This window comes from Lotus japonicus, chromosome 5, assembly GCF_012489685.1.
Source record: "Lotus japonicus ecotype B-129 chromosome 5, LjGifu_v1.2".
Classification (NCBI taxonomy): Eukaryota; Viridiplantae; Streptophyta; class Magnoliopsida; order Fabales; family Fabaceae; genus Lotus; species Lotus japonicus.
In genome coordinates this window covers 1522786-1594353 of record NC_080045.1, presented here as the reverse complement: position 1 = coordinate 1594353, position 71568 = coordinate 1522786, and the positions used below count along the sequence as shown (strand labels likewise).

At 35.7% G+C, this 71568-nt stretch overlaps 6 protein-coding genes across 7 annotated transcripts in view; 5 read left to right on the top strand and 1 right to left on the bottom strand.

The window, feature by feature from the left end:
• The first annotated feature begins 24286 nt into the window (after positions 1 to 24286).
• On the top strand, positions 24287 to 29891 carry LOC130716602 (filament-like plant protein 4). The gene is made up of 6 exons (XM_057566574.1): positions 24287 to 24474; positions 25345 to 25469; positions 25893 to 26112; positions 26197 to 28609; positions 28947 to 28989; positions 29131 to 29891. The coding sequence occupies exons 2-6, from the start codon at positions 25362 to 25364 to the stop codon at positions 29575 to 29577; spliced, it is 3231 nt and encodes a 1076-aa protein (XP_057422557.1). The 5' UTR covers positions 24287 to 24474; positions 25345 to 25361; the 3' UTR covers positions 29578 to 29891.
• A 2574-nt stretch (positions 29892 to 32465) lies between these two features.
• Positions 32466 to 44040, top strand: LOC130721137 (5'-3' exoribonuclease 3). Of its 2 annotated transcripts, none has more exons than XM_057571876.1 (23): positions 32466 to 32841; positions 32931 to 33033; positions 33135 to 33211; positions 33722 to 33913; positions 34003 to 34122; positions 34222 to 34284; positions 34457 to 34600; positions 34770 to 34934; positions 36250 to 36327; positions 36441 to 36527; positions 37000 to 37293; positions 37484 to 37579; positions 38961 to 39056; positions 39135 to 39205; positions 40149 to 40277; positions 40366 to 40442; positions 40530 to 40570; positions 40663 to 40737; positions 40866 to 41023; positions 41942 to 42046; positions 42155 to 42230; positions 42418 to 42500; positions 43027 to 44040. In XM_057571876.1, exons 1-23 carry the CDS (start codon positions 32638 to 32640, stop codon positions 43709 to 43711), a joined length of 3219 nt encoding a protein of 1072 aa, XP_057427859.1. In that variant the 5' UTR covers positions 32466 to 32637; the 3' UTR covers positions 43712 to 44040. The 2 variants fall into 2 exon arrangements, with proteins under 2 accessions (XP_057427859.1, XP_057427858.1); XM_057571875.1 differs by having other exon boundaries at positions 41930 to 42046.
• Positions 44041 to 48080: 4040 nt separating this feature from the next.
• On the top strand, positions 48081 to 49721 carry LOC130721140 (L10-interacting MYB domain-containing protein-like). The gene is made up of 3 exons (XM_057571880.1): positions 48081 to 48231; positions 48672 to 49001; positions 49079 to 49721. Exons 2-3 carry the CDS (start codon positions 48672 to 48674, stop codon positions 49631 to 49633), a joined length of 885 nt encoding a protein of 294 aa, XP_057427863.1. The 5' UTR covers positions 48081 to 48231; the 3' UTR covers positions 49634 to 49721.
• Positions 49722 to 51801: 2080 nt separating this feature from the next.
• LOC130721141 (protein disulfide-isomerase LQY1, chloroplastic) lies at positions 51802 to 54446 on the bottom strand. The gene is made up of 5 exons (XM_057571881.1): positions 54174 to 54446; positions 53976 to 54059; positions 53829 to 53880; positions 52542 to 52698; positions 51802 to 52161 (listed from the first exon to the last, which is right to left on the bottom strand). Exons 1-5 carry the CDS (start codon positions 54327 to 54329, stop codon positions 52140 to 52142), a joined length of 471 nt encoding a protein of 156 aa, XP_057427864.1. The 5' UTR covers positions 54330 to 54446; the 3' UTR covers positions 51802 to 52139.
• A 3195-nt stretch (positions 54447 to 57641) lies between these two features.
• LOC130721139 (putative HVA22-like protein g) lies at positions 57642 to 60480 on the top strand. The gene is made up of 7 exons (XM_057571879.1): positions 57642 to 57933; positions 58359 to 58399; positions 58503 to 58601; positions 58690 to 58746; positions 58864 to 58927; positions 59018 to 59227; positions 59766 to 60480. The coding sequence occupies exons 2-7, from the start codon at positions 58368 to 58370 to the stop codon at positions 60231 to 60233; spliced, it is 930 nt and encodes a 309-aa protein (XP_057427862.1). The 5' UTR covers positions 57642 to 57933; positions 58359 to 58367; the 3' UTR covers positions 60234 to 60480.
• Positions 60481 to 70967: 10487 nt separating this feature from the next.
• Positions 70968 to 71568, top strand: part of LOC130721138 (uncharacterized) — a 3493-nt gene continuing 2892 nt past the window's right edge. Inside the window, exon 1 of the mRNA XM_057571878.1 lies at positions 70968 to 71568. This exon is cut by the window's right edge and continues 183 nt beyond it. Within this exon, the coding sequence (XP_057427861.1) occupies positions 71183 to 71568 (386 nt within the window). The 5' untranslated portion in view covers positions 70968 to 71182.

Sequence of the window (71568 nt, the reverse complement as noted above, 5' to 3'; positions counted from 1 at the left end):
TCTAAATTGCTCGTTTTGAACATTAGGGACCCAAATCGCACAAACATGATACTTAAGGGACCAAAAGTGCAATTAAGCCTAACCATAAATTCTGACTAAGATCATTTTTAAACCTAAATTCATCATAGACCTGAAAAAATTAAATGAGGTATGAATTTTGCAAAATCCGTGTCACAAGAAGATGGGTTAGAGTTTTTTTTTTTTTTTTTTTTGAAACTGAAGACGGGTTAGAGTTGAACTAAATGATAAATTGAATGATAATTTCAAAGCTCCAAAGAATTATAAATACTCCATAAAACCTAAAACTCAGTCACATTAATGGTTTATAAAAGATACTACACATTTATTAGATAATTCATATTGAGTTTTACATGGCACGAGGTTTCAATTTAACTATGTATTGAGATACATTTCTACTATGGAGTATTTAGAATTCTTTGGAGCTTTACTTATTTATAGTGAAATATTGTTTGGAGCTTTGAACTTATAAATACTCCATAAAACCTAGTATTTATAATTTCATGTCGTAGTGCCTACAAGTCTCCAACAACTTGATATGTGTTTATAATTCATAAAACATTTGTATTTAGGTTAATAACTCATTTCCACCTACACCTAGTGAGATACATGGTGAGAAGAAATTGAAATTATATATATGATAAGGCTAAAGTTTCTTTCACACTCGTTAAAAGTACACTCGTTAAAAGGGAAAAATAGGTGTAAGAAAAAGAGAGATAAAAAGAATACAGAGAGAAAGATGTGATATGATTAAGAAAGATGAGAGAGATAGAATCATAATTGAGGTGGAAAATAAGTGAAAAAAGATTAGGTGTGGATGATTTATAGCTCATATAAATAATGCCTAATTGCAGCTTTGCTCCCTCATCTTTCACCTAGGTGTGATTTGACTCCCTCATATTTAAAAGGAGCGCATTTATTCCCTCATCTTTCAACTTGTGAAAATCAATTCCTTCCGTTGATGAGCTGTTTAAAACTTGACGGAGCTCGCTAACGTGACTTGCTATTTGCACCCTTGTTTTCTATTTACACATGCACCCCTATTTTTTAATAGATAAACTATAAAAAAGAGAAGAAAAAAAAATGAAATTGAGGAGAGTGAAGAAAACATTTTAACCCTAATCCCAAATTAGATTCCTAAATCTACCCAGAACCATTTCTGCTTCATCTTCCTTCTTCCAGACAAAAAGACTTCCACCAAATCAATAACCAAAAATTAAAACTTGATACAAATGTACAAGCTTTGAACCGCAGATTTAACCCAGATCTCAAGCACTCCACATTAACCAGCACTCCCATTTCCCTTTCCTTGTAGAGAGCCCTTCTTCCCTTCGTCTGATCTGACCTCGAACTCCACTGATCGCACACTACTGAAGAGAGTAAGAGCAAGAGCAAGCGTTGTCATCTTCTTCGCCACATCGTCGATCTTGTTTTAAAGTGCTCCTTTTAAATATGAGAGAGGAAAATCACACATAGGTGAAAGATGAGGGAGCAAAACTGCAATCAAGCCTATACATAAATAATGTGATTAGAAAAGAGGAGAGATAAGAAAATATGAAAATGAGATGAAAAAGATAATTGAGTATGCTCATGAATCAAAATTGAGAAGTAGTATTAACAACACAATTTTTAAATAGACACACTCCAACACCCTCATCATGATTAATTAATTTTTTTAAAATCAACAAATTTTTTAATAAGAAACATAAATGTGTTCACTTTTCAAAAATAAACCAATTACAATAAACAACAAGTATTAGAATTTGTCTTTAAAAAAAGTGTGTTAGGAACCCTCATCAAAATATGTCTAATTAAAATGATTTATTTATTGTGCCCACTTTCCTTAATATTAGTGCACATTTTGTTTATTTTAATAGTGAGTGGAGACTATACTTTTGGTTTATAGTCCTTTTGGAGATAGGAAGTTAGGAACCTTTACTTTTCAGTTACCATCATGCGGCATCTTTAGGCCATGCAAATGTAGAATCCAAAGAAAGAGGGAAGGGTTTTCGATGTGGATTGTCTGGCTACTCATGGAAAGTCCCGTAGCATACATTATACTCCCTCCCTTCATATATTTATCTGTTTATTTTGAGAAAAATAATTTGTTTCTATTTAACTGTTCATTTAGTATTTTAAGAGAGCATTAAATGATGCTTTTACAACTAATATCTTTATTAGAACAATGAATTAGGAGAGATAAAACACAATTTAAAAGGTATAATAATAAAAACATGTTTAACTTTTCTAACATTCAATAAAATTAATTACACTTTTAATCTATGTGCCACCACCTAAAGTGAACAGATAAAAAGGAATGGAGGGAGTATTGTACATAGTTTTGCTGAGGAAATTAATGTATAGTTGGGATACCCCAGCTTGTATTGGAAAACATCATAAAAGTAAATAGTAATTTAACATATACACTAATACGCTACAAAATTTGCTCAAATCGCTTTCTCATTCTTTCATGTACCTACTACTCTATTTCCGATGGCTTTATATGTAGCATCTCTAATATCTTCTCTAATCTTAACTGTCTGTACCTTTTGAAATCATATTCACTGTTCACTGGGTCATCAATCAAATTATGTCACACAATATAAATATGAAGAACACACAAGACCATATACAATGGTTAAACAAAAATGTTTTGTTTACCCATTTTTTATCCCATTTTTTCTCTTCCCAACACTCCACATCATCTTCTCTCTCCAATTCAACAAACTCTCAACAATTACCCACTCCAATGGTTTTCTCTCTCAACACCCTACCCCACCACTCACCCTACCCCACCACTTTTTTATTTCATATTTTTATTTAATTTTTATTTTTATTATTTACATAAAATTACAATTATTGTTTTAAATTAAATTAAATAATAAATACTTAACAATTTTTTTTTAATATAGACAATAATTTATTTTATTTCCTTAACTAAAAAATGGAAGACGACAAACGAAGCACACAATAATTTATCTTATTTTCTTAACTTAAAATGTCAGGCAACAAACTAAGCACACAACACACAAATAACGTAATTAGTACGATACAAATCATCTTCCATCACGAAGCATTTGCAAACTTTGTCCATATGTGCTTCACTAGATCTGCTTGCAGTTCGTGATTAACATTCAAATCACGCAACTCGGATCTAGCACGCACATGATTTGTAAAAGCGGGTAACACCTCGGTCGAGTATGGTTGCGGTGTACTAGATCCACCTTCCCCAGATTGCTCAAAATCGGTCCAACGTTGAGCATATGAATCTCGTTCATCCTCAACAATCAAATTATGTAATATGATGCATGGCCTCATAATGATACCCAAATCAGCTATGTCCCACAAACGAGTTGGTTCACGGATGATTTTAAAACGAGCTTGAAGAACTCCAAATGCACGTTCGATGTCCTTCCAACATCCCTCCTGAACTTGTGCAAACAACTTATCAGGTTCACTTTGAGGAAGTCTAATCGATTTGACATAAGTTGGATAAGAATGGTAGATACCATCAGCTAGATAGTATGTCATATTATAGGGACGTTGATTCACAAAGAAATTCACATTTGGAGTCTTTCCCTGTTCCACGTCATCAAACACTGGTGACCGAACATCCAAAAAAGACATGCCAAATCCATAGATCATGAGATGCAACTGCTTCAAGAATAACCGTTGTGGTTCCTTTATCCCCTCTAGTAAATTGACCTTCCCATGCTTTAGGACAATTTTTCCACTCCCAGTGCATGCAGTCAATACTCCCGATCATGCCTGGGAACCCCCGCATTTCAGTAACATGTAGTATTTTTTGCAGGTCATCTTCGGTTGGTGCTCTTAGGTACTCGTGCTCATACAAGCGTATGATTCATTTACAGAATCTACGTAAACACTCCAGTGATGTAGTACCTCCGATTTTGATGTACTCATCGACTGCATCTGCTGCCACACCATATGCTAACATTCGCATTGCTGTTGTACATTTTGCCAAGGGTGATATTCCTTCTTTATAGGCTGCATCAACTCGTTGGGTGAAGTAGTTATCACTACTTGAAAGGTCCGCAACGATTCGAAGGAAAACATGTTTTTGCATCCGATAGCAACGACGAAACATTGTATCGTCATATGTAGGCTCATTGGCAAAGTAGTCCTCAATTAGCCTTTGGTTTGCCGCTGCATGATCTCTACTGATATATTTTCTGCTACGAGGTGCCCTATCTTCCAATATTTTGTTTCGATGCTCCCTAACTTGGTTGAGTATAAAAGCTTCTTCAAGTTCAGAATTTTGAAGGTATGTTGCCATATCAAAAGGATTTGGAACTGGATTTTCAAAAGGATCCATTTGTTTTGAAATTGGAAGAGATTTTGGATATTGGTTGTTGTGATTTTCACAAGAATTCGAAGTAGACTGGAAGAGATTTGAGATATTGGTACATCAATGGATCTATGAATCCATATATATATAAGTACATTGAATGGTGGACACTGGCGGATTCGAAATAAGTTATCAACTAGAGTTAATAATCGGAAAAGGACAAGATTCGAATTGAGTGGAACATATTCAAACACAATAATCCATACATTAAAGCCAAGCAGTACAGACTTGACACCACTGACTGATTCGAAATAAGTTATCAACTAGAGTTAATAATCGGAAAATGACAAGATTCGAATTGAGTGGAACATATTCAAACACAATAATCCATACATTAAAGCCAAGCAGTACAGACTTGACACCACTGGCGGATTCGAAATAAGTTATCAACTAGACTTAATAATCGGAAAAGGACAAGATTCGAATTGAGTGGAACATATTAAAACACAATAATTCATACATTAAAGCCAAACACTACATAATTGACACCACTGACGGATTCGAAATAAGTTATCAACTAGAGTTAATAATCGGAAAAGGACAAGATTCGAATTGAGTGGAACATATTCAAACACAATAATCCATACATTAAAGCCAAGCAGTACAGACTTGACACCACTAGCGGATTCGAAATAAGTTATCAACTAGAGTTAATAATCGGAAAAGGACAAGATTCGAATTGAGTGGAACATATTCAAACACAATAATTCATAAATTAAAGCCAAACACTACATAATTGACACCACTGACAGATTCGAAATAAGTTATCAACAAGAGTTAATAATCGGAAAAAGACAAGATTCGTGTAACACCCCGATTTCGGTGGCGTCACTTTAGTAACCAAAAGAAACTTAAAGCGGAAAAACATGGATTATTTTTTCTTTCGATAATAACTAAGACAAGACTGAATTAAATAAAACCCAAGTGCGAAAAGTAATAAAACTAATATACAATATATAAACAGCCCCCGCTGTAAGTAGCAACCTCATCACGAGTGAACCTCCAGTGACGGGTAATAGAAGAGTAGCGCCCGTAGGCAAAAGTACAAACCAAAAGAAAAGGTTAAGTGTCCGCAACACTATCCCTCAAAATGAGAATAAGCTGGCCCATCGGCCTGAAACAAGACTTCCTAAGTCCAACCAACTCTCTGTGATTCCCGTAACGAAACCACACAAAAAGCTATAGGTGAGAAACTACCCTGTCCCGAATGAAACAAATGATGTTCAGAGCTAGGACTCTACTCCTACACTAATCCCATCTCGAGGAGCTCACACTAACACTCAATCCTACATGCTAGCATGATCGTCGTCCGAATTCGAAATCCAGAACGACCTAGTCTACATACACCATCCGTCCTCCTCTCGCAACCGCGATACGCTCCAGTTCCTGCATCTCAACCCTAGTTCCTCCCGAAGGATGAACCATCATGAATCAGCCCGCCAAAGACATTTGACAAAGGGCGTTTGTTCGCCAAAGCACACACAGAAGACGCGAGGGTCAACTCCAAAGAATTATATAAATAATACCACCAATAGATACCATTAAAAGATTAGCCACTTAGGCTTATAACTAGGGATAACATCCTAGGGTTGCATTATTCCACAAAGAATATAACGACAGTAAAACACAGTTAACATGCATCAAGTAGAACTAACAAGTATCAAACACACTCATCACTAAGTCAGTATGCATGTGGCATGAAATGATATGCAGGTTAACCCAGTTAACCACATGCATTCCGGAAAGGGATGGACATCAAACGGATCAGCCCTAACACCAGCCACGGTGGAACCATTTCGGCCCGCGTGCCTCTTACACCACACAAAGGTAGCCAGATCAGCAGTAAACCCGTAGGTCTGCCATTTCGGTCTGCTACAAGAGACGTCTACAAACGCTCTTCCACGGCATTCCGGGTCTTATGACCATTTTGGAAACCGACGAGGTCCAGAGTACGTCCTGTGTTAATACCTCATTAATGTTGCATGAATGCAAGATGATTAGTCAATCAACGTCTCCGATCTCACTCGACACGTCGCCACGTGTTCTAGCTAAATTAATGTCTCTAAAAGCTTACCCTAAGGTAAAGTCGATTCTGCGACAAAAGACACACTTCACAACAACACATAGCTGCTCCAACAGCACAACAACAAACGCTGCTCCAACAGCACAACCACGACAAACTCAACACTTGGATCCGACGACACTCCTCGTTTTTCCAAAACTATGATTTGACTTCCAATGCCTTCCTTCGAGGTTGTTATCATTACTTAAAGATTTTGAGGTTATTTAAGGTCTTATGAATTTTCTTTATAAAATAGATTCCATTTTGTCTTATCGCAAGTCTTATACATTTTCAGGATCTCCCAATCCCAAGTCGCTTCCAGAGGATGTCTCGATCCACTAAACAAAATTAAGGCCCGAACCTCGTTCGTCCTATCAAACTTTCTCAAAACTCTCAAAATAAAATCGGCATGACCTGCCCGCTATTCTCACCATTCAGAATCTCAGATTCCAGTACAGAGCATATTTAAATCATCACAATCAACAACATGTCATATATCAATAAATCGCATCATAAACACTTAGCACTTAGCATATAAAGCATGCACCACACATCCTAGATTACCCACATAGCACATAGCATGTAAGACAATCTCAAAAACATTCAGTAGATGAATCATCTACATTGTCAGCCGAAACCTCAGAAAACATTTTTCAATCACACACAATTCCAGTGCATAAACAGTAAACAATGTCGAAACATCGACCCTAAGCATTAACTAGAGATTCAGTGAGAAGCCCTCACCTGTAGATTCTCCAGGACGATCTCCTAACACTTGTTCACAATCAAAGGCTTGCTCCTCTGGGAATTCCTCAAAATCACCTTTAGAGCAAAACCACAGAAATACTATCAGAATCTATCGAAAACTAAGCTATCGATACTTACTAAGGTTACTCGAAGTAATCTATACTCTAAGGTACGATCATCTAGCGCGAAAAGACAAGTTTTCGGAAAAGGAAATTTCCCCCTCCCCCTTTAATAGGTTCGGCCACTTTGTGCAATTATGGGGCTCGATTTTTCTTCGATCAAACTTGGTTCCTATGCTTTCACAAGCCGTAACTAAGGGTATTCTGAACTCGGAAAAATTATCGGATCAAAAACTGTCGCAGGGGTATTTTGGTCATGATTTTTAACTTAGGATTTTTCAAAACTGAAATCCCAAAAATAAAATTTTGCAGGGACGTCACCAACGACGTTTATGACAACTAATCCTACTAGCACTAAGCTAAGGCGATATTTTTCAGCCTAAAGGTTGAAGCTTTACACCAAAAACTCCAAAAATTGGTATTTTAGGCTCAAATTGATTCCGGCGGAATTCCGGCGACATAACGGAAAATCTAACCCGGCAGAAGTGATCTTGGGCGCATAAGGAAGAGGTTTAGAATCAGAAATGAAAGATTCAGGATAGTTTTGCAAAAACCCATAAACTATCCGCTCAGAAAACTCTACAGAAAAGCTATGGAAAAAGCGATCAGAGGTAAGGATTAGTGACTATACCTCGAAGTCTTGAAGTAGCAACTGATTGATCGACGATCAAGCAAACGATGAAGAAAATCTTCTCTTCTCCCTCCCTTGTAGAACTCGCGGCCTTGATGAAGAAAATGGAGGAAAATTTGAGTTTTTCTTCCTTTCTTTGCTATATATAAAGGTTGGAAATTCGCGGGAAAATGAAAGTTTCGCGAATCTGATTTTTCCGGCGTCATTCTCCGTGAATTAATAGATATGTTTTGGCAAAAGAATTCCAAAACTATAAAGAGGTCTCCTTGTATTTTTGGCAACTAATGCATAGTCGGTATAAAACTATTTTACCCGATAAGTTGCTTTTTGCATCGAATGTCGGAATAGAAAACTTCCTTCTGAAGAAAGATTGAAATCATCAAGAGAAATGGGTGTACGCGTGTAGAATATTCATTTGAAGCTCTGAATAGAAAAAGTCTTCATTGTCGAGAAATTCTAGGGTTTTGAAAAACCAGGGTTTCGTTTTCGGCAAACTTCCGATGATTGGAATCGGACGTTCGTAGATCCTAGAGTTTCGCCTCGAAACGATTGTGATATATGGAAAAAGAGAAGTTCTAACATTTCTCTGAAGATTTTTGGAATTAACTTCCGTCGTGCCTAAAAGTGAAAATTAGCTATATACTAGGGTTTCTGACCTAGGTTTAAGCGTAAAACGATCGTGCTATAACTTTTATCGACTTCAATACGAACCTCAGACTTTTCCTGAACTTTCTCCTTCATACATTTATTTCATTTACTAAACTCTTGTTCAGGTTTCCCTTCGCCATGCATCAAACCTACTGGTGAATAAGAGTTTATTCACTTGGTATAAACTGAAAAACTTGGGCCTTACAATTCGAATTGAGTGGAACATATTCAAACACAATAATCCATACATTAAAGCCAAGCAGTACAGACTTGACACCACTGGCGGATTCGAAATAAGTTATCAACTAGAGTTAATAATCGGAAAAGGACAAGATTCGAATTGAGTGAAACATATTTAAATACAATAATTCATACATTAAAGCCAAACACTACATAATTGACACCACTGACAAATTGTTAAAGCAAACACTACAGACTCGACACCACTGACAAGTTATTAAAGCAAACACTACAGACTTGACACCACGGACAAATTTGACCGAATACAGACAAATACTCGATTGAAATTAATTCCCAAATAGCTCTTGGGACAACTTCTTCAACAGCTCTTTCTTATGGTCATCGAGGTTCTCTTCGGAAGCTAGCTTTAGATACAAATTGGTTTTCATCAATTGGTTAGTCTCTTCTTGCACCGATGCTATCTTCTCCAATCGTACAAGCTCTTTCTGCTTGAAGTATTCGTATTTATCCCAACCCCAACATTTGTCCTCCTCCAAGGGAGCTTCTCTACTTTTCTTTTTATTCTTTTTTTTAGCTGCCTCCCTACCGATTGGACGAGGAATTGATCCTATAGAGGTTGAGCCACATGCATCACTGTCGTGAGATCTCTTAGATCCACTACTTGCTGAGCCACTTTTTCCTCCTACTTGACTACAAAAACGTGGCAGATCACGGAGTTGCATCCATTCTTCCATCAAAGTAAATTGAACATTCTTCCCACATGCGAATAATTCTCGCACTTTTGCCAAAACATCATTATCCGACCAACCGCTTGCTTGCTGACGCTTAGCTGCATCATAAGCGCCAATCCACTTACCCAGTATTTTGTTCATATAATTCCAGCGGTTTCGGGGTGCATTTCCATCACGCGGAGGATCGAATGAGCAATGCTCATTACAATACTCAGCAATATCTCTCCAAAATGTTTCTCCTCTCTGGTTTTTCCCCACAACACTACTTGTTCCACAGTTAATCCACCCACTAATTAACACCAAATTTTGTGTAGTGTTCCATGCTGGTGACTGGGTTTTCTTGCTCTTAGGAGTTGTATCCTCTTGATTTGGAGTGAATTGATTAGCAGCTGTCATGCCACCAAGAGTCATTTGTGTTGAAAATTCGGGAAATTCAGGTGCATCAACACTTGGAAAATTTTCATTCACCATTGGCATATGACCACTAGACGGGGGTGTTTGAGAAGAATATCTCATAGAGGGATGAAAGGATGACTGGTTGGAATTTGGTGCAAAATTGTTGAGATTTTGAGGATATGGGTAGGAAAATTGATTTGAATCTTGGTCATTGTTGAGATTTTGTGGACGTGGGTAGAAAAATTGATTTGGATCTTCATAATTGTTGCGATTTTGAGGACGTGGGTAGGAAAATTGATTTGGATCTTCATAATTGTTGGGATGCTGAGGACGTTGGTTAGACCAATATTGATTTGGATCTTGATAATTGTTGGGATGCTGATGACGTTTGTAACATCCTGATCTGACGACTGGCCTCACGGTAACAACACGAGTCTTTTCAGTGCGCTTTGTCCTCACTCGCGCACTTCCCGGGAAAACTTCCCAGGAGGTCACCCATCACAATATTGCTCCAAGGCAAGCTCACTTAACCATGAAGTTCTTATCAGTTGGGCTCCCGAAAAGAAGTTGCAACTTGTTGTTATGGGTAGTACAATCAAATCATATATGCCCTCCTCAACTGTATAGTCCATCCCTACACAGTCTCGGAATACCTCTTGTTTGGGTGTGGTGCGTCCCTCCACATAGAAGGCGATCAATCCTCGCCCTCGTCAGCTCAAGGCGTCACAGGCCCACCAACTTCCGCTTGGTTCGTCCTCGAACCACACCGTACTGGGAGAGGTCGGCTCTGATACCACAATTGTAACACCCCAATTTCTCAACTGAGGAGTCACATTAGTAACCTAACAAAGTCTAAGGACCAATCTGCAATCCCTAAAAACCAAGGGAATTTTTTTTCTGTAAAACAACTAAACACTTCGGCTAAAAGGTTGGAAACATACCATAACTTTATTTAGATAACTTGTTTCCCGATATACAGTAATAATAGTTTACAATACCATAAGTAAGGTTCAGAATAAACATGCGCACTTTAACAGTGGCGGAAGCAAGACTTTAACAACAGAGTTCTCATAAAGTAAAAGAGACTCCAACATAATCCACAAGAAGAGAAGCAAAGCTGCTTCTCATACCTCTACTCCACCGCTTACAACTCGATCTCCAACTCGAGTAGCTATGCCTCGGCGGAAGGATCTCCATCGCCTAATAGCGTTAAGCGCCCAAACAACAAGTAGCAAATAGAAAGGGTTAACTCCATGCAATTACCATGTATAAAAGAGAAAAATCATGCTGTTCGAATTTAATTACCTGGCATGGTAAATAACTAGCAACATAACTCAACTCATATATCAACAACTTAAACATAAATCGGACTCAGATAATAATAACCTCAACAATGTAACATCAAATCAGATATCAATAAACCAATACGAAAATCCAACAACATAGGGTCAGGTGTTAGTTCCCTATAATGCAACTATATGCTGCTAACAAAATGGATCGATCAATATCGTCTCTCAAGACGGGACAATGATAGGACACACCTCCTCATCGCCACTTATAACGTCATACATGACGGGACAATCATAGGACACACCTCCTAATCGCCACTTAACGTCACACAAGACGGGACAATCATAGGACACACCTCCTGATCGCCACTTAGCATCTCGCAAGATGGGACAATGATAGGACACACCTCCTCATCGCCACTTGACTCAAGCCCTATATGCCAAGTCAGACAATAACAAAGCCCACCCAAGGACCAATCCAAAGTAACCACATGTTCCATCCACTAGGAAGCAGTAACGACAGAAACCAGTAAACGGCCGAAGCCTCTCAGAAAACATTTTCCAAATTCAGCATAATAATCATAATCATCTGCCAATCAATATAAACATCTTCATCTCAAACACAGGCAGTGCGATAAAAGCATGCAAGACTCAAAGACGCTCTAAAACCGAGTTACCCTTACCTTCGTGAGTAGAAGTTGGGCATGGAAATTGCGAACCTAGAACAAAGAAAACACAATCATCAACACAAGCTTCACTAGGAGCAACACGATCTACTAATACTAATCGAAATTGTAAAGAAAGCCTCTAAAGCTTCAGAGTTCCTATTTAGGCACAAATTGACAACGGAGACTTCGTTCGCTAAAACGAGCATAACTCGAGCTACAGAACTCAGAATGACACGAAACCGGCGCCAAAATTTCGACAATTGAAAGAGCTACGCAATGGCTTAGGTCATAGAGACCCAAAAATTATTTTTGGACACGGTACCCAAGCAATTAGGTTTCGGCCACTATGGAAAATAGGGTTTTCGAACTTTTTCTTCGATCTAAATCAATTCACAAGGTAGTTTTAGGGTAAAACTAAGGCAAAGAAATTGTCGGAACAATTTTCGGACAATCGGGTCGAAATACGACTATCCAGGGGCATTTTGGTCCAAAATAAAGGCTCAAAACTTCAAAGTTATCAGTTCGGAAAACAAATTTGACAGCATTGATCCTCATGACATCCGTGACAACAAATCCTAAAGGCACGAGTCAGATTACAGCTTTTCGACAATAAAGTTTCGAAATGTGCGACTAATGGGGTTTTGAATCAATTTTTCAGATCTTGGACAACTGAATCGCAATCGGCGATTACTGACAGAGGTTTTAGACTCATGGGAACATAAGGAACATAACCCAACCAAGAAATCAAGGAAATCGGACAATTTTAGAAAAAGCTCAAAACTGTGAGCACAGAAACGACTTCAGAAACGCAACAGAAACAGTAAACAGAGGTAGGATTCATGCTAGTTACCTCAATACCTAGAAGTAGGGACGAACTGCACGAAGATTGGTCAAGTTTTCGCGAAAATTTCTCCTCTCCTCCTCTCTCCTTGCTCGCGGCCTTGAATGGGTGAGAATGAAGAGATTTTGCTTTTTCGAGCTATTTATAGGCGGGTGAAATCGCGGGAAAATGAAAATTTCGCGATTCCGATTTTTGCAGCACGTCCACCGAGGAATTTTAAGAGAGATTCTGGCGTCAGAATTCCAGAACTCAAAACAATTATCTATGATTTGGGAAAAACGATATCAAAAATCCCAAAGGCGGTGTAAGTTAATCTGTCCCGTTAAACTACTTTTTGCTGTGATGCTCAGACGACAAAACTTCCTTCTGAAGAAAGATTGGAAATGTCGAAACAAATCTGGCAACGCGGACGGAAACTTTGTTAGAAGTCCCGAATAGAAAAAGTCTTCATCCATCGCTCGAATCTAGGGTTTCGAAGCAAGGAAATTAGCGTCGTCGGACTTCCGAAAAGTGAATACTATCGTGCGTACAGTCTAGAGTTCCGAAATGAAACGCTGGTCGAAGGAAAAATAAAGAAAATCTTTAAATTTTCCAAGGATTCGAAATCTCACTTAAAACGTTGCTCTAAAGCGAAATTAGCCTATTCTGGACACGCTTGCCATAAGGCGGGTGTGCAGACGACTCGCTCTAATTTCTAAAATGACTACGCAACATTCCTCAAGCAATTCCTGAACTTTCTTCTTCATTAATCTTTCTCAAATATCAAACTCCTGTCACGCTTACACTGATTCTACGCGTGAGTCGGAAATTAGCTTGTTCTGAAAATCCAGGTCTTACAACGTTGGTTGGAAAAATGATTTGGATCTGGATGATTGTTGGGATTTTGGTTGTTATATGGGTAGTTAGATGAATTCTGGGTGTTGAAATGGTGATTGTTGTGATCCATTTCAAAAGAAAAGCTAAGAGAAAGATAGTTAGATGGTGAGAGAGATAATAAGAGAGTGAAAAAACTTGGTTTTTTTTTCTGTGTCCTAATCAAACGAACCAAGTCTCTATTTATAGAGAAAAAAAATCATGAATTTTGGTATAATTTTTTTTTCCAGAAAATATTTTTTTTGATGAAATAATTGAGTTCAAAAGTTAATGATAAAAAAAATCTAGACAACCAACAGCATGCTGACACGTGGCGGTAGCAGAAAAAGCAGATTCTTCCTCTCTCCTCCCAGGCGCGTCACGCGCCTTGTCTGGCCGTGTTGCCCACACGCCTGGGAGAGGCCAACCAGAGGCTGACGCGTGGCATCCGGCAGTGGGCTCAACAATATTGAGCTTCCTCAACATTTATCACGCTTCTCTCTCCTCCATATCACTCTCAACAACACTCAACATCCATTGCAACCCCTAAACAAAACTCAACAAAAATTCTCAACACCCATTGCACTTGGTCTAAGATTACTTATATGAAAATGAAACTTTTATGTAAGAGTAAGCAAACTCATTATAAGTCATTAGATATTAGATTTAATTATGAACGATCAAGATTAAAATAATTTAATTATCATGTGATTGCCACGTTATCGATTAAAAATATCACGTGACTAAAAAAGTCACATAATATCATTTTAATCCTGACCATTTATAATTAGATCTAATGTTTCATAATAACTTTTCTCACTCTCACACAGAAACTTCATTCTCATATAATACATCCTCGAAAATAACAATTATAACTTACATTGATTATTTTTAGGATTTAGGTTTTAATATCACGCCAATATATCATTCTCATTTTAAAAATATCATGTGGAATTTTTCATTTCAAGAGCATGAGTGTTGAAATACTTTTTGACAAAGTAATTCCACACTTTATATGTGTGAAATTACTTTTTACAAAATAATTCCGCACTTTGCAAGTGTGGAAATATGAATGCATTTCACTCATTGTAAGTGTGAAAATATATTCACAGGTCTTAAAATGCTTGCAAGTGTGGAAACATATATTTTCCTTTTTTTGATAAGTTATATATTGAAGTGAAGTACAATGGGTACTTCAACCCAATACAAAGAGAATGAGTAACAAGAAACAAGAAAATTACAGCTCAAAATGACACTTAATACACCCCCTTGGAAACTAAGCTAATTAAAAGATGCATCATTAAAACCTTACTATGAAAACTCCATTGGGAAAAACCTAGTTACAGAAAAAAAGTACAAAATTTAAAAAGCCTAAAACAACACTTCCAAGAGGAACCAAAACCTTGACCATGATCCAAAACACGCCACGAACCAGGAACCACAATGAATAATACAGCCTAGTGTAATCCTGAAACAAGATAGCAAGCAAAGAGGGAAGATTGTTGTGTGAAAGGGTACCATGAAGTATCTCCCTTCGTAGCAGAAAACAAAGAGACCTTTAATCCATCAACTTTCCATTGATACATTCCACACTTTGTAAGTGTAAAAATATTTTCATTTGTCTGAAAACGCATTCCGTGCTTATAACTATGAAAACATGACTAAATTCCACACTTTGTAATTGTGGAAACATGAATACATTCCACACTTTATCAGTGTGAACATATTTTCAATGGGAGTGAAAGGGTGTTTTGATATTAAGGGTATTTTAATTAGAAGAAAAAAAATGAATATAATAAAAAATATTTCAAGGTATTTCACATTGGGAGTCATAAGACTAATCCATGTGAGTCTCAAAGATTAATTAATTAAGTGGAAATGTGCCAAAAAATTATTCTATATATCACCACTCAAGATTTGAACTATTAACTAAATGCTTAAGAGATCAGTTGTCTTCCGGCGATGATTGACCTTGTTGGTAATTTAATATGAATTTAATCATTATATACAAATAAAATTTATTTAGCTACCCAATCATATTTTGTGACATTGTTTTTTTCAGTTTAAATTTAATTAGTACTATGTAATAAATGATACAATATAATTAGATGTATGTATGAATTTTTTTAGGGGATTTTATGTAAATTATTTCTATTATATGTATATAGGTATTAAACTTGTTTTACATGTCCTCTCCCCCGTGTGATTGTGAAGGCTTATCCTTTTGGTGGTTTCTCTTTTTGGTTATTGATTTTTGTTTATGGCGGGTTTGTTTCAAGACCAATTGCATGCTTCTGTTTGAGGCTTGAAAAAGACTTTTTTGATATTGTTCGTACTTGTCTTATGATCCGGGATTGCGGGGACATAACTTTATCTTTTAATTTTGTGAATTTTTCTTTTGTTTGTCGTTCTGGTAACCATGTGGTGGTGAGTTTGACCAAACTTTTCGCATGCATGGTTTTTTGTTTGGATTAAAGAAGCACCAACGAAGCTTATTTTCTATATCCAAGATTAGGGGTGGAAATAGGCCGAGCCGAGCCAAGCTTTGCGTGGCCTAGGACTGACCTGCATTTTTTTTCGAGACCCAAGCCTGGCCTGTGGCATATCAATAGGCCAAATTTTATGGCTTGGCCTGGCCTTTTCTAGGGCCTGGCCTGGCCTACAAGCCTTCTTAAAAGTCTATTTAACAGACAATTTTATCAAAAGAAGGTCATTAGGCTTGCGGGCTAATAAGCCTTTTATATATCATTGCACTTTCTTTTCAAATAAAAAAACCTGTATCATTGCATTTCAAAAACTAAACCTATATCATTGGAGGAGAGGTGGACTTGGCAGCGGTAGATCGGTAGTGGCGGCTGGCTGCAGCCAGCGTCCTGTGTGGCTGAGGATGTACTATGCTGAATATGTTTGGAACGTTTCTAATCTAGGTTAGGATAGGAACTTAGAGTTTTCTTTTATACTAAAGTATACATCAGTTTAAAAAAAATTAAATTATATATAATTAAATTATATTTATTTATATTATTAATAAAAATAATATATAAGTAGGCCGGCCTATCAGGCTAAATAGACTTTTTAAATTGTTTGGGCCTGACCTTTTTAATAAACGAGTCAGGCCGGGCCGAGCCTCAGACGAGCCGAGCCATAGGCCCCTGACGAGCTGGCTGGCCTATTTCCACCCCTATCCAAGATGATGTTGAAGCCGTTATGACCAATGTTCTACTTAATATAATTTACTCAATTAATAAAACATAGTATTTTATAGGGTTAATGGTCAAATTAGTCCCTGAGTTTGTTAGCGAGTTTGATTTTGGTCCCTCTGACAAAAAATGACGTTTAGTGGAGGTTATTTATACAATTACCGGCGGTTTTTGACCGTCACTAAACGTTAGTTTTTGTCAGAGTGACTAAAATCAAACTTACTTACAAACTCAGAGATTAATTTGATCATTAACCCTATTTTATATGCACAGCCCATCATATGTTGTTTCCCTATATTAAGTTGCTTGACCTAATCTCAAACCTCTAATCAATCTGTCGCTTGGTAAGTTAAAAAAATGCGTTATAACGTTGTATTAATTAGGAAGAGTCAAACATACTCCAATCTGAACTCATCGTTTCGGAAAATTGATAAAAAAAAATGTTGTAACTATATAGTAATGTTTAGCTAGAAAATAGACATAGCGAATATATAATGCCAACAATATTGTTTGAAAAAGATGTCCTATAGTATAGTATTGGTTATCGCTACAATATCTTAGCATTAAAAAAAATGCCACCTAAGACCATGGCCATTGGACCACCCTGAAATTCAACTACTTAACATATATGTATGCTGCAAAACCGTTATAAACATTATTTTAATGAATATAACTTATATTTTGATAAAGCCTCATTTTCTATTTATATTAACAAATGGGAATGCAAACTCATTACCGTAAGAAAAAAAAGCATGCTCATTTTGTTAATATAGGATGCTTCTTATTTCGTCCCATTGGTTCATTAGTTTATGCAATGTCATTTTCAAAATTATTAAGGAACTATTAGCTATGAAGCTTATCTTGCCAAATATTAACTGTGAAATCCAAAGTGTTATTTGTTCCTAACAAACATATCACAGATAATGCACTCATTATTGCACTTAAGTATGTTCATTACATAAAGTAAAAAGGTATAATGACGTTAAAGTTGGATATGTCTAAGGTTCATAATAGTGTTAAATGGCCTTTTTTTGCCGAGTGTCCTTACTCAAATGAGTTTTCCTAAGCTCATATCCTTACATGGTTTAACTTGCTTATCACTAGACCAATTGTTGGGGAGACAGGGCGAGCCCGTGGGCCAACACCGAAGACTACCAAAAGATTTGGACACCACAACTTTACCCAAAACCTTACGACATTAAGTTTATGAGTCACATCTCTTATAAAGTTTTCACCTCACATATATTTAATCAATATGAAACTCCAAATTGCACTTGAATTCTCAAAACTCTTCTCCTCAAGTGCGAGTCACCACCGTATTACCATATTCATCCTCTACGAAAGCTATCCACACTTGCACCGTCATTCGCTTCACCACGTCAACGGAATACGTCACGCTGCTAAGAAGACTTTCCACACAAGAGTCGTCATCATGACTACATTAACTGTCGGCTCTGATAGTACTTGTTTTGGGGAGACAGGGTGAGCCCATATGCCAAGGAGACAAGACACTAAGAGAACCCGACACCACATCTTTACCTGAAACCTTAAGTCATTGAGTTTATGAGTCACATCTCTTATAAAGTCTTCACTTTACCCATATTTAACCAATGAGAGACTCAAACTCACACTTGAATTCTCAACAACACATTCTTAATTTTTTTTCATCTCCATTTGTTTATCCAATTACATATGGAAGATTAAAGAATGCAAACAGAAAAGAAAAAATTTAAACAAGAAGATTTTAACGTAAAAGCGGGATCAAGTTAGAAGGAGAAAACTTGCACATCCACCAAGGAGATGCATCTTTAGATGCCTAACGAGTCAAAGTAATTGTAACCATATTGAGCTCACGAAAAACATAAGCGAATGTAACTATCCAATCTCTGGCCAACATGCCACGAATGTTAATAACTTTCTCCCTTAACAGTAGCTATAAACATTTGTATTGTTGGTAAGAACATACAATGCTTCCCTACAATAAGACACACATGCAACATAATGATGCCCCAAGTTGTATTATCCGTTATATTATTCACTGGTATGAGCACTTGATATTACCATGAATTAGTGGGAGAAGCACCCTTTCTCTCGACATATAGAAGGTGTTGATAGAACTTGGGCTGGATTGGGTAAAATGAGCACCATTGTCTCTTAGCTAAGTTGTTGTCGAGACAACAATGTAAATTTCAAACGTTAGATTCATAATTCTTTAATCTCATGTTTTGGGTAATAACAACATTCTTGATTGCTTTACCATGAAATGCACAAATTTTTCTTAAAGATCTTATGTCTTGACTTTTTAGGGAACTTAACGCCCATACTCCCTATAAGATGTAATGACATGAAGAAGAGTAACTTGATCTTAATCTTTCTACATCACTCTTTGCAAAGAGATCTAAGTAGAAGAAAAACCATTTTTCGGATTTGGGAGAAGTCATGTCGAATACTTGTTTGAGAGAAGTCTTATCGAATACTTGTTGAGGATAAGTCACTGATACTTGTGAAGGAGAAGTCCTTGATACTTATTTAGTGGAAAATCTTGGTAGATTCCAAGTCCTTCACGTAGCCGATCGATTTAGGGTGAACCAGGATAAAAATCTCTTGTGTGGTTGTTATTTGCTTTAAGTTTTTTATCGCTATTGTTCTTATCTATCCGCTGCACCTTTTCTCTTTTACGAAAAGCTTTAAGAAATTATATTTGCTTGAAAAAGTTTTTAAAAAATTGTTTTTCCAAGACACAATTAAAACTCCTCATTCCTTTTGTTGTTTCTTTATTTATCAAGCAATAGAGCATCCCTCCTTACACTTCTTTTTCTATATCTCTTAGTTTTGTATTGTTTTCTATGTATTTAGCTGAAGTGTCCATTATACTTGCAATTCATTAATTTTGGCTATCACAAGAAAATGATGCCCCAATTCCCAAGCATGCCTAAGACCAAACTCCATAGCTAGTAACTCTGCAAAAGAAAAAAAAGAACCCCCTCCGCCAAAATAGCATGACAAGCTAGATTTACATCTACCACCCAGATCACAATTGGCTCCTCATGCTCCAATCAAGTTCGCTCTTAGAAGCAAACTCTTATTGATTGTGAGGCGCACCCTAATTGGGTTTGCGGCTGCAGCTGTAGCAGAAGGTGAACGTTGTGATATCTAGTTATGCAGTCCTGAAGGGAAATAAAAATTTAACAAAGAACTAAATAAATATGCCAATATTGATTCTCAGAAAAATAAGGTTTACAACAATGGTATTATTTCTCTAATGCAGTAGTATGAAAACGATATACTCTGGAATTTCTGGTAACAAAGTTTGAAAAAAAGGCTCAAACATTCCTAGAACGCGAGCAATGCTGAAACAAATAATCCAAATCCTCAATAACATCTTCACACTTAGGGCAATTTGTTGCAGCACTGAGATGACAATGATGCATTTCTCTGTTGCAGCAACATGAAAAACTTATATGAAAACGCAATACTCCTTGGAATCCCAAGTAACAAAGTTTGAAAAAAAAGACCCAAACATCCCTAGAGTGCGAGCAATGCCGAGACATATGATCCAAATCCCCAATAACATCTTCACACTTGGGGCAATGTGTTGCAACACTGAAATGACAATGATGCCTCCTAAAATTAGTTGGAAGAGCATTCTTCCCTATCAACCATAAGAAAATGCGAAGGTCCTTAGGCGGGCCACACTTCCATATCATTTCCCACATTAGATGTCTAGTATTCCCAGCATCAGTCAACTAATCATAAGCCGAGATGTACAAACAGTATACGGTCACAAATTCTCCCGATTGCCAACAAGTCACAGTAAGAGTTTCATCTTCATTTTAATTGTACATATTGTAATTTTGTTTCCCATAAAATTGGTGCCCAATTTTATATTATCATGTTATTTTTAAGAATTAAATTAAATTATTATGACAAAATACACGTAAAGTTATTTCTAAAATTTTACTAAATCTAATAAATAGTTACCAATTATTAAATACTCACATGTAGTTGTTAATATTTGTCTCCTCGCAAGAATTGAAAAATGAATGCTCCCAAACACCACCGTGTCTCCCACCCGCCGAGTTGCGGCCCCTCCACTCCAGGTGACTTGTAAGTTGTAACAGAAATAAAATCTTGTCATTAATATTTTAAAGGTATTGATATTTTTTAAATTAAAAAATAGTTTTATTTATTAAAATAAAATAGAAAATATGAATGAGAAATTAATTAATATGAAATATAAGGAGCATAATGGAAAATTAAGTATAATTTTTATGAAAATGTATAATTTTGTTATAACCTTAACAAATTTAGATGAAGTGAGCAAAATGTAGTTACTTTCAAATATATATGCAAGTATAAGTTGGGTGACATAAGGATTGGGGAGGAGAAGTTCTAGGAATCAATTTCTGGATGATGTAATTTATTCTTGAAAAAATAAAATAAATGTAAGTATATATTTTTCTTTTGAAGTTATGTGAGTATATTTTTTTTTAAAGTTATGTGAGTATATTTGTTGAAAGCTTATAAATTTGAAATCTAAAATTAATTCTACCAAACGATTATTTTCATATTCCAAATTTAATTTGAATTGTTAAATATATTTTGGAGTTCTTTAAATCATATCATAAAAAGTTTGAGTTAAATAATCTTTTTTTTTGAACTTAGTTAAATCACCTTAATAATATTTAATATAAGTGATAAAATATGAAATTCCTAACTCACATATTATTGGTACACCTAAGACTAGGGTGATTTTACCCGGGGTCATTAAACACTTATTTTAAATATATTTTTAGTCACAGGATTATAAAAGTGAATCTAAATTAGTCTGATCCGTCTTTTAGCCTTCCCTGGTAAAAAAAAAAATTAGTCTGATCCATTGAAAAGAAATTCACAGCTTTTGGTTCCACTATTTTTCTTTTTTAAATTTCAAATAAAAAACTATATTTTTATAATGTATATACGACATATTTTTTTCTCAATCATCAGCCCGCGTGACAATCTTAATCAGATTTAGGCCGTGCATGTGAACTTTTTCACCTATTTCTTGTCCTATACTTCCAAAATTTCTTTCATCATGTAAGGGTTGTAATTAATACATTTGAAAATCATAATTTTACAGACTTCTTTAATTTTTTAGAATTAATTAAATGCTTTAAAATCTTCATGAGATGTTTAATGTGTGTTAGTGTGTACCTTTTAATTTATTTAACTTTTTCTTTAATTAATATTACAAGGGCACTTGTTCACAAAATATTATCTTGATTTCGAGACCAAGATTACAGTTATAGTCAATAATTTCACTCACACACTTATTAAGTTATTATTAGTATACTTCCAATTATTCTTTAAACAGTTTAAACAGGTTACAAAATGTCAAATTTATTAATGTTTTTATACTTCAATTGTAAAGTATTAATTATTTCGTCTTTTAAAAAATAAGTGAAAATATTACTATTAGCAAGGCTATTTAAAATTTAAAAATATACTCTCTCAAAGTCCAAAAGTTTACTAAAAAGAAGGGTAAAACAAGGATATTAGTGATCGTATAGTTTTTAAAATTAACTAAATAAAATGTATGTACGTGATTTTTAGACCTTGTTTTAATTTAACTTTTGGTGGCTAATTAATTTCCCCTAGAGATGGGTACTTTTTTTGTTTTGTTATCTGAAAATAGATAAATTTTTATCATGAAGAAAAGAATTTCATACGTATCAAATGATAATTAGTACTTAAAAAAAGTTGTACGTGCTAAGCTATGTTTCTTCTCACCAGGCCCGTTTGAGCTTGGAAGGATTACAAAAATGGTAGAGTCAGTAGAGTAACCTGGTAGATTTTCTAACCTCCAATTAGTCCAAGTTGATGTGATATTGTGATGTCAAAGTTGTGGTAGTGTACACTTCTTTTGTTTTATTAGTAGAGTATCCACATGCAGTATCATAACATGACTAATTTCTCTTTTTCAGAGGTTTTGAAATTACATTAAGTATATAGGTGTTTTTTGAAAACCCTTTTTTATATACACTTTTTAGCGATTGAATCTCAATTAAATGTTTAAGGAACTCAATTATCTACCAATTATGTTAAAACTTTTTTTTTGTAAAATTGTGACGTGTTGAAAGTGACATATGTTTAATTTCTCTTAAGTAAGGTTTAGGTTCCAACTTCCGAATCTTGTGAATTGAAAGGTAAAAAAAGATCTACTAAGAGAAACATTATATAAAAGAAAAAACAAAGGTTTTGGTAACACTTGTGGACTTGGAAAGCCGCCAACTCATGCATACGGCATCGACGCAAGCTAGATACCAAATTCATGAGCTGGATTGTGTAGACACAAGACTAGAACTAGAATGCCAGAGCTGAGTGACGGTGGTCCAAAGTCTTTGTAGTTACGCTTCTCTCAATTTGCATGCATAATTTAATTCTCATGAAAAAATATTGGTCGAGACTTGAAGCCTCAATTATACCATGGACTAAGTGCTGGATTGCAATGGTTAAAAATAACTATTTTAATTTTAAATTGAAAGTTAAACTAGAAGATATAAATTAGAACATGGCAATTGTCATGCGTTTAGTATAAAGTTTAATTCTTTTAGCGCATTATTTATTAGTACAATTGAAAGAAAATATATTGACTTTCCTTTCCCACTATCGGGTACAGCTCACACATATCATAACGCCTGCTTCAGCCACAAGCTTTCAGCCATGGGGGACAAGAATCCTCTCCAATATGAGAATGACTTATTAAAGACACTAGGGATTTTCTTTTTCATATTTTTCTAAACAACATAATAATTACTGAATTCTTTAATGTGTTTCTTTTCACCACTTGTATCATTTAGTGGGAAATGGATTTTTTCAGTTAATTTTTGTATAATCACATATATTAATGAATCTTATTGGATGAAAAAAATGGTGGTTTAGGTTCAAACACCATATTTTACGTATGATTTGCTAAACTCAAAAACTGAATCGTCCGTCAACATTCTACTATCGAGGTCATGTAATTACAATGATTGCATTAAAAATTGACAGTAGCCAAGTTGGATTGCATCTTCGAGTTTTCCAATAACATCCGCATCTTGATTTTGCTAGGGCTGGTAGCTTTCTAAGCCGCTTCTTTCATTCTATACATAAAACTCAATTTTAAAACCTTACTTAAGAGAATCAAACATGTATCCCTCCAACTAATTGTTAAGGAGAATCTATTTATTTAGAAATGAATTTAATTTAGTGATAAAAAGTGTTTTAGTAAGAGATTAAGATTAAGGTGTTGAGAACATCCTAACATTTAAGGGATTGAGTTGAGGTTTACATTTAATTTAATAAGAGCTCTACTTATGTAAAACCTAATTAAGTATGAGCATTACTATTTTGTATCCATATACCAAAAAATGGAGAGAGAGGAGTATATTGGTTAACTTCCAATACTAATTAACTATTTATTGAACATGAGTAAAAAATTAGTAAAGTTTTTAATTAAACAAGGTCTTGGCTTTTAAAGAAGCACAGCAAACAAGCACCTAATTGTGAATATCTTATACTAGCACCACACCACTACTGCTCTAGCAAAGCCACAGCCACCTCCATTTTCTCTCTGCATTCTTCATCGGAAATCTCAAGATCCTCACTCACTCTGCATTCGCTTTGCTGAACAACCAATCGCTTGCATTTGCTAATTTATTTTTTATTTATTTTTTCGGTAAGTCGATTCTTCTCTTCTTCTTCTTCTTCTTCTTCTTCTTCTTCTTCTTCTTCTTCTCCTTGAATTGTTCTTCAAATTTCTCCACTCACACACTACTCTGTAAGAAGCTTCTTCCATTTTCGTAATTTCTGTTCGAGATTGTTTGTTTGTTTTTTTTTTGTTTTTTCTTCGATTCTTCGTCTCTGTGACGCTTCTTCTGTTGCTTTTTTTGTTTTTGTCGTCGGTGACTCGATTCTGAGTGCTTCCAATCCAGTTTTCGCGATTGTTCTTATACATTCCTTCGTCTTCAATCAGAAACAACGAACAATTTATCCTGTGATTGAATTCAGACGCTGAGTTTTTTTTTTCAGAAAATTGTACATATTACCAAAAAAAATATTAAATTTCCTGATAGTTCCATTTGGATCTAATTTTGAGAGATGAAGAAGCTTGATTATGAATATTCATTACAAAGGGTCTTGCTTAGTACTGAAAAGTTTGTTTTTTTTTTCTTTTCATTTTTTTGATGTATGGTTTTGTGAAATCATGGAATGTTAATGGGGGAAGTGTAGTGGTTAGATCTTGGAGATCGCAGTTAGTATCATTTGGCTTTGTGTTTGAATGCATTGGACTGAATATAGTGTAATAGGGACCAAAAGTGGCAATTGTGGCTTTGCCCTGTTGTTGTTTCACTGTTTGCCTTTTTGTGTTGTGAATTGATTTTACTGTGCTTTCTTTCTATCACCACCGACACTGTTGAAAGCACTAAGCACTGTTTGAATTTCAGACTGTTGGGTAATTCCTTGTATGAACGAGAATTGATAAAAGGAAGGGAAAAAAGCTTCTTTTAGTTTTTTAAGTGTTCAATTATGTGTTTTTGTTTTGCAGGGTCTTTGTAATTTGCCATGGACAGACGCTGGCCTTGGAAGAAGAAATCAACTGACAAGGCTGTGCTTGACAAAGCAGCTGCTGAATTGGACTCTTCTGCTAGTGCTACCACTCAGAGCAATCAGGTAATTGTTTATTGGTATTTCAAGGAAGGAAGCATCAAATTTGTTTTGGTAACAGGAGGAAAGAAGGAAAGCATAAATTTGGTTTCAAGTTTTTGTGCTTGAGAAATTTTTCCTGTGAAAAAAAAAAACATCAGCAACTTCCTGACATTTTTGGCTATTAAGTTCTTCTTAATTTTTTATGCTTATGCATATGGGTGTATATTTAGTTTTAACAAAAAAATTGGATCCTTGTGTTTTTGCACCTGTTAACATTTTCATCTGCAAGTTTTTTATTTTTCTGTGTGGGGGTGTGTTGGACTGACTAGTAATCTAGTACTGACTTAGTCTTGGACTTGGTTATGTTGATTCAGCAATGATGCTAAATTCATTTATCTTTTTTTTAATGTGTGTTCTTTTTGTTGTTGCTCTGACTTGTGAAAACAGGATGCTTACAAGAAGCCAAACTATGTGCAAATCTCTGTAGAATCATATTCACATCTGACTGGTCTGGAGGATCAAGTGAAGACATATGAAGAAAAAGTTCAGACACTAGAGGATGAGATCAATGAATTGAATGAGAAACTGTCAGCAGCAAACTCAGAGATAAATACTAAGGAAGGCTTGGTAAAACAACATGCTAAAGTGGCTGAAGAGGCTGTCTCAGGTATAGTGGTCTTACGTAAAGTGTCTTTGATATAAAGTGCTTCTTATTGTTCTTTGATATTAAAGCTCTACTGGAACTCCACAGGCTGGGAAAAGGCGGAAGCAGAAGCTTTGGCTTTGAAGAACCATCTAGAAACTGTCACCCTTTCGAAACTCACTGCTGAGGACCAGGCATCACAGTTAGATGGTGCTCTTAAAGAGTGTATGCGACAGATAAGAAACTTGAAGGAAGAACATGAGCAGAAAATACAGGAAATTGCTCTCACAAAAACCAAGCAATTGGACAAGGTTAAGGGTGAGCTTGAGGCTAAGATAGGGAACTTTGAACAGGAACTTCTCAGGTCTGCTGCTGAGAATGCGGCTCTGTCGAGGTCCTTGCAGGAGCGCTCTAACATGCTAATCAAATTAAGCGAAGAAAAAGGTCATGCTGAGGCTGAAATTGAGCATCTTAAGAGCAACATAGAATCATGTGAGAGAGAAATCAATTCACTCAAATATGAGCTTCATGTTAATTCCAAAGAGCTTGAAATTCGCAATGAAGAAAAAAATATGAGTATGAGGTCTGCAGAAGCTGCTAACAGGCAGCATACGGAAGGTGTTAAAAAAATTGCTAAATTAGAGGCAGAATGCCAAAGATTACGTGGTTTAGTACGGAAAAAGTTACCTGGTCCTGCTGCTCTTGCACAAATGAAGCTAGAAGTTGAAAGTCTTGGTCGAGATTATGGAGAAACTCGTTTAAGGAAGTCTCCTGTCAAACCTGCTAATTCTCATCTGTCCCAGTTGCCTGAATTATCCCTGGAGAATGTACAGAAATTCCAGAAAGATAATGAATTTCTTACAGAGCGCTTATTGGCAATGGAAGAAGAAACAAAAATGCTAAAAGAAGCTTTGGCAAAACGCAACGGTGAATTGCAGGCTTCAAGGAGCATGTGTGGTAAAACACTAAGCAAACTTCAAATGCTGGAAGCACAACTTCAGACAAGTAATCAGCAGAAGGGATCCCCAAAATCCATCGTCCATATAAACCATGAAAGCATCTACAGTCAAAATGCAAGCAAAGCACCAAGCTTGATCTCCATGTCTGAAGATGGAAACGATGATGCAGGAAGTTGTGCTGAGTCTTGGTCTACAGTAATGATTTCTGAGCTATCCCAACTTCCAAAAGAAAAGAATACTGAGGAATTGAGCAAATCTGAAGCCACTAAGAAGCTAGAACTGATGGATGACTTTCTGGAGGTGGAGAAATTGGCTGGATTATCAAATGATTCAAATAGAGAAGCCTCTGTTTCATTTACTTCAAACAATAAGATGAATGCAATTGTGACCAGTGACGTATCAGAAGTCAGTGCCAGCAAAGATGATCCGTTCAAGTCTGAAACGAAGTGTGATTCAAATCTGTTGCCAAATCAAGTGTCTTCTTCTGAAGCAGATGGCTTGTTGTTAGCAGAACTTAGATCAAGAATATTATTGGTTTTTGATTCCAAGGCTAAGGGTGACGATATAGAGACAATCCTGAAGGATATTAAACATGCTCTTGAAGATGCACATGACTCTTCCATCCAGGACTCTGTAACTCCCATTCCCTGCGATGTCAAGCCTTCTGATACATGTGATAAGCAGGTTAATCCTGAAGATGCTGACCAAAATTCAGAAAAAGAATCCATTTTGTCCCAGAAAACTACAGAACTTATGCAGATAACTTCAGATCTAGAAGCTGCAATCTCTCAGATTAATGACTTCGTATTGTTTCTTGGGAGAGAAGCAATGACAGTTCATGATATATCTTCTAGTGGAGAAGGAATAAGCCAAAAGATGGAGGAGTTCTCTGTCACCTATAATAAAGTTATATGCAATGAAGCAAATTTGCAACAGTTCGTTCTTGATCTGTCTTGTGTATTAGCTAAAGCATGTGAATTTAGATTTAATATCCTTGGTTATAAGGGTATGGAAACTGAAACCAATAGTCCTGATTGCATAGATAAGATTGCTCTGCCTGAAAATAAGTTAGTTCAAGACAACTCACCAGGAGAGAGATATCAAAATGGTCATTCCCATATTCTTAATCCTTGTTCTGATCCTGAGGTTCCTGATGATGGAAACTTGACCTCAAACTATGAATCAAATGGCACATCACAGAAGTTCTCGATGAAGGATTTTGAAGAAATGAAATTAGAGAAAGAGAAGGCCATGGCAGATCTGTCAAAATTTGCTGAAAATCTTGAAGTGACAAAGTCTCAATTAATGGAGACCGAGCAAAATCTGGCAGAAGTTAAATCACAATTGGCTTCTGCTCAAAAGTCAAACAGCTTGGCTGAGACTCAATTAAAATGCATGGCAGAGTCATACAGGTCACTTGAAACACGTGCACAGGAGTTTGAAACTGAGCTGAATCATCTTCGAATGAAGACAGAAACACTAGAGAACGAACTTAAAGATGAAAAGAGGGCTCATGAAGAAGCTTTGGCGAAGTACATGGAGCTAGAAGAACAACTGCAAAGGTTAGACACCCATCCAATATCATCTTGTTTCGCACTTTTATGCATATTCTGCATAAACAGTCCTCCTCACAGGCTTGATCTCAGATTGGTGATTTTAGCTTCTCTTTTTTTTTTTGTGTGTGCGCATGCTAAATAAGAAGACTAACATCACAAATCTAAGATCAATCCTGCAAGTAGGACTGCATTATGCTTATGCAGAATATGTATAAATTCAGTGCATGCCATATATCTAAGTTTCTTGCTAACATAACTTACTACACTAATGATTTTCAATTTTTTTTTTGTGAAACTTTGGTGCTGGTTCTATTTCTAATTCCTTCATCATATTGTGTGTTAGGAATGAGAGCTCCGCTGCTGATAATGACCCCAAGACCAAGAAGGTAAAGCTGTAATTCCATTCAAATTGGTAGCCAGTGCTGGATTTAATTCTATTTAGGATCTAGTCATAATTAAAGTATCACAATCTGAGAGGATTTGTGGATTGTTGAAAATCTAATACTGAATTACTTTCTTTATCATAGGAGAGAGACTTGGCAGCCGCTGCTGAAAAGCTAGCTGAGTGCCAGGAAACTATATATCTTCTTAGCAAGCAGTTAAAGTCTCTGCATCCTCAAACAGAGCCAACGGGTTATGCATACGGTGAGAGGATTTCAAAGGTAGAAGGCTTCACAGAGCGTGAATCTGCTACTTATAGCCCAAATTTGCAAGAGTTTGATCAGGCGGAGATGGACGGTGCTGCTTCTGGTTTTGTGCAGAGACTGGGTCCTGAGTCCCCCTTGCATTTTTCTAACAACTTATGCAGTCCATCCGATACTGAATCAAACTTTCAAGCCACATCTCCTGTACGGAACCCAAACCATAGGCCTACAAAGTCAACCTCTTCATCAGCTTCTTCAACTCCTACACCGGAGAAACATGCCCGGGGTTTTAGCAGATTCTTTTCATCAAAAGGAAAAACTGGTCATTGAGCTTGCACCATACAGGACCCATGAGAATTCATGGTTTAGGTCTTTAGGAGGCCATATGGTGATGACATTTGGAAAGAGTGCAGAACTGCAGAACCCCTTTATGGTTTAACCAAATTGAGTTTTTGGCAGCTTTGTGTGGTTAAAGGGGAGGATGCCATGAATGTCAGGTGATTCTTGTTGTATCTAATGGTTGTACATGGTGGTAACCATATATTTTCTTCTTTTCCTTTTCGTTGTTTATTCCCACCTCTGTTCTGTAATTTAATTAGCAAACATTGACATAATCTCTGAAATATTACAGGATATGTTGAATATGTTGATGCATGCATACCTTGATTCTTTGCAAGTGATAACATGTGTCTTAACTCTTAAAAGACAAAGTTCTCATAAAATAAAATGGAGATGTTAGAAATATAATAGAAAATGATTGATGTTCTTTACCCAATAACTTAAGTTTTTGAGATAATTGGCTCATGACAAGAACAATAGTTGGACTTCTTCAACATTTAGTCGAATGTTCGATCCTTGGGTTGTGTATGTAAAATGATTTGTTTAGAGAGACTTGTTTACTTAATGTCATCACATAGTATCAAGGCCATATGAATGGTTATATATTTTTATTTCTAACACAGCCTCAAGGAGATTAATCTCATTGGCAAAGATTCATTTCAGGCCGTTGGGCTTTGAGATACTTGGTGCAACAACAGAAATTTTTTTTTTGAAAATAGCTTTTATTTTCATTTCTTTTGTACCCCACGTGGTCTTTTAGCTAATATAAGATCTCCCAACAGAACAATGTTGACCTCATTAAGACTGCACACGGTTGGAAAGTCCCTCCATATAATTGATGCAGACCATTTTCAAGTATTCTTGACAATTTAAATGAATGTTAAAAAAAGTAAGAGGTTATTTCAAGGTCTTAAACTATAATCTTTAACCTTGAGATTATAATATTCAACTTGTAGATAACATTTTCAAGGTGATCTACAAATATGAAAAATAATTTTTAATCATTGTTAAAATTTTGAAGAAGGTCAAAGGACTTTAGATGAATTGGAGCATTCATCCAAGAAAACTTATCTCCAAGTGAGGGAGTGAGGTTAGAGAATTTTTGTAATCCTCTTTAATATAGAGTTTGTATTTTCATCATATTTGGTGAGATTTGAGAGATACTTTAAAACATCATTATGATGTGCGATTGAGAGAAACATTTGTTTTCTCAAGAGAGCTATTGTAATCCTACATCATACATTTTTCTAGACTTGGTTAGTTAGTCGTTTTTTCCTTTCAATTTTAGAGGGCTTTCCATTTTGAAAATTTACTAGTGTAATTTTTCTTCTCTCACTCTTTATTGTCAATCTTAAATCACATAGAGGAGGAAAACTATTTTAACATTTACCACTGGTGGTATTTGATCTCTTTTAACTTATTATATCATCATCCTATGTGATTCAAGATGGATTGTATCGCCACTCATGATGAAGAGATGTTCAAACTGACTACAAAATTACTCATATTCGGACCACATGTAATGTAAAGATTTACTAAGCCAATTTAAGCAAGAAAAATTCAGAAAGGAAAACCAAATAAAGAATGAGAGTTCCTAAACCAAGGAAGAAGGAGGTCAAAAAAAAGCACTTAGAGAAGTTTTACATTGCTTAGCATGGTGAATGATGGAGGAGTCCAAGGCTATATATGAAGATCTCAAGCTCCTTGTTTAAGCACAACAGTCATATTGATGTGAGATTTCACATGATCAGAGAGTTGATTGCATATGGACATGTATTACTTGAAAAAGTTAATACTTCAGAAAATGCAGCTGATATGTTGATCAAGCCAGTCACAAGTGACAAGTTCAAGCATTATTTGGATTTGTTACATGTTTCTCAGTGTTAATTAGGAACTACACCCGAGTTATCATGATGTGAACATTATGCAGTGAATCTTCATAGGGTTTGATATTCGGCAAGGTGGAGATTGTTGAGTATGATTCAACAATACCCCTATTTTATTGTTTTTATTTGTATGAGTTAACCCTTTCATGTTTGCTATATGTTGCTTGGACGCTTAACACCATTATGTGAGAAAGATGAACACCGAGTGACTTATGATTTGTTTCGTGTTGAGAATCCTGATGTGTGGACTTTCAACCACGACACGCAGAAAGCTACGTATAATGGTTCTTTTCAAGTAGGGATTAGGATTCCGAAGGCTGTGATCATCATGACTACCACATCAGAAGTGTAACTTTCAATCTTCCATCACCTGCAATATTTCAATAGGAGGGATTGACGGTGGAGTTGGTGGAATCGTTCGATGAGAAAGACTCTAAAGAGTACGTGTTGGAGGCTATGGAGAAATAATCGTAGGTGATTGAACGTAGAATCAACGAAAAACTCAAAGCGGCTAAGAAAGAGATTTATGACTTCTTCTTGGACACAATGACTTCAGGACAATTCTAATTAATCATCTCACTAATACTTTTTTGAATTATGGTTTATTTTAAGTTTTGTTGAATCACCATAAAAAAAAAAATATAATTGAATTCACTAAGAAAGGAAATTTACGTCATCGAATGATAACTTAAGTGGTAAGAGTTAAGAAATATATGAGTCGGGTGAAAGAGTTCTAAAGAAAAAAAAAAATCACTTTGGCACTAAGCGGAGAACAGTGTCCAAAACGGAATCTAATGTAACACAAATTTGATATCGAATATGACATTAGTTAAAAGACTAAAAAGGTAAGAAAAATAAATATCTAGCGGCGTATGCCTAGGGTACTTCCTCTAGAAAAAGGTGTGTGACGATATGATATTCACAAACCTAAACCGCTAAGTCGGTTTGTATTTGCAGAAAGAGGCTTCCATTTCACTGTTGAATTTGAAAAGGGTAATATTGTCCCGTTATTATTCACCCTAACACACACACACACACGCAAGTGGTTGATACAGAAACAGAGATAGGTCCCGCCGCAGCAGAATCGTTAATTGCACTCTGTTCGGCATATTCTCTCGAATTTGGGATCTGAGAGAAGAAGAAGAAGAAGAAGAAGAAGAAGAAGATGGGAGTTCCGGCGTTCTACCGGTGGCTGGCGGAGAAATATCCCATGGTAATCGTCGACGCCGTGGAGGAGGAGCCTGTGGAAATCGAAGGCGTTCAAATCCCCGTCGACACCAGCAAGCGAAACCCTAACAACATCGAATACGATAACCTCTATCTCGACATGAACGGCATCATTCACCCTTGCTTCCACCCCGAAGATAGGGTAACTATTTCTCTTTGTTTTTGTATTTTCGGATTCTGAAATTCAAAATTGTGAACGAGTTTTCACGTTGTTGTTTGTTTGAATTGCAGCCATCTCCTACCTCTTTCGATGAGGTGTTTGAGTGTATGTTTGATTACATTGATAGGCTATTTGTCATAGTTCGGCCTCGGAAGCTGCTCTACATGGCTATTGGTTTGTGTTTTCTTAGTTTTGATTTGTGTGAATTTGCTTGCTCTGTTTGTGATTGGTGGTGGTTAATTGTTAATTATGTTTTTGGCGGTTTGGATTTGAAGACGGTGTTGCGCCGAGGGCTAAGATGAATCAGCAACGTTCGAGGCGGTTTAGGTCAGCCAAAGACGCATCTGATGCGGTATGTTTGTGCTCGATGTTTACATTCGTTAATTTTTGGTGTGGTTTGAACTGTTTTGGATACACTCATTGGGGTGAATTGTTTGTAGTTCAGATTATTACAGAACATTCTAACATATGCTCCAATACTGTTGAATGTCATGCAGTAATAGTTGATATTGGAAAGCTTTAACTGCAAAATTGACTTATTACTGTTGAATATTGAAGTATTTAATACTCTGGTCTTGGATATTTGCATACTGCGTTTTTTACTCAGGGGACGTCAGTGTATTAGTATATTTGGGAGATAGTGCTAGTATAAATCCTTTCATAATAATTTCTGGGACGTCGTGTATAGTATAAACTCTTTGTATTCCTGGCTTTGTGATTACTATTGTTGTGTGCTTATCTTACTTAGCTTATGTACATGTTTGCAACTTTCATCTCTCTGGAAAATGATTAAATATTTGAAAAGATACATTGATGGATATGATTTGCCCTTGTCTGTCTGCTTTTCTCTTGTGTGAGATAGGCTGCTGAAGAAGCAAGGTTAAGGGAGGAATTTGAGAGGGAGGGCAGAAAGCTTCCTCCAAAAGAAGAGTCGCAGGTCTTCGATTCGAATGTCATTACACCTGGAACTGAATTTATGGCTGTTTTGTCGATTGCACTTCAGTACTATGTTCATCTTAGGTTGAACAATGATCCTGGTTGGAAAAATATTAAGGTAGAGAGTCATTGTATCTTAAATTGTATGGCTACAGCATATGCGTCTCGATGGAGCGGAAAATCTTAACACCATGTTTATTTCTGAAGGTTATTCTTTCTGATGCAAATGTCCCTGGCGAAGGGGAGCATAAGATTATGTCCTATATTCGCTTGCAAAGAAATCTTAAAGGCTATGATCCAAATACACGACATTGCCTGTATGGTTTGGTATATATCTTCCAATAATTTGTTTTTCTTGAAAATTCATTTTCCTTTTGACTTCCACACAATGCCTGCTTGTTCTTATCATTTCGGGTCCTGTGACAGGATGCTGATTTGATTATGTTGGCTCTGGCTACCCATGAAGTCCATTTCTCAATTCTTAGGGAGGTTTGTGTCTACTGAGATTTATTTGAGTCTCTCATTTAGAGCATATCAGGATATTAAAATAATCACATGATGTTAATAGTGAAAAATGATTGTTATTAATGCATTATGCATATGCAATATTTTTGGCTTCTTTCTACCAGGCTTTACATTGGTAAATAATTGGTTTTTGCAGGTTGTATTTACTCCTGGACAAGACAAATGCTTCATATGTGGCCAAATGGGTCATATGGCTGCAGCCTGTGAAGGAAAGGCAAAAAGGAAAGCAGGAGAGTTTGATGAAAAAGGAGATGCTAATGTGGCTAAAAAACCCTACCAGGTCAGGATCAGGGATAAATAATGTAATACGTATGTCGTATAGTTTTTTTATAGTACAACAACTATATCCAAGCTGTTTGCCTCTAGGTGGGGTTGGCCTTGGAAGTATGGAACAATAGAGTGTTGGTTCTTCAGTCCATGATTCTCACTTTTGTTCATATCTTTTGTAGTTTCTAAATATTTGGGTTCTGAGGGAATATCTGGAATATGAGATGAGAATGCCTAATGTTCCATTCAAGATTGATTTTGAACGCATTGTGGATGATTTTATCTTCATCTGTTTTTTTGTCGGCAATGATTTCCTACCACATATGCCTACTTTAGAAATTCGTGAGGTATGTTATTCTAGACCTGTTGTTCTTTTCGTCTGTCTTTTCTATTTTGTATGTAGTTGGCAAATCATATTTTAGGACTGCTCTTGGAAATTCTGGCTATGACAAAAAATTTAAGCTGTTGGAGGTACATAAATGGTTTAATATCTTTAATAGGCTTTCTCATATGTAACACTTTGGGCTTGAAACTGAAAACTGAAATAGTGCAAGCCCTCTGTACCTTGTGCTCAAATTCGATATAATGTGTAGAATGTTGATTGCTGGGGGTCAGACTGCTAACCAAGTGGTTGATAGGTACCAGAAGAAAATAAGAAGGAAAAGGGAATTGAAATGTTATAGTATTGATTTGTTCTAGAAACTGAGAAATTCTCAGGTCCAGTTTAGGAAAATTCAAGAAGAAAGAAAGAACTGATACAGGCAAAATCGAGCATGCCTATCCCTTTTACCCCTTCTAACATACACTTTTAGTAATCAGGGAAATTCTACATCAGGGGTCAAGGAAGATTTTACAGTGTAGGATACTAGGATTAGGTACCAACTACCCAAAAGCTCATCCTTTTTATATTTCAACATGGAAATAAAGTCTGAAGTGAGGCTCGAAACTTGCATGCATTTTTTAGTCAAACTTTTATATGGTATGAATAAGTTTTAACTTGTAACAGACTGAGGGATATATTATTTACTTAATAAAAAACTGAAAGCAAATAAGCAATACATGTCTTATATAAAATACATTACTTACTAACCAATCCAGCAAGTAACTTCATATCCTAAATCATAATAACCAAACCTGTTATTATTCTAGCCTCTATCTAATTGCATTATATCACTATCTATTAGCTAGGTTAATATTTGAATTAAATCCACAATAAATCTGACAAGCCAGAGTATCAGTTCCTTTTAGTGTTATTAGTGGTTTCTTTATTACAAGTCTTGAGAATGTAATTTTTTATTCTAGCCCCAGTAATTCTCGGTATGTTAACCAATTTAGATAAAAAGTTATGGTGAAAGTTGTTCTATTTTTGTATGACATAATTCATTGCCTAATAATCTTGTAAGTACAGAGAAATGGATGAGAATCAATTTCCGCCCTCTAAATTTGATGAATTGTCACTTTGTCAGAATATCATGGCAAGAGAGAAGTCATAATATTTGACATATTTTTAAAACTGTTAATTTAGTTTGATGTTTGAATATATCTATAGGTTTATCTGTTACGATATTGGCCATCTATCATCTGATGGGAGTGTAATTTTTTTATGCTGATTTAGGTTATGTAACTGATGTATTTTTTGCAAATTTCATTATTTTCAAATAGGGTGCAATTAACTTGTTGATGGCAGTATACAAGAAGGAACTTGGGGCAATGGGTGGTTATTTAACTGATGGAAGCAAGGTACTTGATGGTAATTTGGGTTGATATATTCCATGTGCCATGTGGTATGCTTTGTTGCTTTTCATCTTAATAACTTTGTGTGTAATTTGTCTCTTTCCCCCCGCATTTCACAGCCAAATTTGAGCAGGGTGGAACATTTTATTCAGGCTGTTGGATCTTATGAAGATACAATATTCCAGAAAAGAGCTAGATTGCATCAGGTCTGTCATCATTACTCATGTCTTGTATGATCTTAAAGATGTAAAGAAGTTAACCCTAAGGCTTTGGTATGCTAGCATTTAAAATTGTCAAGTGGTCTGGCTGCATGATATGGAAATTTACATTATTCAGATTTTTTTCATGATTATATTGTAACACCAAATGTGGTTCACGCTAGATATTGCCATTTACCATTGTATCTAGTTGCATTTCTTTCCCCTATATTAGGAAAGGTAGAGTAGGCACCATCAGTTTATACCAGTGGCTGTGTGTGTCACACCGCCATTGCAGGAGAGTGGGTGTTCATTGTGTTACTTTCTCACATTTTCTGTCCTGGTAGTATATAAATAGAATAATGTTCGAAACAGAGTGACAGACAAATGTTTATACCCGTATGTAGTTTATCTTGTTCTTAGAAAGTTATTTTGACTGTATCTGAAGTGATTCTTCCTGTGTTTATTGTTGTCTCTTCAGCGACAAGCAGAAAGAATTAAGCGTCAAAAGGCACAAGCAAGAGGAGATGATGCTCAACCTCAAGCTCAACCTGAGACTCTTGTTGCAATTTCAAAATTCCATGGTTCTCGTCTGGCTTCAGCTCCAACGCCTTCACCATTTCAAGCACCTGGGCGGTATGATTCTCATGCGTCTGCATCAGTTAGAAAAGGCAATAAAGAAGTCTTTGAGAAGCCCCCTAAAGCTGCTAGGTTGTCTTCCGGAGCATCTGTTGCTGCTGCCATTGTTGAAGCTGAGAATAGTCTTGAAATAGATGTACGTTTTCCTGCTTCTGGAGAGGCATTCTTTAGAACTAATATTTGGGCTAACCTACTAATGGGTATGAGCCTGGCATAGAGTTACATAAGCACTTTGTTATCTTGTTGCATCATTGTTATTCTAAGGGTCCTAATTGGGATATTATCTATTTGTAGTTCATGCTTTGTAGCGTTCTTTTGCTTTTCAGATTCAAGATAACAAGGATGATTTGAAAACAAAGCTGAAGGAAATACTTCGAGAGAAATCTGATGTATTCAACTCAAAAACTACTGAAAAGGACAAGGTAAAGCCGTAAAGCATAGAATGCATATAATTGAGTCAAGGGTTTTCATTCTTAAGACTTGGTCGTTAGACAAGTTAACTTCTGTATAAATGATAATCAAAAGAAATTGAAATGATTTAATTAAATAGGCAGTCCCTATTTTTGTCCAATCATGTTGGTCCCCACACTTCACATTTTTCAAATGAGACTTGATTGAACATTCAATATACAGAAAACATGAAAGCAATCTCTAAAATCTTAACCGATGCTTTTGAAATTTACAATTTGCCTGAGTTATGAATGTGGAGTTATTCTTTACCTGCAAAGAATGGCTTTTGAATTTGGAGTGTTTAGAACTCCGCCTATGTTTCCATAGCCGGTAAAGGAAGGAATGTTGTTTTAGGCCTTAAGTAGGCAACCTAAAACCAACTCACATCTTTAATATGGATCAAACACGACAAGCGTCAAGTGATCCATATAGCTGACCTCACTTAGTTAGATAAGGCTTTGTTGTTATTTAACAAGTTAACTTCTGTATAAATGATAATCAAAAGAAATTGAAATGATTTAATTAAATAGGCAGTCCCTATTTTTGTCCAATCATGTTGGTCCCCACACTTCACATTTTTCAAATGAGACTTGATTGAACATTCAATATACAGAAAACATGAAAGCAATCTCTAAAATCTTAACCGATGCTTTTGAAATTTACAATTTGCCTGAGTTATGAATGTGGAGTTATTCTTTACCTGCAAAGAATGGCTTTTGAATTTGGAGTGTTTAGAACTCCGCCTATGTTTCCATAGCCGGTAAAGGAAGGAATGTTGTTTTAGGCCTTAAGTAGGCAACCTAAAACCAACTCACATCTTTAATATGGATCAAACACGACAAGCGTCAAGTGATCCATATAGCTGACCTCACTTAGTTAGATAAGGCTTTGTTGTTATTTAATTGTGACCTATGCGATTTTTGTTTTTTCCCCCTAGTTATTCTAGGAAAAATACAAGTTGTGGAATACGTGGCCTGACACATAGTGGATCTGAGGCCCTTCTTGTGATGGAAGCTTAGGGCACCAAATCGTCCCTCTTTCTGTGGGACAATGACATTGATTTAATGCCTGCTTTTAATGAATATATGTGTTTGGATATTGTGAGTTGACAATATGTTATTAATGCACATGCTTTGTCTTAGTTGTACTACAATGATTTGGGTTGGCATTTGAAATTTGAAGTATTTAACAACATTTTTCTTTTTGGACGTAGACTGTAGCCTGGTATTTTAGAAGCATGATGTGTCTAAATGTAATGCATGCAACGTTCGTGCATCACATTTTTAATGTAATTTCTCTTTATCTTGATTAGTTATTTCAATTAATTTTAGCTATTATTTCTTGTTTTAACAGATTAAGCTGGGAGAACCAGGCTGGAAAGAGAGGTATTATGAGGAAAAATTTTCTGCTAAAACTCTTGAGGAACTGGAAGCTATACGGAGAGATGTTGTACGTTAACAAATTGAATTGTTATTGGTTTTCGTTTACATAAAGGTCTAGGGTTTCTTATTGCAGTTTATTGTTTAGGTCTTGAAATACACTGAAGGTCTTTGTTGGGTGATGCACTATTATTACGAGGGTGTTTGTTCTTGGAATTGGTAAGTCCCTTTTCTAATATTCTCTGCAGTGATAGCCGAACCATAAGTTGTGTTGGGTTTCCTTACCTTTGCATTCCTATCAACTTGGTGAAAAAATGTGATAACCAAATGCTAGCTTTTTCTTTTATTCAATAGAAATTTATCGTTTCTTGCTTGCTAAGAACCTGTTCCTGACTAGCTCTTCAATTGTTTAACACTTTCACTGAAATTTCATTTTTGAACTTCTGATTTGGCATTTTCAGTGAAAGTTGGGTGTGTTAGATCCTTGGAGTCTATGTGCTATTATTAGAGTTTTCATAGCAATGTGGAATCTATGAATTAGGCTAGAATTTGTGACAATATGTGAGATATTAGCTTTGATTTTTATTGACAGAATACAAGATCAGAGGCCTCTGTTGTAGGGATTGATATGAACTATTTGAAGTTATGCTTTCTTCAGATAATTGCCATATGGGTAAAAAGAATTTCAAAAATAATCATGGATATCAACACTTAGCTATAATTTGGTGCATTTTGCTGGATTTTAACTATCTTTTGGTGGATTCGTTGGCAATATCACTTTCGGGATCAATTTTGTTGTTTGGCATCTATTTTAAGTAAAGCACATGGCCTTTTTTATTCTGTTACTTAAGGAATATATTAAGAGATTGGGAAGCTTTGTTCTATTGATTTGATTTTTTTCCTGAGTTGTTTTATGTTTTGTTCTTGATTAGGATTATTTATTATCCTCCTTGCCTCTGCCTCCCTTCATCTCAGTAAATTTTTTCTTTTATCAGAAATTTTGTTTTACGAGATGGAGGAGGAAAAGTACCACTATAATGAGAATAAGAATTTTCTTTATTTCCCCTGACTTGTGATGTTTATATATTTTTAGTTGCATATTGCATCCCAAGGCTTGTTTCTTGTTTACAATTTTTATTATTTCTTTCTTGGTGCAAAACAGGTTTTATCCTTATCATTATGCTCCCTTTGCGTCTGATCTCACGGGCCTTGGTGAGCTTAATATTAGCTTTAATCCGGGTACTCCGTTCAAACCATTTGATCAGCTTCTAGGGGTTTTTCCTGCTGCAAGGTTTGCTTGTTATCATTTCTAGTTTCGTAAAAGTTTATAACTTCCTAAACTTCAGTTGCGGTAACTTGGAAACAATGAATCACTGCAGCTCTCATGCACTTCCTGAGCCATATAGGAAACTTATGACAGATCCCAACTCACCAATTATTGATTTTTATCCACTTGGTATGTTTTTAATGAACTGTCGTATTGAAAACAAGTTTTAGAACTTTCACCGTATTGTGTGTATATTTAATATTGATTTTATGTCAGATTTTGATGTGGACATGAATGGCAAACGCTTTGCCTGGCAGGTGTGCTCCTCATTTTCGTTTGTTTTCTTACCCTTGGTGTTCTTTAACCTGACAGCAAACTTATTTTATAATATAATCCTTCCATTTTGTAGGGTATCGCGAAGTTGCCTTTTATTGATGAAACACGTCTTCTTACGGAAGTTCGGAAAATTGAAAACTTGTTAACAGTATATCTCTGTCTTCCATTAAGTTTTAATGCACTTTTGTTTTGTTTGTCGTTCTATACTCCCTCCCTCCCATCATATACTGATTTTAGTTTGTATTTTGTTGATAACTTATCTCTCTATTAAAATAGCCGGAGGAAAAGCGACGAAATGCTGTGATGTTCGACTTGCTTTTTGTGAATTCCTGTCATCCTCTATCTGCATGCATAAGTACACTTGACAACAAATGCAGAAACATGTCAAACAATGAACGTGCTGAGGTCAAGGAAAAAATCGATCCCATGGAAAGGTTGGTGCATAATGTGTTGTATCTGATGGGTTGTGTGTTAGTAATCTTTCGGGTTCTTTTTAGAAATGGCTCAGTATGTTTATAAGATCAGAACTTAGCGTTGTCATTTAACGCTACATTAAAGTCTATGATAACTGATCAAAACGTGGGTTTAGAATTAGATTATTAGTTTTGGTTAAACAAAGAGTGATGAAATTCTTAGAAGACAGAATCAGAGCGAGAGAGAATTCTGAAATCTGATTTTTATTAGTTATCAATAATCTAATCTAATGATACAATATAAATATCTATATATAGACTTGGTACTCGAACATATTACAATTGCTAACAGCTGTCAACAACTAGCTCTAACTGAATGACAGCTGGTGACTTATCATGTGAATGCAGAAGCTAGCTCTACTCCTTATCACACACATTACATTAACTAGCTAGCTACAATGCATAAACAAACTCAAGTGAAATAGTTACTCTAATCCAGACAGTGGAGCATGCTATTAGTGTTAACCAAAATGCTGCTGAATTGCTATTTCAGTCCACAGTTAATTCGTTAAAGATCGGAAATGGGGTTAATTTTGTGTACATGGCTGTGGGAACCATGGCTAACCTTTTTGAACAATACCTGTCCTTTGTATCGGTGCTAGACCATAAGTAAATTTATCTACTGGGCTGTTAATATTTAGATGTGCCATATAATTGGGTGACCGGTATAATTTGAAAGTGTTTGTGGTTTTTGTAGCATGTTTTAAATAACAAACATGTTATTCGGTTAGTATAGAATCAACTCTTAGAACATGCAGATGGTGATAATGTTTTTTTACTAAACACAAGCAGAATGGCAGCTTGTTGATGTATCACTTTGCATGAAATTAGAAATTTTGTTTACTTCATTTTTCTGATGTTATTTAGGTATACATGCAGTGATGGAATGAATGGTTACATATCCTTGTGTGCTGGTGAACCTTGCCCTCCTATCTTTAGGTCTCCTGTTACAAGCATGGAAGATATCATGGACAACCATGTCATGTAAGTCTGTTCAATTTGGGGTTTAATTAATAAGACCATTATTTATAATCATGGATCTGAAAATTGATGCAATTCTTTCTGTTTGCCGTTTCATGCCCTGGTGCTCAGATGTGCAATTTATAGACTCCCAGATGCGCATAATCACATTGCCCGACCACCAGAGGGAGTTAAATTTCCAAAAAAGGTATTAAATATTCTAGCTGCTTCGTATTTATTTTTCTTTGAACTCCCAGGTTTCTCTTCCTGATTTTGTTCAATTTCAACTGTTTACTGGTTAAGACTCTGGTATGGTTACCTTAGCACGTTGTGTTTCATCTGCTTTTACGGTTCAATATATAGGCAGAAAATTAAATCATGTGCCTTTTTTACAGATCGTGACAGTTGGGGATCTACAACCTGAACCTGTTTTGTGGCATGAAGATTCTGGTAGGAGGAGATATGAGGATAGTCGGAGGTAAGGCTTTGGCTTATTTATATTAGACTAAAAGACTTTGTTAAATTTGTGATTCATAGTTGGATTGCATTCAACATCTTGCCAGCTAGCCTGGAGGGTCCTCGTTGAAATTGTGTTTATCTTATTAAATACTCCCTCCGTCCCTATATATTGTCACTTTAAGGTTTTGACACATATATTAAAAAGTAAGTAGTATTAATGTCCTTGTTTTTGTTAAAATTATTACTAACTTCCTAATATACCATTTATCTCTTATTAATTGACTCTTTACCATTAAAAATTATCTGCGTTATTGGTAAGAAATAATCAATGCTCTCTTGAAGCTACAAAAGTGGCATATAAATAGGAACATAAATACTCTCAAAATAGTGACAGATATTAAGGAACAGAGGGAGTAGGTGGAAGGGACCGCTGATTAGTTATGAAGAGAGAGATTGACACAATGTTTCACTTGATATTGTCATTTTGACATGAGAGGATCCTAATGTGGCTAAAATTGTGACTAAGCTTTGGTTTTCTATTTCAGGAAAAACCCTCCAGGATCTATTTCTGGTCGGGAGCTTGGAGAGGCAGCACATAGACTGGTTGTCAATTCCTTACAGGTCAAGGTTGATGAAAATGGTTACCGTCGTCCTGCAAATGGACCCCCCATGTCTTATGCTGCACCAATGGGTCATCAGCAACCATTGCCTTCCTATGGTTATGAATCGCGCCCAGGATATATTGCAAGACCGCCACCTCTGTCAGCTCCACCCGTCCACGGTCAACCACCGTACATACCTTATAATGCTGCACCACTTTTGTTAGCTGCAGCTATCCTAGGTCAACAACCGTACGTACCTTATAATGCTGTCCCTGCAGCTCCGCCATATGGTTATAACCAACCACACCCACCGCATATGGTGTATGATCCTGTTCAATCAAATTCTTATGAAGGAAATGATCATCAACACCCTATATCACATCCTTATGTAAGAAATGATCATCAACCGAGAGGAGGAAGTGCAAGGCATAGATACAATTCACAAGGTGCATATGCTAGTCAGCATCACGAATATCCTAGTCAGCATGGTCGCCACCAGAACTGGACTCCCCGGAGTAACCCCAGTGGCCCTAGGGGATCTGGTCAACATTCGACCAATCAATACGCTCATTTAGATAGAAGAGCAAACAGGAAGCCAATGCCACCACCTGATTATAGTCGCAGGTAAATTATTTCAGTGGAGTATTTCACCCTGCTTAATGAAACTGTTGTACTTGTACCATATCTTCTCCCTTTTCTTGAAGCTTGTTAGACATACTAGTGATTTCTGTTCATTATTCATAAACGCCTAAATGTTTGATAGTTTAACACCCTCCCAAATCTACATTGGATAGAGGAATAGTTAAATTATAACCCTGGAACTCAGGTTCGATAATATTTTTGATGTAATAGGAAATTCTATTTGTGTTATTTGTCCATTGAGGCTCGATTTTAAAGCAATTATGCTTTTATTTCCAGCCCATCAAGTGGCAATTCTAATGTTCTACGATTGGTTCATGGATGGGTAATTTGAGTATGATAAACAGTGCCTATTTATGTTTACTGGAATATCTCAGGTCTGCTTATTTAATCACATTTTGTTAATTTATTTCGAATTCAATAGGCAATTGGCTCATCTAGTTATTTACTTACAACTGTATATACTTCTCATTCAATCACCATTGGAAAGAATATCCAAGGCAGCAGTATGTTGAATATAGGCAGCCGTTTCTTCAATCTGAAAACAATTAGGATTCAATGAAACAAAGTTAGAGAAACAATGATCAACTCGATTTGCCTCATGCTGGGAATGAGTAATAAATTAAGTTTTAAAATTGCTATTATTTTGATACAATGAAAACAATTAGGCTTAAATATGCTTGAGGTCCCTTTAAAATAAGGGTATTTCGGTTAAGGCCCCTACAAGTTTTTTTTGGGGAATACACCCTTATTTTAAAAATATATAGAGAAATAATCCCATGCCGTCAAAGTCCGTTAGTGGTATTTTTTAAGTGCGCAATGAAAATGCTTAATCTCTCTCATACATAATAACACTCCACATCATTCCATGCCATATATATTAATTTTCTATTTAACTAAATTGTATTTTAGAAGAAAAAAAATGAAACTTTATTCATCCCTCTTCTCTCTACTTCTCCCTTCTCTCACCCTTCATCCACCGACCACCACCAAGACTCTTCTCTGTATCCCCACTCCTCTAGTTCTCCTCCATCGCCCCTTCCTCTTCTTCACCATGCAAATGGTCAAAATCCCAAAATCTGGTTAAAAGCCCAAAATCAGCAGACTGTAATCGATCGGTTGTGGGGAGATGGTCTACTTCGTTTTGCTTTGATGCTCTGTCTTCTCCTCTTCCAACTCCTTCATTAGCCTTTGGTTGTTTGATTCAATGCTTTGATGCTTTGTCTTCGTTTTGCTTTTGTTCCAATTTCTCAGCGTTGCTTTCTATTTGTGCGTCTTTGGAGATGATCCTGTTCTTGAGAAAAGGGGCAATGGTGACGGTCTCCTTGAAGGAGATATCGTTCTCGAGAAGGAAATTCAGTATTAACCCATTGCAACCTTACCTTGGCAATGGTGGCTATCATTGGTATGTATTTGTGTTTTGGGTTTGACGGTGATTCTGGAATGGAAAAGTCGAAGAGTCAATAAGTTTATATATTTATATAACCTTACTAATAACACCAAAATAACATGTAGTGTAGTGGTGAGGCAAGTGTGGTTGAAGCTACAGGTTTGGTGTTCGAATTCCTTTGACCACACATTTTGAATTTTCCAACATTTTTTCATATGCTGACTTGGCAAGGGTGCGTGGCATGATGATGTGGTTGCCAGTGGTGTCCAACGGGCGGTTTCGGGCCAATATCGTCGGTTTCGAACGGTTGAAACCACCATACAAGCAGGCTCGCCACCGTCCGTCAGTATGAGCGGATTATTCAGGTTCGATTATTACGGATTTTGAATGTGGTGGTTCGGTTAAGCGGTACCCGATCATAGGGGAAAAAACAAGCATAGTCACATAGAAAAGAGAAGAGAAAGAAGAAGTCATTTTTTTTATTAAAATTTCACCAGTACAATAGAAGAACTGAAGACAGAACAAACTTCATACAACAAATTGAAGAGGAATTATTAAAAAAAAAGAAGAGAAACCCCTGGTTTGCCTTGCCAGATCTGTTGACAGTGAGAGGAGGCATGGCGATCTAAGAGAGGCGATCTGATAGAGACGTTGAGGAAGAGTGGCGCCACTCGGTACGTGACTTGCATGACTCAGATCTCTCTAAAATCTTGTTCTTCTCATCTTATCTCGCCATTGTAACACCGAATGGAGAGATAGAGTTTTCAAAAAAAGATTTATGTGGATCGGAAGGCTAGAAGGGGAGGGGATGAGAGAAGAGAAGATGGTGATGATTGAGAACATATGAAAGGGGGAAGAGAAGCGGCGGTGGCTAAGGTTTGATGGGAGGCGGCTAGGTTTTTCTGAGTGGGGAAGAGAAGAGAAGAAGATGAATGGTGAGTGAAAGAAAGTGATGATCAGAGAGGCTAGGGGTTGGAATAGACAAGTAAGAGTGAGTGGGTGTTTAATCTTAAAGGGTAGATTGGGCTCGTCAATTTTTTTTAACCATACCTCTGGATAAAAGCTAACATGGGTTGGACTATCCCTTGTATTTTTTTTAACTCTACTTCGGCCGATTTAGAGCCCAAACCGAACCAGACCAAATAAAACCGATATTTTACATCCGACCAACCCGAGAATCGACCCGTCTGACCCAAAATGGCTTTTTTTGGCCACGGGCAGGGAGGTTTCGGGCGGGCCAAAAAAACATGGACAACCCTAGTTGCCACATCATCCTCCGTTAGTAGACGACTAACAATTCTAAATTGTAGGGGTCTTAACCAAAGTACCCATATTTTAAAGGGACCTCAAACATATTTAAGCCAATAAGAAATAACAAAATGAGAGGGAGACATGACATTTTCTTTATAGAAGCATGAAAGATTTTGAAGACAATCAGTTTCAATCTCCGTGTGATCAAAAGCCAATTCGTGTGCAAGAGAAAGACATTCTCGTAATCAATAGATGAGTTTTCCCAACAATATCAATTTTCCATGTGATTGCAGTTTTAAAGCAAGAACAAAACCCTCAGAATTTACAGTGCAAATACCCTAACTTTCTAAAATGGAACCAAATTAAAACCAGCAAAAAATCACATATATATAGCTTTCCATGATATGACAACAAAACATGTTTGATCAGGACTCGGTAAGTACACTGTATTATATTTAATAATATTAACTTATACTATCTCCGGTCTTATTTATAAGAAATAAATAGAAGAAAAATCTTGATTTTTTTTATAAGAACCAAATGGAAGTTTGTGTTATATATATATATATATATATATATATATATATATATATATATATATATTTTCTAATGATGTCCTTATTAATTCTATCTAGTAGTAAAATGTGTCTCATTAATTATTTCATCTCCTTTCCGTTCTCCAACACTATAACAAAGGGTAATTTTAAAAGTTTAGTTTAAGCTATGACAAGTTTAATGCATCTTGGTTAATTTAACTATATTTCTTAAACTGTCAATTTTTTTCTTATAAATAGGATAGAAGGTAGTATACAGAAGGTAGTATAATACAATATGAGTTTACCCATTGTTTGATGTTAACATTGTATTATATAAGTTTATCCAGCATACATTTTTATGGATTATTTAATTCAGCTCATAGATGATTGATAAAGTCTAATAAGAGTGACATATAAATTATTTGAAAATATTAAATCCGCCACCATCACATCACTACCAACTATACGACCACCAACGTCATAATTGTCAATGCTACTGTTGCCGTTGCCACTCTCCACCACGACCACCATCACTATCGTCATATCACCATTGTAACCTTCATCATCACCATCGCCACTGTAACCATCATCATCACAACATCCACCCCCGTCAGCACCGCACCACCACTGTCTCGACTATCACTGTTGCCTTTTTTGTCACCGCCACCACTATCCCGATTGTCGTCATTGCCACCGTCACATCATCATCCCACTACCACCATCACTATCGCCCTCTACCACCGCCACCACCTCTACCGCTTCCGCCTTCCACCATCGTCATTATTGATGTACAACACTGTCACCGCTATCGCAACAACCACTGCATCACTATTGTCTTTCTACACTGCCGTCGCCGCCGCCACCATACCCTCCATCATCACCACCAAATCATTGTTAAAATATAATTGATATAATATTTATCATTGCACAATACTTCATAAAAATGTAGAATTATGTTAATTTAATGATGATAAATTATACAGTGTCGTGTCTGACTACTTTATTTCATATTTTCTCAATAAGCGTTGTTTTAAAGAGTTTTATAAATAACAACAAATAAAGTATTTTGTTTAGGTATAGACAAAGCTTGAGCCGACACACCTTTGTGTCCGGAGTGAGTCCGGACACATTAAGGAAATTATTAATTTTTTTTGAAGTTAAATCATTTATAAAATTTAAAATTAATGAAACCTAATACACCACAAAATATCTTTCACCAGATCTCACGAGTCGTTTGTTCTTCCTGTTCCACCAGCGACGGCGTTTTCTCCGCCGGGGACAACCTTGCTCCTGGTCCTCTTCGTCGCTTCTCTTCCCTGTTACTGGCTAAAGGTAAGACCTTTTTCACTTGTATTTTGTTTTGACTCATCCTTATTAGTTTCTGTGTGATATGGTTATTGTAATGATGTTGCTGTCATATATTATGATAGAGAGCATAATCTGATTATGATATGAGTTGGAAGGAATGTATGAATTTGTGTTTGATTTTGTAGCGATTTAAAATGAAAACCATTATTGAGCTGATTTTGCTGCAATGCTAGAGAGGTTATGTTTGTATGTCCTTATTTAATTCGATCTTTAAAGCTCCCCTGGATGCACATTATTATCATGGTGTTCTACAGGATAGGTCATATGTGTGACACTGTTTTAAAAACAATATGATCTGTGACTTAGGTAGGTCATAGATGCATGGGACATTTTACTTTTTCTTAAATTTTAGAGAATCAATGTAATAGAATCTTATTGAGCTATAAGCATTCATGCTGGTGCAGATGGAACTTGAACCCAGTATTCAACCCAAGCAAGAGCGTTCTAGAACAAGATGGACAGCATCCCTGGACAAAATATTTGCAGACTTGGTAGTCAAGCAGATTCAACTGGGGAACAGGCCCAATGATATTTTCGATAAGAAAACATGGAATCATATCCGTGATGAGTTTAACAGGCAAACCGACCTTAATTTCAATAATAATCAATTAAGGAAGCATCTAGATGTTCTTCGGATGCGTTACAACAATTTGAAATCTGCTTATGATCATAATAATGGCTTTCTATTGGATGACTCCATTTGCATTGGATTTGAACAGTGGGAAGACATAGGGGTAAATTCCTTTCTTTAACAATCATTTTCTTGACTCTTTTTTCATTCAATGTTAATTTTATTGGGTTTTGTACACAGGCACAGCCAAGGAATGAAACAGTTAGAGTAAAAGATTGTCCAATATATGAGCAGCTTTGTACAATATTTGTAGATTCAGCTGCTGATGGGAAATATGCCCAATCTAGTCATTATGAGGAGTTAGACAAATCTATTGGAATAGATGCTTCTGGCTTGTATGAAAACCCATCTTCATCAAAAGCCATTTCAGGGAATATCTTAACTGTTGATAAGGAGACCAAGAATTCTCTAGATAGGAAGAGGAAACGTCATCATGAGACTCAAACTACTACTCTGGATCAAGGCACTTGCGATGCTATGGCTGGAGCCTTGTTTGAAATGATTGCTGTTTCAAGGTCAAGGGCAGTTGTTTCAAGTGCAAGTGATGATAAATTTTCCATAACAAACTGCATTAGGGCTCTGGATGAGATACAAGACATTGATCAACTGCTCTATTTTTCTGCACTGGACCTGTTTGAGGACCCTAGATTAAGGGAGACTTTCATTTCCTTAAAAAGTGTCAAGATTCGGCTGACATGGTTACAAGGAAAGTGCAGTAAAAATCCCTTCCATTAAATTTAAGTCATTACTTAGGTTAAATGTGTTGTTTATATTATACACTTATTTTTGTTTGGCTGGAAGTAATTCTGTTTTTGGCTCTCAACCTGCCGTAATTATTTATAAGTGCTATTTCATCTTAAGTTGATTTTCATAGTTATTTCTCTGGATTTAATTTGTGAATCATTTATTGTATGTAGAAGAATTTCCTAACATACTATAAATGGTTCACAAAAATTTTATCTAGAGAAATAACGGTTGCATCTTAGAGTTCATGGTGGCTATATATGTTTAAGAAAAGAAAACTTGTTTCTAAGTGGAAAACATATCAACTCCGAGAAACAATCTATTATGGAGGAGGAATTTCAAATTTCAATCTTGAGACTGAAGCAAAGTGTAACAATCGCACAAAACAAATAAACCAATCTTAATGCCTACAGCTACTCATTATCACTTTTACACCAATTAAAAGGACCATATCATACTAGGGGAAATCTAATTGGTGTCATCCCCACCCATATTGGTGTCATCCCTACACTCTACCACACCATCACCTTCGCAATTTTCTCTTTCTCTCCCACTCACCATGCCTCTTCATTTCTCTTTCTCTTTCTCTCAACCATTTCCCAACCCTAACAGTTGATCTTCACCCCCAACATTAAGCATTTCTTCAACCTCAACCTCAAACTCATCTTCAGGTTAACACACTCTTATGCTTCTTCTCCATTTTGTGTTCCCTTTTATTTTCAATCCGCTATTATCGCGCATTTCCGCTTTGCCATTTTTCTTGTTAGCGACGTACCACAACTTATAGGTGCAGTTTGTTTTTCTTTAGTGGAATCTATACCGCAACTTTTAGGTGCAGTATGAACTTTTATTTGAGTGGTCTGTAAAAAAACCGCAACTTCAAGTGCGGTATTGTTTTAGGTTGTTGAGCATTGTTAAAAATGCTACTGCAACTTAAGTTCACATGTTACAGATTCTACTGCAACTTTAAGTGCGGTAAGTATAATTTTTTAGGGTGGTATGTTAAAAAACAAATAACAAACCGCAACTTCAAGTGCAAATCTGTTTTAGGTTGTTAAACATTGTTAAAAATGCTATCGCAACTTAAGTTGCGGTATGTCACAAATGGTACCGCAACTTAAAGTTGCGATATGATATTTTATTTTTCAATTTTATTATTGCATACTCTATTGTACCTCATTGTATTTCTTTTTTATTGCATGGTTTCTGAATCGTACATTCTTCTTTATTTATGCAGGTAGAGCTAAAACAAGGGGTGCTTGGACATGTCGTCCCCCATGTTGAAATGGAATACCAAACGCATAAGAAGGAAAGCATCAGTGACTCATCCAATTCTCCTTAATCATTTTATTTTGACTCTTCTATTTAGTACAACAATGTATATTTGGCTTCGTAATTGTAAGATAATTGTTTAGTACTGATTTGTATGGAAAATTGTTTTGCAATGTGTGTTTTATCAGATTTGTATGAATATTTGTTTGATGTCATTTCTAGGGTCTTGAATTTTATTCAATGAATGTGACAGGCAAAAATACGCACGGCAACTGCAAGTGCAGTATGTTAAATTGTTCTACCGCAACTTTAAGTGCGGTATGTAAATAGGGTACTGCAACTTAAATTGCAGAATGTTAATGTAAGTACCACAACTTGCACTGCGCTGTGCATGGGTGATGCTGAGTTAACATACCGCAATTAGCTAATTGTCGCATGTATGAATCGCGACTACTTTGTAGATTTTTATGTTCCGCATTTAACGTGTGGTATGTAACACTTAATAACACATTCCACACCTTAAACACATTCCACACCTTAAGTTGCGGAATGTAAAAATCGGCAAGGTTATTTTTGGAAACTGGGTGGCGGCACTATGGGTGTAGGTGGAACCAAAGAATTTCACATCATACTAGAGATAACCACTCTTCCCAACTCAGATACTAATTTGTCCAAATACTAGTTAAGTACAACATGAACTGACTATCATCTCAATCTATCTTAAGAGTTCTATTTACTTTTCAAATTGAAATTCATGCTAATGTCTATTGGTGTCAATAGATATCCAAATATAATCTAATCATGCCTCTACCACCTTTTAACAATTTTGAACCTATAGAATACTGCTTCACCATAGCCTACTACTATATCCATTATTTAAGAGTCAATTCCCAGAAACAGTTCATTCAATAGAAACAGAAATAACACCAGTTATAATAATTTGAGCATAGTTGTCAAGTCCTAAGGCCATAAACACAACAAAATCCAACATTTACAAAAGGACATTGAATAATTGAATAAAAAAATGACCAGAAACGCCAAAACTTTACACAGATAGCTCATGGAAGAGAGTAGCCTAACATCACAGGTTAAAATGTAAATCATATGAAAGCATCAACACAATTTTGACTGTTGGATTACATGTGTACAGAGACTATTGAAATTAAATGAGTAAATTATCCTCGCCATTGAATGCCAAATCACCGCCGCTTATTTTCAACTCGCCTCAATCATCATCTTTGAATTCTCTGATGAATATGAAACACAGATTTATGATTAACAATACAACAGCAAAGACATAAAGACCGTTTTCTAAGTACCATCATTTTATTGCCAGTAGTTATTAATGATTTTAGTTCACTACAAAATATGTTAACCAAACCAAGGGAATGCTTAAGTTATGTTGAAGAAACTTGTATGAGTCATTTATTTAAGGTTCCTCAATATCACTAATCCTTTTAGCCTCTTTCATGCTGAACCAATCCCTGTAGGCTTATTGTTATTGTGAATTAATTAAATACTGGCTGACAAAATCATGGTTTGGGATAATCACTAAACTTTTTCATTAGAAAATGACATTGGGGGGGGGGGGGGGGGGGGATATCTATCAGATTGCAGAACACCGTACCTACGATCAAGGTAACGAGGTTGAATTCCCGATCCTTGACAAGTGGTACATGTCAGTGAGCCAGCGCCGTCACAATTTATGCATCGAGAGACTTCCTTTTCATCCCCACCAAGTTCGACTGTCACATTGCCAGTTCCCAAGCAAAATCTGCATTTCTCTGGTTAAAGGGTAACACTTTCAAACATAAGATTATCAAACAATTGAATTGGCCTTTACAGTGGCAAGTTGTTTAAAGTGGTGAATATATGGACTAGCATGTTACATTGTCCTAACTAATGTAGTGAATTCTTCTCTTATCAGTACAGTTAAAATGTTTCCCTTTTCAATTCTTAAATTGTACCATGATTAATTGTAAGTTTCCTCAAACAGACTCACTCATGAAAACTTAAGCAACTTGTGTAAGACAAAGTGTCGATGAGATTTAGGTAATGTTTGGAAGAGTTTATTTGAGCTTATCTTATAGTATAAGCGCTTATGCAAGTGTTCGAGAGAGCTTATATAAATATCTTATGACCTACATATAAGTTGTTTTAAACTTACTTTCAAAAGCTGCCATATTGCTTATGAAGAAGCACTTACACCTATCTAACATATTTTGAGCTTCTTTCAGTAAGCTTCTCAAATTAGCTTATGATAAGTGGTTCATTAAGTTGTTTGCACAAACACACCCTTAGTCTATTCACCACATAAGGATATAAAAGAGACATCGTAAGGAGATAGTAATGACCCGATACTACAAATTCATAAGCAACTATGCTTTCACTATGCGGAGCTGAACTAAGTAAATTTACAACCTAATGTGAAGTTCTATGTAAACAGGTCAAATCTCACATCCTCATAAGTATCATAAAAAATTCATCAAAAAAGGAAATTCATACAAACTATTACTTTTGGAATTGAGGGCAATGTATCAGATATTCAGATAGATTTTGGCTAGTTGGAAGTTGGAACAAATACTGATTGATAGTGTGAAAAATAGTGTTAGTGAGAGGTAATCAATTCGAGACCCTTTGCCATTGAATACCTGAACCTCCTTTACAACTACAACTACTCCAAACTGCTTTGTGACCCTGCCTTAGTAATGCTACCCCAGAAAATGGTGCCTAATGGAGTCCAAGTATCAATTATGGAGTGTGATGAAGTGAAGGTTTGGAAACCCTTCTATAATTGATTCTGAACCTAGAATCAATTCCTGGTAAGAAACTCATACAGCTTATAGTTTTCAGAAATGAAAGAGAAGCTGATCCAAACATGGTAGAAAAGGAAGGTAAAAAGTATAATACTTACGAGCACCAGATCCACTGCATGGGAAGCAGGGCTGAGTGTTATCTCGCTTAGCCTGCAACAAAAAGAAAGGTGCACATTATTTAGAAAATATCAATTTAGATAACATAATAATTCAATGAAAGTGATAGTAAAAAACACTTCACACACAGCATTATCAATTTGGGATTCATAGAACACTGGAATGCCAATCCCAATAGCCACACTTGCAACACCAACAGTTATAGCAATTACCTGAAAAACAGTCACAATGTAATAACTAACTACTAAAGATAATAAAGATACCATATTTTTTCTTGATATATATAAATATAGATGAATCAATAGAGAAGAAATAGGAGAAAGAACCGTGTTTTGATCAAACTCTAGAGCTCTAATGCGTGGATAAGATGTGGGTTTTGGTTGAATTCTATTTCTAGAAGAGGGAGAGAAGGGTTGTTTGAGAGGGCAACAGAGAAATGAGGAATGGAAGTGAGGGAGAGAAAGAGAAGGAGCAAGTGTCATTTCTCACTTCCCTTCAGTTCTACTAAGTTGTTCCTATCTGAAGAACTGAAAATGATTCTTCTTTCAGAATGAGAAGTGAAGTGAAAATCCAAAAACTAGCAGCAGTGGACATCATCCAAGCTGCAATAACGACCACTTGGTTAAGGTTCCATCTTCCACGTGGCAACTTCATTGTGATGATGAGTGATGAACATGCCTCACTCCATGTCTTAGGCTGAACAAGGCTTATAGAAGGAAGGAGCACCCCAAAGCCTGTCTATTTTTGGTCAAATTTTCTTTGGGGAAAGCCTGAAACTTTGCAGTCAATGACCATGATCAAACAAGTCATCTTGGGCCTCTAACAATTTCTTTTTATTTTGAGACCACAGAAATATTTTCTTTTAAGAAACTAGTCCAAAAACTTGTTGCTGAGGATACTCTTATTGGCCTTTTTCTGTTTTCGGGGTTGAGTTCTGATACCATTTTGTTTGAAAATCATCACTAACCACGTTTAGATGTTTCTATGATTAATTTTAAAGTCAAGATTGATTTTAGTAAGAAGCTTTTGTGAATAGCTTTTTGATGCCATAAATGATTTTGAAAAAAAAATACGCTGATTTAAACATTCTATACAATTACATGTGTGTATCTATGACATTCTTGTGTAAGATGTGAATATCCATAATGTGTGTTGGGGAGATAAGAGAGTCTTTGGCTAAGGAGCAAAACACCAAACGATATTAATGTCACATCTTAATCCAATGTCTTAAAACATTAGGTTTATTGGTCACATTTATAAAATCTTCTTCTCACTCATACTTGAATTCTCAACAATATGGTATAGCTAGCTTTTATAACAATTTTTTTTTCTACATACGAAATTCAAAGTCTAGACATTATTTAAAAAAAATCACACATGAACTCTTCAATCATCCACTCTTCAATGATCCACTTGTTGGTTCACTGGTCGAACAAAGATTAAGCATGTTAACACTAAATATATATTGATTACATACTCACATTTTTATCATCCTATGTGTTTGTTTTATTTTATTACCAGCTGGGGAGACTTTTTTTTTCTTTCCATTTTTTTTTGTCTTTTTGGTATGTTGTTGTATTTCAAAGGTTTAAAGTTTTACCAACTAGATATGTTGGTCTAGTAGTAAGCAAGCTAGACTTCTATGAATAAGTTAACTTTTGTGAATACAAGTTCGAATTCTGAAAAAAGTAATTTGTTGAACGAGATAACTAACGTTTCTAAATAAATATAACATATAACATATTCCAAAGACAAAAAGAAAAGTTTTGAAGTCCTAACTTTGCTTGATTGTAACAAGTGGAGTGGCTTGCTTGCTTGAAATCGGAAAGTTTGCAATTCTTGTTCAAATTCTCCAATTTGCCTTTCGTAGTCCTCTCTTGTTCTGCCCCATATCTTTCATTTTGTTTCTAACTACACCAATTAAGATATTAATTAATCTCATTTAGAATGAGATAAAGATGCCTATTAATCTCAGTGTGATGGGAATGGATGAGTAACAAATATGTGATACGGAAGCATAGAAAGAAAATTTAGGATCAGAATAGGGTGACCACAGACCAAGTATAATATTTTCTTCAATTTCATAGGTTAAAAAGAACTCTTCAAAGGTGGAGGTGTGGTTTGAGGGGGAAAAAAAGAATGATGGGCAAAATATATGTGCAGATATGAGAGCAACATGCCACCTAATTAATAGACATAATTAGGAGGCTCATGAGTGAACGAGCAACATTGTTGAAAATTGATGTTCGACTTTTGCAATTAGTATCATGCTACATGATATCTATATTAAGGGCATGTCCCATAACATGGTCACTCATATACTTTGAGAAACGTAGAATCCAAGGCTTTCCTTCTTTTTCCTTTTCTCTCTTTTTCAAGAGGAAACATCAACTTCTCCATTATCCACATGGCTTCCTTTTCGGTAGTTTAATTTCTTTACCTTATTAATTATTTGCATATTTGAATGATCGCCTTATAGTCATATCATATATTCATCTTAGGGTCCCTTTACCTTTCTGAAATGTACCTTGAGCCTTTATTATACATGAGAGTCTCTTTCTTTTTACCTTTTTCTTTTGATGCCAATTATCTATCAACCATGTTTATCTAGCTTTCTTGTGGTTGACAAAAACTCTCAACAACACCCGTGCCCTCCACTCTACCAGCTAAAGATAGTGATCCTAATCCAATTGCTTCTCTATGCATCTTCTGTCGACAATTTACACTGAATTCAAGTTTCATTTAATCGAAAGTTAACACTAGTAGTTTCTATTAGACGTGATGGATGACAATTTTTTTTTAATTTAGATATATCTCTAAATTCGGTAGCTGTGAAACTAATCTCTCAACTCACTGTTAGCACATTAAGCGATAGAAAATTAACCAATGAGTTTTTTCTGGAAGTCAGAGATTATTTGGCGTACCTTACGAGCAAATAAAGTAAGCTAGGCCCAAGAAAGCATGAAAGACCAAGTCAGTCACTCATCATATGACAACAGACTGACCAAGCAGGTTGACTAAGATGCGATAAAAGTGTCTAGGTTTTTTGATTATAGCCTTTCCATTTATGTAATCTTCAATTCTCTCCAACACAATAATTGTAACGAGAGAATGTCTCAACAATATAAGGGGCTCTTTCATGCTAATAATACATGTTTATTTGCTAAGAAATCCTAAGATTTAGTTGTGTGTCTGACCTACCGTCTTTGTTTTTAGTTTTTTTATTTATTTAATATTTTCTATTCATAAGAGAGTTGAAAATTGAACCTTCAACTACTTATATAAATAAACAAAATATTAAAACACTACGTGAACTCAAATGATGACAATTAGAAACATCTATCAGTATAACCAAAGGTTAATGCATTTTTCATTCACTATATGAATTATATATCAAAAATACGTGACAAGGAAGTAGAAAGGTACAAATTATGGATAAGAAAGATGGTTTAAAATTATGAGTTTGGGAATCTCAACTGTGTGCAAATACAAAGTTATACTATACACGATAGTCCAAACTCAAGATCTTTTACCCATTTGTAGAATTAATAAACAACAAAAACTATCGAACTATTTATTCTTCAATTATTACAGTTTTGGACACATTATTTAACTTTTAATGTGCCTTACACACCCCTTGAAAAAAAAAGCACCTTACACATGATTTAGGAACATATTATTGCATCACCTTCTGGCACAAAGAAGACGCCAAAGCCACACTCCACGTGACTATAGGGGGCTTCACAATGGACTTTATTTAAAGCAATTTGATGCTGCTGTCTCTAATCTCACGTTTCATTTTATGTCCTCTTCGTCCTTTCTTCCTCTTTCAAATATTTGCATTATCAATTAACTATTCTTCCTCTCACTCTCACTAACAATTTCAAACTCTCTCACTTTTTTTCATTTTTCTATTTCATTTTCTCTCTGCACTGTTACTTTTCCCACCCCCATCTCTCGCCGACACCACCGTAACGGTTCGCCGCCGCCGATCTTTCTCAATCTCCACCGCTAGATTTGCCTCCACGAGCACACTCTTCTTCACTATACTCTTCTCCTTTCTCCTCAACCGCACGATAACTTGAGGTATTTCTTCTTCTTGTTCATCTCTACCTCTTCGATTTTGCGATGCGTAAATTTAAATCAATTGGATTGGTTTGGTTTGCTGCATGAATGAGATAGAATTAGTATCATTATCATTATCATTATCATTATCATTATCATTATCATTACATGCGCTAGTGTTCTTGAGATTGATCTTGGACTTTGATTTTTTAATTTACTTGGTTTCGTTTCGCCCTCGCCCTCGCCCTCGCCCTCGCCCTAGTTTCTGGATTTCTTGAAATCTAGTTAGTTTTCGGCGATATAGCTAGCTTATTGAATATATCAACATATTTGCATTTTTAGTCAGAATGGAATTAGAACTGTTTTTTCTATGAATTATGGCCTATAAAAACCTTATACATGAATTGTATTAGCAAACTAATCATTATCTTTTCTTTTCATGTCAGGGATACAACATGATAGGATCCTTCCTTACCCGGGCGCTTGTGTATGATTTATGCTGTCATTAATTTCAATCTTTCTTTTGAGTTTGAATTCTCATTATTGAAATATATTAATTAATTTTGTTTTTTACTTTGATGTATTGGCAGGATGATTTTGGGCTATGCTTATCCAGCCTATGAATGCTATAAAGCAGTTGAGAAGAATAAGCCAGAAATTGAACAACTTCGCTTTTGGTGCCAGTATTGGTACACATTATAAGATTGATCAAACTTAGCTTGATAACTACTAGTGAATATTGACACTAACATCAGCTTTCTCTTTTCCATGTTGCAGGATTTTGGTGGCTGTTTTGACAGTATGTGAGAGAATTGGTGATACTTTTATATCATGGTACATGATTCTATCTTGGAATTGTTTACAGGATTCTTCTATATCTGCTTTTCTGATTCCAAAAAATATAAGAGTTAATTATGACTTCTTATTATTTTAATTGGCTTCTCCGTGAAGGGTTCCGATGTACAGTGAAGCTAAGTTGCTCTTTTTCATATTTCTGTGGTACCCAAAAACAAAGGTACAGATTTCTTCACTGTGGTATAATCTCATGTTACTTTATTATTTGCCTTCTTTTTAATTTGATGTTAAAATTTAATGTATCTGTTAGGGAACAACATATGTGTATGACTCCTTCTTTAGACCGTATGTTGCAAAACATGAGCCAGAGATCGATCGCAACTTGTTGGAGCTAAGAACAAGGGCAGGAGATATTGCAGTTCTGTATTGGCAAAGAGCTTTTAGTTATGGTCAGACCAGAATATATGACATTCTGCAGTTTGTTGCAGCACAATCAACACCAACAACTCGCCCTGCTCAGGTAGTGTGTTAAAATTAAGCAATGGTTTTGTCTGCAATTAAGTTCTTGATTTAAACTTTGCTATAATTTCAATTTTAACTTGGTGGATTGTGTCCTACCCCTGCATTTTTTTGGTTGTGTAAGGCTGAAATATATTTCCTAATTATGTATTAGTACATTTGAATATGCCTGTCAGAACACAATTGAGTTCATAAAGTTATTAATACCTACCAGTTAAATTATTAATGTTGGAAGAGATATATTGGCATAAGGAAAGAAACTAATACCTGGAATGACTCTCATTTTTCTACAGAAAAGTGGGGTAATATAGATAACTGAAGTTGTATATTTATTTTTTGGTCATCCTGTTGAAGATGTTCTTCCATGTTTATATTTTGTTAAACATTGTTTAGTTGTTAACTTGTTATTCATTATTAAACTAGTAGATTAACATTTGATTGGCCAATTTGGTGTATATTTTCATGATCTCTACTGCATCATATGCATTCTTTGAGGTTTTATTTCACATCCATCTCATTTTTCTTTATGCAAACTCTAGAAACCACAGCAACGACCAGGTGTGAGGGTCCGTCAACCTGCACCTGGTAAAGGTCCATCTGCTGCTGCAACAGGACCGAATGTTGAGGAACCTCCATCTCCTACCTCTAGCACATCCTCTAGTCAGTTCCAGAAAGAGGTAGCAGAGGAATTGGGTTCACCACAAGTGCCTAAAGCAGCCTCTACTGCTGCAGTTTTGAATAATCAGAAGCCTCCTGTAGCAGGAGGTTTAACTACTCAGAAGTCTTCACTGGCAGGTATAAGTACCCAGAAGTCTAATCCTGCACCTGATACAACCATCAAATCTGCACCAGCACAAGCGGAGCCAAAGCAGATTGAAGCAGCACCACCTTCCTCCTCTCCAGCAAATGAAAATGGAAACCCTCCTACTAAGGATACGATCATGGAAGAAACCATTCGGGTTACACGGGGCAGGCTACGAAAAGCCCGATCAGCTGGAACCAGCTAGAGCACATCAATAGTGTCAAATTTTAGCCTGAAATAGGGGTAGGAAGGACATGATGGGTGTTAAGTCGTTGTAAAACTATGTAAATCTCTGTTATCCTCAATTTCCATTCCATTTGTTGCTCAATTTAGTTCATTCCAGTTCTTTTTATTTTCCTGTTTAAAATTTCTTCTTAGGCATGGAAGTTTTTGTGGCTTGATGCCACTTTATGTTGACTTAGATTCATGGTAATGTGCAACAGTCTTAACTAGTTTTCCAGGTAAGGTAGAACTTAATTTATGAGGTAACCTCCTCACCCCTTTTTGCCTGCATACATTAGATGAATCAGTGTGCTTATGCACCTGATCAACCAAACAAAATTGATTGACATTTTTAATTTAGTGTGTTTGGATACCGAGTGTTAATACCCGTTTTCACCGGTACATTGTCATCAACATCAATTATTCCATATAGTATTTTCAAATGCAAATCTAAAAAACAGCAGCTCAAATATCTGTTTTTTTTTTTAACAGAAATATCTGTTCAATTGCATTGACTATGATATTGATAATGAACATGTTTTTCTTAGAAAAACACTTCAACGGATTTAAGTTGTAGACAGGAAAATCAGAGTAAGTTGGAAGTTGAAGTATATACTGTTATGCACGTCGAAATATATTATCTAGTTTGACTTTGGGCTTTCCAAAAAATTATACCGTTACATGGAGATCCGGTTAATGTTGATAATGACACGATTTAAAAAATAATAATGACACGTAATAGTAGACCTACAAGTAATGATGAAAGTTCATTTTTCCGTAAAAAAAAACCTACAAGTAAGTTATTTTTTCACATAAGATAAATTGTCCCTGCTAGGGATTGATTCTTGGACCCACCCGACCCACATGTCTCATAGCTCTTACCACTTAAGTTATCATTCGGGGACACCTACAAGTATGTTTGGTAGGTAGAAGAAAAACAAATTAAAGAAAGAGAATTCAAAGTGAGATGATTTTTAGGTTTCTAAGTTAAAGAGAAAGTAAAAAGGAAAGTGAGAAACGAAAAAAATATATATTGATATAATTTTTTTTATTACAAGAGGAAATTTAAGAGACAACACAACTAAGACAGCATGTTAAAGCACAAAGCCTGAATAACAGAAGAAGGTGGAAGCTTCCAAACGAGATGTTGAGAACTATCCTTGCAGGACTATTGGGTTAGTACATCCGCTGCATTATTCCGCTCCTTGAAAACTTGGTTAATTCAAGCGTCCCACGCACGGCCCAATAGAATCTGAACTCTAGGTATCGCATCTCTTACCCAATTTTTGCCCAATCCGTATTCAACTGAAAAGTCTTCACCGCACTCCTACAATCAGAATAATAAATTATCTCCCTATGCCCAAGATCCCATGCATCCTTGAGTCCAAGCTCAAATATAAATATCCTATAGGTAAAACCTACAATAAATAAATCGTTATGGTAAATGTATTGAATTATTGTTGCTTGCCAATTTTTTCTATGTTGAGCAAAGAAAAAACAAATTAGTGGGGCTCACGTATTTTATTCAGCCCATGTTTTGAATTTATAAGGGAATTAAACCCTTGCTTTCCTCTGTGTAATTAGCTAGCAGGCTTTTGTTGTTTGTCGATTTGTATGGGCCTTGTAGAAATAGCTGATGTCGAGGGGCTTTTCAGCCTTGTTCAGGGCCGGGCTTTTTTCATATAATAGAACTTCTATCTTTGAAAAAAATCCTTATTTTTGTTGCAGGCCCAGCAATGTAAAAGAGATTTGGAATTCTCTTTGGAGGTACAATGTACACAACGAAAGAGAAGATGAATGTTTGAACTATTTGACAGATTTTGTGGTATATTATTTGTACTCAGTTTTGGATGAATTGCAAATATGTTTTCATTGTCATCAAGCTCGTTATTTTAATATTTTTTATTTGGATAATTACTTTCTATGTTATTAGTTAGTTTGTTCTTTTTATTGGGTGTTTTGGTATTATTTCCATTTTGAAGGTTATGATTTTAATGTCTCTAATTGTTCTAGGAAGACATTATTATTATTTTTCTATAGTTGTAATTTTCTCGATTGTGTCCGTGATTTTTATTCTCTCACATTGAAAGAAGTTTTTCCACGGTAAAATTTCATATTTTTTATTTTATTTTATTGTCTTTATTGTTATCACCGTTGATATTGACTTTGTTTAGAAGTTTCTTCTAGTTTTTACGAGTGAATTATTGTTCTTTTTCAACTCCTAAACAAATTTTCCTTTTATATATGATCCATCTCATAGAAGGATGAAGACTTTTTTATTCCGCAACGTAAAACCATGAACCCAACACAATAATGCCTATGTTAATTGCCATGAAAACAATGTTGTTTGGAAATCAAAAAGTTTTCAGAAAAGGCTGAAATTTAAACCAAAACAAAAAATGATAGAATCTTATAATTTTTTTTATCTTGGGAACTAAGGGGCGTAGCGGAAAAAATTAGAAGCAGAAAAAACTCATCTTTACTTGTGAGAACCTGAATAAAATAACTTTCAAGCAAATCTGACTTTCAACGTGACAACGGCGGCGCAAGGGTTTGAAGATGACACATTGGACTTTTAAAGAGAAAACACAAGTGAATTGGACACTACATCTTTCACCAAAAACCTTATGGCGTTAGGTGTATGGGTCCTCTCACTTATAAACCGCTCAAAATTATCATTATCTTCCAATGTGCGACTTACTCACACTTGATATATAACAATTTCTCCCTCAAGTGTGAGTCCATCTCAAACGAAAGCGAAACCTTACAATACTTGCACTGCCGTTGAGCTGATCAACAGAACTCGCCGCTTGGTCACTACATAGCCAAGAAGACTTTCGACCCAAGGAGGCAGACCAAACAACCGTCGGCTCTGATACCATTGTTGGGCCAAATTAAAGGAGATGATTTAAACTACGGGGTATAAAACTCCACATTGGGCTAAAAACAAACCACAAGTGAGTTGGACATCACTTCTTTCATCCAAAACCTTAAGGCATTAGGTGTATATGTCCTCTCACTTATAAACCACTCAAAGTTATCATTATCTTCCAATGTGGGACTCACTCACACTTGATACACAACATCTTAATGGTGGAAACACAATTAAAAACACCATTTAGAGAAAAAATTAAGATTGGACTAAATTACTTGTGCCATTAATCTTCAAGTAGTAAGGAGATTGGACATAGCTTAAATTTATGGTAAACCAATATAAAATTTTGTGTTTTTTTTTTTTTACTTTCAAGACTTACATTTCTGATTGAACTAACTTATGGGGAAGTTGAATCTCATTATTCACTAGTTTCAAACTTAACATTGATTATGCTAAATCTTTAAAAGAAAGCACATTGATGTTAAACCTTATTAAGCCAAGTGCTTGCTCTTAGAGTAAGGCACATTCAACTGTCCGCATCAACTTAGGTCTTTCAACGTTAAATTTAATTAGATTTCAAAGGGTTTTACACAACACAATTCGATCTCTTCTTGTGTTATTTCTATTTATTTCATGGTCAACCTTAATTGAACTCTCGGCCATGCCGAATCCACAAATTCTCGACCAAGCCCACAACTAAGGTTGTCCAGATTAGCCCGGTCCGACCGAAATCGGCCCAAACGAAGGCTTTTTGGTGAAATCGGTCGAACCGGGTCGATTTTCGGGTAGAACGATTGGAAAAAACCGGATTTCACATGATTTGGTTTGGTCGAGTTCGGTCTGGGCTCTGAGGCGACCGAAGTGACTCTACTAAAAAAACAAAAACAAAAAACGTCCAGGCCCATAATGCACATAGCCCTACTAAAAACCCTATTTCTCAACACCTGCTAGGCTTAAGTTAACCTAGCCACCACTCTCCTATTCTCCTAACCCTAGCTCTGTTCTCCTCTTCTCCCAACCTTCTCTCTTTTCTTTTATTTTCTCTACCCTCCACCAAAATCCAAGACCCAAATCACCCATTCTCTTCCGACTTCTCTTCTCTCAATCACGAAGATACAAATTTGAACGATGGACATCACGATGCCTCACACATCACTCTAGGGGTTCGCTTCCTCTTTGGCGCTTTATCTGACTCATCAAGGTTGGATCTTTTCCACATGCAAAGGTGACTCTGAAGCTTGCAAGAAGATCTATAAAACGACGATGTACCCTTCCTCGCGATAAGGCAACTGTGGCTGTAAACAACTATTTTTCTCTTGTTTCTGTTGAGGTTTCTATTGATTTTGTTCTCCTATTTTTTGTTGTTCCACTTTTGATTTCTTAATGATTCTCTTGTTACTCTGAAAACTTTCAAGTTTCAACCATGATCATGTTCTATTGTTTTATGTTATGGTGTTTTGCAAGATGAAAATTTTCATTAAAATTTTGTGGCTTCTCCTTCTTCTCCTTTTTCTGCTCATTATTTCTTTTCCTCCAATCGGTTACCCGTTTGACCGATTCGATACACCTGCAAACCGCAAAAATTGAAAATCGACAAAATCGAAGATTTAAACGAACGGTGGTGGTCCTTGTAGTGTGGTGTTTCTCACTCGACTAAAACCGAGATTTAGGCCCGAATCTATCTGAACCCGCTTGTTGGACACCCATACCCACAATTGAAATAATATATTGGTAGCCTTGTATTGACAAACGAGTGATGTACCTGCAGAAGACACTCGGACACCTAAGTCAAAGAGAGATCATATAGAGAATCTCAGAGCCTAAGATGAACTCTAAGTTTGCATGATGAGTAATGCGTATATAAATGAACGACTTGACCTGTATATATAGACTCAGTCTGTCAAAGTCTCTAAGAAGTCATTTATCTGCCCCTGTGCAGCCCTGCGTGGTTGATAGTGGATGTGTCGGTGTCTCACCGCTCGACCTTAGCTCGAACGAGATACTCATTACCAAAAAATCATCTTATCCGCCTTTATAGTACTCACTCGATTGCGAGACCTTTAGATTGACTAAAAATCTATTGGGCTTTTTGACTTTTTAAGCCCACTGAAAAAAAATGAAAATAACAAATAAACAATCTATTAAGTAATGTTATATCTTCCCACTTCACCCTCATACGTACCAACTACAAACCAATAGTTCAAAAGATTAAGGTGAATTATGTGGTACCTAGAATTTGTTTTGGGCGTGGTACCCCATGTAATATTTTAAGTTATAATTTTGTTGGAAAAAAGGCAAAATGATATATTATTGTCATTTTAAAAGTTCAATGATCGATTTAATGAATTAATAACATATAGTTCTTATGTTTGTTTATGTTATGAAATGCACACTTTTAAAATTAGGATTTTTAGTTCAACTTGCAATTTTGAGAGGTCATAAAAATTCTTTTCATGTGAGTATTTCTTCCTTCATGCTTCACCCATATTAAACCTCCAAATCTTCCTTTATCCTCTTCCTCTAAGTTTAAATTGTATATTTTCTATTGGTTAATGATATTTTAGGTACTACACTTTGATCTGACTTAAGGTACCACATCAAGCACCAAAGATTAAATGCTTTCAAAGTTTGAATGTGTCAAAACAGGGGAGAACAAGGCTGAAAGCCATGATAGCAATCGAAATCAAATTATTTATAAATTAGGTAAGCCGTCACATAAGTAATCGTATCATCTTGAAATAATATCAATTGAACAATATATGATACGTGAAAATGGAAATCAGAATCCATGATCCGGTTGCGCCCTCTCTAGTATCTGAGTCGTAACTAATGATTAATGATTTTGTAATGAATGAAACTTCCTTTAATATCAATGACGATAAGAAGTGATTGGAAACCGAAAATAAAATAACTTTCCTAAGCTATGAATAATTAGTAGTTTGCAATTAAATAATGATAGATACATCGACTAATTGGTGACCGACCCGTACTACACTAAATATATGATGCCTTTTGTTGCCTTGTTAATTTTTAATTGATATTCATTAATTGTGGAAAAGTGATTGCAAATTATATTCCAATTTATATATCTACTTTATGTTAATGTTGCTAATTGAATGGTTGGCCAAATCTATGTCAGATCGACATAATAGCTACTCTCATACTAATTCCATATGGACTTGTCCCTGTTCACTCATTATTAAAATTGATTTTTCATCCATTTCTGTGTTGTAAGTAGAATCCACACAAATTTATGGAATGTGACATACTGACATATATAAGAAATAGTAAACGGATCTGCATGTTCCTGCTTAAATTATATATAGTTATTCATATTACCTCAATCAAATCATGTCAAATTTAATTTCTCTCATTTTACTAATATAGTGTTTGTTTGAGTAGAATTACAGATAAAGAGATTCATCATACATGCGATCAAGTTTGATAAGAGGGAACCACGTGATCACCTGGGGACTGAAATCTAAATGAATATAGTTTATAAGAAAAATTTCAAATTTCCACACATATAATGTAAAAAAAATACATATGTAACTAATAATTTTTATAAACATAAGAAACTTAACATATAATTGGAGTACATGAGATACTAATCGGCTCATAAATATTTTGACGAGAATGAAAAATCAAAATAAATAAAAAACTATATGAATCAACAACAAAAAATTACAGCGGCATGTTTCCCTCTATCACATATCCAATTTTCCTTCAAAGGTTTCCAATTGAGCTCAAATTTCTGAATCCCATTCATGGGAGTGGGAGGGTAGTATAGCAATTGGAAACTGAGAATAGTTGAATCTAGAACACCCAAGGAAGCATACCGCAATGAATGGTGGGGGTGAGAGATGAGGATTATAGGGTTTTAATTTTTAATGTAGGGTGAGAAGTTGAGTGTTGAGGGTGGGAAATCTAACTCTCTTTATAATCGGGCTCATTTTTTAGCGTCACTTAGGAAAGTTAATAAAAGATTATGAGAGACCAAAATATCCAACGACAATAAGATAAGATGTAGGTATTTGCACGAAAATCTTGAGGAGTTTGTCTTTAACTAAAGTAAGTTGTAGTAGAAATAAAGAGAAGAGAAATATAGTAAACATTAACGTTGGCCAAGTCATATTGATTGGAAATCTTGAGGAGTTTGTCTTTAACTAAGGAGTAAGCCGACGTTAATTATTGTTAATGAGATTGAGATGTCATATTGACAGAAAGTATTGATATTACTATTTATTTAGAAATTATGGAATTAGGGAAATTGTATTTTAGATGATGGGTTAGTTTTTTGCTAGTTTCTTGAAGATATTTGAGTAGTTTAATATTGGACATTCTTGACGGAAATTTCCATGTTAGGGTGTTGTACATTTCGAGTTGGATCAAGACATTTCTAATTCACCCCAAATTGTAATGCAACCTGACATGGAAGTTGCATCCAAGAGTGACCAATATCCACCAACTCAAGTATTCTTGATAAATGAAATAAGACTTACTCCTCATCTAAATTAATATCTGTCTAATTCCATAATTGACACATAATACTAGGATAATATGGGTGCATTGCCAAGATCTACTATTAGATTGTCTATATATGTGAATGCAAATTTATTGATAGCGACTTACATCATCCGCTAACTATTTGGAGGTCTCTAAGCTGGCGGTCTTGTTGGTGATTTTAGAATCATCAATGTATTTTAGTAGTAATGTGATCTACTATAGGCTGATGCAATTAAGCGTTAGGCTCGGAATCGAGTCAGGTTAGTGCGGAGTGCACGCTCGGTGAGCCAACGCATAATTGACCGCGAATATGAACCGGGGTCCAAGGGGCGGCGGGAATTCGACACAGAAAAACCAGAAACAGAATATCTCTACTTTCTTTATCTGTTCTCTTGTGTCAAGAAACAGATTGATTGTCAAGTATTATCCCAACAAAGATTTCGTGAACCCAGACAATTATAGGGTCGAAATAATTTGTTCGGAAAGTGGACGCTCACGATTCTTAACTTTATCCAGGATTATCACAACCAGATTTCTAACAAGTCTCGCTGGGCATCGAATCCTCTGGCTTGGATATACTAAACATAATAACTTCAAGTAGGTTCTATCTTATCTGGTATGTATAAGTAACAAATTTATAAGGTGTATGCAGTGAGCAAATGATTGTAAGTACATGAACGGATTTTCATTGATAGCCAGCATTAACGTCGGTCTCCACGCTGCTAGTGTTGATTTAAAGTTTTAACAATATTTTAAAATTTTATGTCACCTAAGCTGACGCTAGTTGTCCCACATAGGGGTGTGTGACCTATCAATTATATTATCAAGCGTGTAGTGTTGGCTTGTACGGCAGCAACCGGAATTAAGTAAGTACTCCCTCCGTTCCTATATAACTGATACTTTAAGGTTGTGACACAAATATTAAGAAGTAGCAATTAATATTCTTGTTTTACTACTAAAATTACTATTTAACTTCCTATTATATCTTCTATCTCTCTTATCAATTTTAACTTTTCAATTTTTCTACCAACAATAAATGAAGGGCACAATTGATAAAGTAGCATTAATGTTCTCTTGAAATTGTAAAAGTATCAGTTAAATAGGAAAAAAAAAGAACCAAATTAGTATCATTTATTTAGGAACGGAGGGAGTAGCTTTAAGTCGTTGACGACGACTCTAAATCATTTGTACTACCGATTTTTTACTTGATGCTTATTATAGTTTTTTTTAGTGTATAAACATTTATTTCTCACCTTGCATATTATACATTAACTTTTTTTATAAATATTCTTAAATATAGATAAAGTTTATAAATCACTCAAGAACTTAATTTAAATGATAAAAATAAAATATTAAAGTGAATTAAGCTTTGAAAAACTTTAAATTCATTTTTTTAAGATAAATATTATCAATGAAAGACAATCATATTCAAACAGTAAACATCATCTACATAATGATGGCACATAATTTTATTTAATTAGAATCAAGCATGTAGTTTAAAAAAAATAGAATTAAGCATGTACAACTTATCTAAAAAAAAAACATGTACACCGTATGATGGATTTGGATCCTCTGTAGCAGTAAATCCCTCAATCTCTCTGCTGCAACGTTTCTTGTCGTACGATTCATCGAACAGTCTACATATTGCAAGGATTAAAAATGATTTAATCAAGTGAAAACAACTGGCACGTGACCTTCTCTCTCCTCAATCCTCACGTCCTCAAAACCTCCTGTGTCCACTTTCCTCTTTCCAATTGACGCTTCCCCCAAGTCCTCATCATTCGCCGGCGCCGGAGAATCGCTCTTTTCTTCGTTGTTGAGCAGTAGAAGTCTGGTGTTCACTGCAGCCGTAACAGATTGGAGGAAGCTGTTACCACCGAGATTGGGTTTCCCACAGATGTTGCCAATGAGAATCGAATAGCTTTCGGAGAAATTGGTTTCACCGGAGCGGAGACTGTGGCGACGAGCGGCGGAGGACCTTGACCTGCGGACTGCGATACGAGTCACGACAATAAAGAGGAGAAAATGGTTACTCGGCTTCCTGCAATGCTTTACTTGTGTCACGTGCGTGTTTTGATTATTTTTTAACGCTTGCAAAATGTGGACCGTTTGATGAATCACAAGGCTAGAAATTCTGCAGCAGAGAGATTGAGAGAATTTACTGCTGCAGAGGATCCATACACCCGTAGAATTTGAACGAGTCATGCATCTACTAGCATTTAATTGACCAAACTGTAAGAAACAAATAAAAATTGACCAAACATTATTTTAATGATTATTTAGTATTTTCACAATATATTGAATGCTGTTATTAAATAATATAGATTGAAGTATTGATTGGAAATTTTGAAATAGAAGTCTTTCAAATAAATAATAAATAAACAAATGAAAAATATTAATTACATTTAAGATAAGATCTCAAAAGTCAAAAGGAATAAATTATAGTAGCAAACCATAACGTATGAGGTTTTTTCCTCAGTCCTCACCACCGTGGAAGCAGAGTAGTAGGCGCACCTTCCCCGCAAAGAGACTACAACCAGAAGTTGAAAGTGTGTTTCAGTTGAACGACAGACAACCCCACGTAACGTTTCTTAAAAAAACTTTAATTACAAAACAGAGAGACAAATGATCGAATCACAATAGTCATAGTCATAAATAAAGAAAAGGAAACCCATCCAGAATTCAGTGTCACATTTATTACATTTTCAATTTCAGGACCATTTTCTAATATTCAATTTCACGGGTTTGTAGCTCCAAAGCAAAAACTAATAACCATAATGTAAAAAATAACAATTGGTTGAGTCGCTGTAATGGTAAAAAAATGTCTGTTTGATTTTCAGTTTGAAAGTATTTTTACTTAATGGAGATCCAAAACATCGGCATGACGACATTGGAATGATAACTATAATTTCTGACTTCCAAACTGAAAACTAGATTCTTGTAAGGGTGAAGACGCAAATTTAAACATGGAGAAAATTATATGTTAAGAGAGACTATCACTACAATAGTTCTCACTTCTCAGAATAAGTTTATCCCTGATGACAAAAAAAGGAAGTGATTATTTTAATTCAAAAAGAAATTGATTATATCAAGTTTTGCCATCTACTAACTATTATTTCATGTGTCTCTAATAATTAAAGAAAAATTGTGTAAATAAATGGTTAGATGGTAAAACTTGACATAGTTAAAATTTTATTATAGAGTTAAAAATTCATTTAGCTAAGGTTTTTTTTTGTTGGTCAATTTTAGCTAAGGTACAAAAACTACAAATAACACTAGTAATGATCAATAAAGAAGCAGGCCCTGAGGCCCACCTCACAACAGCACCCAGTATCCTCCTTTATGACATCCTCTACCTCCTTCTCTTTCTCTAGTGTGTCATTACATTAACACACAATACTAGTACTTCAAAAGCAAAAAGAAAAGTCTGTTCAAAATAGAATAGAACCTCCCTCATCCTCACTTTCAGTTTTTTCTCTCCCTTGTATGAAAGAAGAGAGAGGAATTATTTTCTTTTCCTCCTCTCTATTTTAATTCTAGGACTGTTTCTCATGGCCCTCTTAACTTTCTTGCCTGAACAATCTAATCCCAAAAAACAACACCATCCCCAACGCAAAAGAAAGCAGCACCAGAAACCACAACAGCAGCAACAAAAACAACATCATGAGAAGCAGGTTAATAAGCAGAAACCAGAACCACATCAGCAACAACAGAAGCAGAAGCAGATTAACAAGCAGAAACCACCATCTTCATGGGACCAAATCAAGAACCTGATCAGCTGCAAGCAGATTGAAGGGTCAAGGGTCATTGACCCTTCAAAAGGGCACTCCTACTCCAAGCTAGGTTCCTCTTGCAGTTCCATTTGCAGCTTCAAGGATGTTGTTCATGGAAACACCCGAGTTGTTCACAGGTCTGATAACTCTTCCCCTGAAAGCAG

What these genes read in the sequence shown, in the direction of transcription:
- LOC130721141 (XM_057571881.1), bottom strand. Translation starts at nt 54,329, where the DNA reads ATGACACTTGCTCCTTCTCTTTCTCTCCCTCACTTCCATTCCTCATTT. An exon ending in ATGCAGTGGATCTGGTGCTC is followed by an intron (nt 52,699 to 53,828) that starts GTAAGTATTATA and finishes CCCTTTAACCAG; the next exon opens with AGAAATGCAGATTTTGCTTG. An exon ending in CCTCGTTACCTTGATCGTAG is followed by an intron (nt 52,162 to 52,541) that starts GTACGGTGTTCT and finishes CATATTCATCAG; the next exon opens with AGAATTCAAAGATGATGATT.
- LOC130721139 (XM_057571879.1), top strand. Translation starts at nt 58,368, where the DNA reads ATGATAGGATCCTTCCTTACCCGGGCGCTTGT. An exon ending in CGCTTTTGGTGCCAGTATTG is followed by an intron (nt 58,602 to 58,689) that starts GTACACATTATA and finishes TCCATGTTGCAG; the next exon opens with GATTTTGGTGGCTGTTTTGA. An exon ending in CAACAACTCGCCCTGCTCAG is followed by an intron (nt 59,228 to 59,765) that starts GTAGTGTGTTAA and finishes TGCAAACTCTAG; the next exon opens with AAACCACAGCAACGACCAGG.
- LOC130716602 (XM_057566574.1), top strand. Translation starts at nt 25,362, where the DNA reads ATGGACAGACGCTGGCCTTGGAAGAAGAAATCAACTGACAAGGCTGTG. An exon ending in CTACCACTCAGAGCAATCAG is followed by an intron (nt 25,470 to 25,892) that starts GTAATTGTTTAT and finishes TTGTGAAAACAG; the next exon opens with GATGCTTACAAGAAGCCAAA. An exon ending in GGCTGAAGAGGCTGTCTCAG is followed by an intron (nt 26,113 to 26,196) that starts GTATAGTGGTCT and finishes GGAACTCCACAG; the next exon opens with GCTGGGAAAAGGCGGAAGCA.
- LOC130721140 (XM_057571880.1), top strand. Translation starts at nt 48,672, where the DNA reads ATGGAACTTGAACCCAGTATTCAACCCAAGCAAGAGCGTTCTAGAACA. An exon ending in AACAGTGGGAAGACATAGGG is followed by an intron (nt 49,002 to 49,078) that starts GTAAATTCCTTT and finishes TTTTGTACACAG; the next exon opens with GCACAGCCAAGGAATGAAAC.
- LOC130721137 (XM_057571875.1), top strand. Translation starts at nt 32,638, where the DNA reads ATGGGAGTTCCGGCGTTCTACCGGTGGCTGGCGGAGAAATATCCCATG. An exon ending in GGGGTTTTTCCTGCTGCAAG is followed by an intron (nt 40,278 to 40,365) that starts GTTTGCTTGTTA and finishes GAATCACTGCAG; the next exon opens with CTCTCATGCACTTCCTGAGC. An exon ending in ATCATGGACAACCATGTCAT is followed by an intron (nt 42,047 to 42,154) that starts GTAAGTCTGTTC and finishes CCTGGTGCTCAG; the next exon opens with ATGTGCAATTTATAGACTCC.